Source organism: Carassius auratus, linkage group LG37M (genome assembly GCF_003368295.1).
Source record: "Carassius auratus strain Wakin linkage group LG37M, ASM336829v1, whole genome shotgun sequence".
NCBI lineage: Eukaryota > Metazoa > Chordata > Actinopteri > Cypriniformes > Cyprinidae > Carassius > Carassius auratus.
Window position 1 is genome coordinate 660,170 of NC_039296.1, and position 72,089 is coordinate 732,258.

Sequence of the window (72,089 nt, forward strand, 5' to 3'; positions counted from 1 at the left end):
GCAGAATGGAAGCTTTCACTCGCCTCATGCTTCTGCTTTTACTTCGACCAGTCTGCTACACGGACTCCATTTAAGTGTCATATTTTCATATAAATGCTGATATGGAAGACATGGGGGGAAGGTGGGAACTGAGATAGGAGGCTGTCTCACTCCTTAAGCTTTTACAAATAAGGAATGTAAATGCAAAATGCTTTGTTTGTGTGTGAGAATTGCATTTTCACCCTTGAAGTCCAATGAATTTAAAGGAGGTTCCTGCAGCTTCAGCTGCTACGCGAGCAGCGGGTGTTAATTCACATATCCCAAAAATAAAAAAACAACCCAATATATCAGCTAGTTGCTGAAGCACGTTCGGTTGCTTAGTTTTAAGACACATTGACTTTTTCTGGCTCTGCATGAGAGCTGTAAGGGGAAGACGTGACCATTTGTCATGCTGCTCTGATTTCTGGATGTAATGTAATTGCATTTCTTTTCCTCAGATTATTTTACACAAGTGTTCCCAAAGTTAAAACATAATATGATTTATAAATATACCAAAAAATATTTAAAAATTAATAGCTGTTTTCCTGAAGCTTCAGGCAAGTTCGTCCATAGCAAAACGCTGAAGAGAATGTGTGTACATGTGATTCAGAGAACAAACATACACACCAAAAATGTCCATACTCCTCTCTTTGTGAAATCTCTAAATCAAAAATGATCTTGAAATTGTGCACAACTGAATGGTTTCAGATCTCTACTTGTAAACGATGCCTAAATAATGTCATCAACACATAATAGAGCACCAGTCAACCAACATCCAAATCTTTTACATGAGAACAGGGGCGTTGCACAAGATCCCGGGCCCTATCCATAGGCAGTCCTGATGGGCCCCCAAACAAAAAATAAAATATATTCCAGACTTTTCCAGGGCCCTCTCTTCCTTTGGGGCCCTAGTACTGGTTTTACCCCCAGTCCGACACCCCTGCTTGAGAATGGCAAGTGGCGAGAATTGCTCAGATTTCCAATTACGTGCAGTACCCAGACACCAAAATGAGCATACGTCTGCTTAGATCCAGAAGTTGTGCTTAAGCACTTTTCACATCAAAGATTGTTTTTCTAAATATGAACTTTAGTGAGGATTTTAGCGTACACACACTCTTAGGCCGGTGACACACTGGATGCGTGGCGCAAGCATCTCAGCCGCGTGGCGTGTCAGTTTTTAATTCGGCTCCCATATGTTAACAGGTTAGAGCATGCAGACTGCCTGCGTGAGCCGCGCGGAAAACGCATGCATGCTAGAAATAGAACCAACGCCTATTTTTCATGCGACACGCGCGTGTGTTGGAAGCGTTTCCAGGCAAAATATAATAGGAAAATATGTTTATATGTCATCACAAATACATATTAATTCATGACATTTTGATATTTGAAAGTCTAAAACATAAATTCAGATATAAATGTAATTTGAAAAATAAATAAATAAATATCGATTTTCAAATATTTCACCTGTCAAACATAGTCTATTTTGCCGTCTATACTGTTGAAGGTGTCCTTTAACATTTGTTATGTGCAACTTGTATTTTAAAAAGCATGTATAACTTTCTTCTGTGAAGTGCATAGAGAAATTTTTCGTGCCACATTTCACTTCTTTGCAACAATTTAGAAATTAGGGTCCAGGTCTTTTGTATGTGCTTCGTAAAATCTGGAGCTGGTTTATCTTAAGTAAAAACTTTTAGATATCAATCTGCATATGTGATGAACATGGGTTATGATCTTCTTTGATATATGCAGACATACACAGATTGATATCAAAAAAATTATATTTATCTTCTTTGCTCTAACTTAGATATTAAAATTTAACAAAACAGCAAAGTTAAAAAACAAGCTAACTAGGTTGGCTGAATGCCTTAAAAATCCATAGAAATTGGCATAAGTGGATGAGACTTGTTTTGGTCAGGTGACGTTCATCATACACCCCAGTGTATTTTAGGATGAACTATAGCTAAGCCTAACCTTGTTTTCTTAATAATGGCTAATTTTTATTCACTGAATTTAGCTGTTTTCTATATCATGAAGCTCATTCGGATACTGTATTTCAGTTGTGGTCCACAAACCTTTTTAACATTCATTTTAATGTTTAGAAAAATTAGGACGGTTTATTTGAAGCTACTACAATGAGCATAGTATACTCCTTTGTCTTGTGAGTCACTGCAACACAGTCTACAGCCAGATATCAACGGTTGTATTTATGTAACATTCGCCTGATTCCCATTCTACAAACACATTTGAAAGGACACACATACAGTATAATATCACTTTAAATGGTCCAACACTTGGTAAGTGGGTTGTCTATAGTTCCAAAGTCTTGACTCTCTAAAAATCAAACTACAGTAATACAACTGCCAACCATAGCAGACTTGTCCATTTACTGTGGCTAAAGGAGCTTATTTACAATCATCTTCACAAAATGTTTAATGGCCATTAACTGAAGAACAAACTGATACGTGCTAGCCATCACAAACCGAACGAATTAACAGAACAGAGCGAACGCTACTTTTACTTGATTGTGCTTTTTAACCCACAAAACCACTTCATAATTGAAATGGAACGTTTTTGTAGAGGCACCAAAATAAGTGTGCGAAAATCATGTGAACCTCCAATGCTATTGACTAGGATCGGGAGTAAAAACAGTATTTGTATATATATATATATATATATATATATATATATATATATATATATATATATATCTCCTTTCATCGTACGTTCTTATTTGTGACGCTCTGTGAGACTCCCCATGCAAAGCCCTTACGAATGCTGAATCTGGCAAGTGAGTCCTTCCATATTAGTGATCAACAAACCCATATAAATGAATGGATATGCACACAGAATCGTCTCAGTGTTGATTCTAGAATAGCTGGTGCTCTGTCAGTCACTGGAGAACTGCTGGAAAGGACCTGTTCTGAGTCTAGTCTGGCTCTTGGATGATTCTGCTTTCACTTGGCCTTGAGGCTCAACTGTCCACAAGTTTGCAAGCGGTTAAACAGTTACTTCGGTCTTGCTCCCAGTGCGGTAGTGATGGTGGTGCTGCTGTGGGACGTAGTGCAGCTGCTCCACCGTCTGCGTCCGGCGTGAGGCAAACACCTGCCTCTTGGAGGCCGTCTGGTTCATGGTTGCAGAGTTCTGTGGGGTGTTGTTCGAGGCACTGGGATGTGAGTGCATTTTTGTCATCTTGTAGTGGTCCAGAATGGGTGTGGTGGGCATAAACACGTCTGTGTGGGATATGGCTCTGGACATGGACATGTCGCTGTGGAACCCGGAGCGCTTGATTGGCATCATCTTGTCGGGGGAGATCAGCGGATCCTTGGAGTGAAGGCGGTCCTGTGAGTAGAGGCGGTCTTGGGAATAGAAGCGGTCCTGGGAGTGAAGGCGCTCCTGCGACATCAAGCGGTCCTGTGTGTGGATGCGGTCCTGGGAGTAGTGGCGTCCTTGTGAGATGAGCCGCTCGTGGGAGCGCAGGCGCTCAGCTGACAGGAGCTGCTCATCAGAGAGGATGCGACCACCGTATGGGGAGATGCTGTAGGGAGACATGGGGTAGTCGTTTGCATGGCTGTGCTCGGGGGACAGCACGCGGTCCTGGGACATGGCCCTCTGAACCCTGCGGGGACGCTGGCGGGGCGTTTGCTGCTGCTGGCTGCTCTGGGACTCCTGGTTCATCTTGATTATGTGCAAGGGAAGAGTTTCTTGTGCCGCTAGGTCTGTAAGATGCCTCTTCCGGCTGTAGTAGTCGTCACCATCCTTATCTGCTGCATGAAAGCACAAGCAGTGTTAGTTTCAGAGCATTCAAGTCAACATGAAATCAAAAGTTATGTTATTTCATACTCTGCAACCAAAAAAATGAAACAGTTAGAGAGTTACTGTAGTTGGAATTAATGAGGATGAATTCAACAAAGTTACACATAGTTTTTCATGTTGAACATCCTTTTTTGCATATGATTACAGAAGTAAACTGGTTTTGAGTAGTGATCAGTGTCAAGTATGGTTGCAAAGAGGTGGAAACATACCAGAAATTTTCTTTTTCCTACAAGATCCATCATGAATCACTGCTTGAGAGCTTCAGGACACAAACACATTCAGGACAGTCCGGACTGTACTGTCACAAACTGTGTGAGTGGAACTGGAAATAATAAAGTTATCCACTGCCCGGAGGTGTAATGAATATATTCTGGGGGAACTAATGCCCTTGAGATCTCAGTTACACTTGATGGATTTCTCCACACATTTAGAGCCCAGTTATATTGAAATGAATGCAATAAAGGAGCGTATCAAACACAATTACAGCCACAAATCTTTATATTAGTAAGAATTAATCGAATAACTGTGAGAGTTTTGAGAAAAATACAAAAACTGCACAATAATTAACAGCCCGAGGTAGTGGCACTCATATTAGTGGGACATCTGAAACAGGGTATCTTCAGGGGATTAGATTCAGTTTGTTAGGAGATAAAAGAGCTAAATAACACCATTTATCCCACGCTTGGAGAGAGGACAAACTCTGTGTTATGTGAGGAAATTAATGGCACATAATCTGTTTATGGTGTTAAATTAATCTTCTTCATGAAGAAGTCTCCTCTTGAAGGTTTGTGTATATAGGCAAAATAATCATCAGGAGACTGCTGGACACAGTATTAACAGGATTCTACCACACGCTCTTTCCTTCTGGCTGCATCCAACATCCAACAAGATCTGTCAGTGCCTAACACCACTGAAGCTCCAAAAGAAACAGCTTAGCCTTTCGGCGAAACCCTACAACAAATAACTTGCTTCAGGACCAAATATCTGAGATTTGATGGAGGTGCTGCAGCAGGAGGTTCTGCTGCCCTGAATAGTTTAGTGTATGATTGCACTCGCTCGTGGAGGCTCGGCGGAAGCAGAAGAGCTACGGATGAGCAAGGCTGTCAGTTTCCCTGGCCTCGGCTGGGTTCAGGGCCACAAGTGATCTGAGGCGTTCTTTATGCAATTACACAAGCCTCGGGGGAATGTACTCTTCACTTAGGGAATATAACGAGCAGAGACCTTATTACACAGCAAAAGAACCTGCCACTAACTGAATCAATAGGATAGAGCTAAGGCCACGAGAAAGCTTTACTTAGTGAAATCAGATTCTGATCTAATCCATAGTAGTGGTAATGGCCGCCTGTTGAGGACAACAATCCTGATGAGATGAAATGAAGGCTCTGATTCTGGCGTTGAGCTGTGAGCGCTGGCATACGAGACGCCGCCACAGCCTGTATTATCTTAGGTTTACAGCTTGTTATTAACTTGTTATTAGCTATTAGCTTGCACAGCGGACAGAAAATAAAACGCGCTGACTGACGTGACGGTCACCACAGATGCTAAATCTTCCATATTAATAACCAGTTACAGACCAGATTTGACCACCTCTGGATTCAGGATTCATGATCTAGGTTAATGTTAATAAAATTTTATTATATATATATAATGTTAATCCATGCCCATTCTTAATACAATACTCTTAACTCATAGAACTCGAATGGCAGAAATTAATGTGAACCTAAAATCAATGAGTGCTTTTAATAAAATGTTGTGCACTCTTGCATCAACAGCAAAATTAACCTAACTGTAAAGTGTTACAATATAAATACATAAAGAGAAAATTATTTGATACTCTGCATCTCACAACTGCGACTGCTTTCTCATAACGTTGAAACCTTATTTCATAACATTCATAATTATGGTTAACAAATGGAAACTTATTGTGAATTATTAATTATTCTTACTATAATATAATAAAATATACATGATAAAATGAATAGAAAAATTATCTCAAGATAAAAGTAACACATCATCATGTTTTGCAACTCACAACTTGGACTTTAATTTTCTGTGTGACTAATGTTAAAGAACTGAACTATATTTGAAATTTAAGTTGAAAATAAAACGAATAGAGAAATATTTGTTAAGGCTAAACTGTCAGAAATGACTAGAGCCCACTAAAGAGAGATCATGCTTAGCAAAGCTGAGGACATACTTAGTCTCTTGAGTGAGGAGTATTTGTTGAGGTCAGCTTTCACAGCAGATTCGTAGGATGGAGGGAGGTGGGACAGGCTCTGGAAGGAGCGTGAGAAGGACAGGTCGTACGGCTCGGTTTGTGAGGTGAGGATATTGTTCATCCGGGTGCTCTCTGTGGGCAAGACAAAACAAACCATCCAATCTTTATCTGGGCAAAGTAAAAATCACAAATGCAAACATCTCCACTGTCAATCAGAAGCTCTGTTGTCAGGTTTTCTGCACACATTTGACATGTTGGAAGACATTACTGTGAGGAGTGATGACGGGGATTGAGTGGCCAGAAAAAGACCAGAGTTGCAGGGCAACAGTGACCAATGGCATTAGATCAGCCGTCGCATTGATAATGGAGGAGAAGTTTGGTGACTGGTGTGATGTGAAGTGTGCGGCAGCTCCTGCGTGCCCATCACGCCATTCTGAGTCTGGGAAGGCTGAGGATCAAGCCCTGGTTAAAACAGGACAGAGACTAGTTCAACAGAACGGGGAGGACACAACAACACTCCAGAGAGCCAGGGAGCTCGGTCTGCAGGTGGACGGGACTGGTGGGGGGGGGATACGAAGGACAAGCAATATTTACACAAAAGCATTTTGCACTCGCTCAGTTCATGCCATGGGGTTTGTGAAGTGGAAAACATTAATCTTCACCAGAAGGAGGAGGAAGAGGAAAAATAGAGAATGTATGAGGTTCAAGATAACTTACCATGCCTTAGAGATCTGTGAGCTGGTCAGTTCAAGGGAAAAAGAACGCAGTTCAATAATAGCACTATGTGGAGAGAAGAAATAGAGTTGGGGACGGGCTGCTTTGTGTTCTCGTGCTCTTGAAATGATGAAGCATCGTGAAATGGCATTTTGATTTGGGCTTTTTGTCAGAGTGATTATTTGCACCAGCTATAGAGGACAGGGTCCACACAATGTGATGAGTTTCACAGCATCAGTGTGCGGTAACCAGACATACTATGAGAATATTTGATGCTGATGTTAGAGATTTGTGGAGCATGTTTTCATGTTTGCAGGTGAGGCCACTTCAAAACCATTCTGCATATAGACATCATTCTGTCTGCCAGAAACACTCGAGGATCCAGAGTGGGCTTTTGGACAATTATCACTGAAAACCAACACAAATTTACTATTATTGAACTATATGTAATGTGTGGGTGTGTGTTATTTTGTTAAATGCTATTTTTAGTTGCATATGTTTCTAGACAAATTGTGTAAATAATGTTCAGGCCCTGTTTAGATGGAATTGATTTTACATGGAGAGCTGAGGTAACGTAATTATTAATTAATTATTACCAGAGCTTCTCTGTGATTTTAGTCCTGTACGAATGTGCCATCTCAGTAATCGTTACAGATAATGTCAGCAAAGAATACAGTGACTTTTACCATCTGTAAATAGGTCTGTACAAATCACCTCAGGTGATATTAATCCCATGCGAGTAGACCAGCTGTAAATAAGTATGTAAGTATTCTGTCATTTCATGTTTAAAAGTAGTTCTCCACAGTCTTCCAAGTTTGAGAGCGCTTGAAGAAGCATTCAGTTGTGTTCTAGGCAGTGGGACAAGTCTGTGGCAAATCTCAAGTGTATTCCACATACCATTCAGATCAGAATTTAATTAATAAATCAGTAGATGTGGCACACATGATGACAGGGAGGTGATAGCAGTGTGTAAATCAAGTTACCCCCTCCCACTTCAGGTAGTTTTACTGGGATACCTTATCCTGTGCGAACTGACCATTAATCAGTGTTGGGGAGTAGCTAGCTACAAATCGCTAAACTACTAGCTTAACTACGTTTTTCAGTAGCTTTCCAGTTGTGATGATACTTTTAAAACATTGTGGCTTTTCCTGTAGCTAACTACTTTTTCCAGGAAGTAGCGATGTAGCGGGACCATACGCTATATTCCATTTTGCGTTCTGACGAGTCATGAGCTTGTAATGTATTGAAGCAGTGCAGCAACTTCTTCTGACTAGATCACAAACTACCGACAAGAGATTGTCTGATGATACTGCAAAGGATGTACAGGAGTGGATGTTTAGCATAAATCAACTGTAGTTTAGTGCAAAACAAAGATTAAAATGCGCTCTACATTGAAGAAAGCACATACAGGAGGTGAATAACAACCTTTTAACTGATGAATTTTTCTTCTTTATTGCACTCAAGATCAAATGTCTATTTTACAATGATGAACAGTCACTGACCCGCCACAGTTTTGTAATGAACATTTGGCAAAGGATGGTTGTGGTGGGATTTACGCAAAGCGATTGACTATTCACAGTCAGTAAATACCGCATGAGTTTAATCTGCTTATTTTATGACTCCTCAGTGTCCAGTTTAAGTTGCATACATTTTGTTCTTGGATTGGTGTTACGTTTGTTGAAATATGTTATACTAACATAACTATAATAACTATTTAACTCTACAGTATTTTATTATTGTGTGTGTCGAATAGTTTACAAAATCAAATGATTGGGACACTTTTTGTCATTGAAATGGCCTGGATAAGTGTCCTAATCAACCTGAATTCACCCTATTCTTTGAAATCATGATTGCATTACAGTATGTTGTTTTAAACCCCAAATATTTTACTGATAATATTTTACATAGAACCTCATTATAATTCTTCATTAATAATTATTTAGTTATTTGTCATGTTAATAAAAAAAAAATACTAGCTACTAATTGACAACAACTTGTAGTGTAGCTAGCTACTTTTTCAGAAGGGTAGCTTGAATGTAGCTTAACTACAATTTATACTTCAATTTATGAGTAGCTTGTAGCTGGTCATGCTACAGTTTGAGAGTAGCTTCCCCAACACTGTCATTAATATTCCAAACGTCCTGTGTTTAGATGCTTTAAAGATGGCAGGCTGAGCTGACCGATGCTTCAGAGAAATCATCCATCTTTAGACTCCTATCCTCCACCAATCCAAGCCAGACTCAAGTGCTTCACCAATGGAAGAAATTTAATCAGTGGGAACAATCTGAGCCATTTCTGATCACTAGTGAGAGGCTTTCCAGCTGCACATTACAGCAACAGCAGCCCGAGCCCTGCTCTCATAGAGCCTTCAATAAAACATTCTGGGGACAGATGATGAGAGTTTTGAGGCATGAGTTTGAACGGATGGTGTCCTCTGAACACAGATGGGATAATGCTTTGAAAAATTGGGCATGCAGAGCTAAAAAGGTTTTCTTTTCAGGTCACAGAAATATAACATGAGGCTCCAGGTGTCAGACTTATAAGATTTTACATGTCAGAGAGGCTCAGGAAAACACAGTAATTAACTGCATGGTTGGCTGTAAATTGCGTTTTCTCCAGAACATGAACTCAAATCAAGGTCTTAGTTTTTTTTAATTGTAGAGATGATGATGAAGATGGACAACACCATTAATCTTTTCTCATGGAACCAGCTGATCTTGAAGGCATGCAAACACAAACAATCAATGAAAAGCACTCGATAGTAAGATTTTCCCGTTGAAATGGTGCTGTTAGATGAGGAACAAGGCCCTTACCATTTTTAGGTGTTCGAGTTGGGCTACTGAGACCAAGATGGTTGTAATTATGTTGGTGGGCTCCTGCAGAAAAAGCAATGACAAATCTGATTTTTTTGCAAAATAAAGGCAAGCATGATCAAATCTAATCCAGAGTGTGATCACTTCAATGGGAGAAATGGCACACAAAAGGGAAGCACATTAATAGCAAAGATAAGCGTTGTAACATGCACTACATGGCCAAATATATGTGCACTACCAATATTTGCTTGTTTCCGATTTCATTCCAACACCCCAGGCTTTAAATAGGGAGTAGATCCTCCTTTGCTGCTCTTGATTTCTGTGATGAATGGTGCAGGATACTCAATCCTTTAAACACCAAACTCACTAAACCTTTCTATGAGTCTTCATCAAGGTCTGTTATTATCACCTTTTTGATCATTGCCAAATCAAAAATTTATGTTTGATTTCATGCACGTTAATAATGTGTGCACCTAAAACAGCCAAACCTGTTCATTAGAAGACGTCCACATACTATATATTTGGCTATATAGTGCACATAAAGCATATGATAAAAGAAGCATCAGCAACACACAAAATAAAAAAATAAAAGTAAATGCTTTTTGTTATTATTGTAAACATACTCTTTTATATAATATTTGCTCAAAATCACTGACATGATAAAACACTAATTACGCATTATTCTTTGATAGAGTACTGTACATATTCAAATTGGCACTTGGCAGAATGACTTTTGTTAAACACTCATGCAGGCACAGTTATTGAATGATGGCCACACATCCAAACACTGCTCCATCACTCACCAAAAGCTGCAGAAAAGAAAAACGTGTCATTTACTAAATTGACGGTTGCAGCAATAATGGACGTGCTACACTTCTGGACCATGTGCATTAGTTCAGAGTTCATCATCATCATCATTGGCACGTCACTGAGAGGCATTAAGGCTGCTTCACCAGTTGACATTTTTATTTTCCTCGCTCTCAGGAGCTCTATTACAGGACTGAAGTTGCTGTCATCTGTCATGAAGTCTCTGCACGTGTGTGTGTGTGTGTGTGTGTGTGTGTGTTTTGTACGGCGGGAGGCTGATGTGGCTGGCGGCCGATGGCTCTGTGATGGACCACGGTGTGTGAGTGGTGATGAATGGCAGTCTTTCTGAGCTGGCAATGATGGGCTCATGAAGCGCCTGAGATAAATGGATGGATACTTGAGGAAGCACAGCGTCATACTCGTCTGGATATGTTGTCCCTGTTTAAAAATGCATTAGAATGACTAGTTTAACATCCATTTACATCTGTCATGAAGCTCAGATGATTGAAGACCCCTGTTTCAATAGAACAGAGTCAATACTGTTATTCGATGAGATGGAGGTGTTTTTACTCAATAACCTGTAGTCTGTATACTAGGGGTGTAATAGTAAATGTAGCACGCATTTATTTTTTAAATTTTTTTATAAATAAATTAAAAATGTCCAGTTGTACTAAACTTGTATCAAATTATGGCCCCAGAACAGAGGTATGTACTGAACTGTGACTTCTGAGTACCATTACACCCCTACTGTATACTGTATATACACAATATAGATATAGTAATATACTGTTTGTTTATAACAGGGTTCTGGCTAACATGAACGTTTTCAGGCCAACATAGACGACAGCAAGTTCAGTAACACAGGCCAGACTTACAGGAGGAAATCCATATACACTGTACAATGATATTCATTAATAACATAAAAACATAAAAATCATTAAATGTATAAAATATTTTTTTTTTATTCTCAAAGAAAATCTTGTAATACCAATCAAACATTTGGGGTTGGTAAGTTATAATTGTTTAACGTAGTCTCTTCTGCTAACCAAGGCTAAACAGTAGTATTGTATGTTTTGTACAGTATTGCTCAAATATATTAGAACACTACTATTATCAGCTGCTAAAAGATGGTTAGAAATGGTTAAAAATGGTTAAGTCAGTTATGTCTATCTTTTGCTCTGTCAGTACAAAATATCAGTTTACATTTACAAAAAATAAATTTGCCATTAATTGTAATAATCCAGTCAGATTTCTGTTTGCACAAGGAGTCTTACAGCATCTGATCTGATCATCATCCAGTCTGTGATTACGTGAAGAAACAGAAGAAACTGAGACAGACTCAATTCAGAAGAACTGTGGCGACAACTCCAAGATGCTTCCAGAAACCTGATCTCCTCGCACTGTCTACAAACACTGATTAAAAATGACAAAGAAAGGTTAAGGAGTGCTTAGGAGGCAAACATGTCCCAAAATGTCTCAGGCCCACTACATTCACAGCAGCACTGATGAAAACCGGAGCTCAAAGCAAGTTTGAGTTCTAATTAATAAGAAGCATCGCCCAGTTCAGTGATCCTGCTTTAATCTGGAGAGCAATTAGTTGCTTTTGAGAAGGTGTTAGTTGAAGTCTGGCTGAGCTCTCTCCAGTCTCTCTCTCTTGGAATACCTACCAATCTGGGCTCGCTCGGCCCAAGGCTCTCAGGTCATTTAGTCAACAAGAAAGGGCTCGAGCTGACTGCTTGCAACGCATCGTGAGGTTAATGAAGAGTTCACCAGCTCTAGGAGAGATTGCATAATGCCGTCTGAGGTCTTCACTGATATCAGACTCAATCAGGTGAACCTGGTATCTTTTATTGCAGCACTTTTACTGGGTTTTGTTTCTGAACCAGACAGCAGGTTGTAATGTTTGTTTTACCTTTAATAGCTTAAAAGCTGATGATTTCAGAGAAGCATTGAGAATTATTGTTATCTTGAGCTCTTTGGAGCGACTCACTGACATTAACAACAATGCGGTTGCTTTTACAAGTCATAAACTGTGCACCATTTTTAATATCCAACCCCTCTTTGCACTGAAACTGACATAGTATGAATCAGACACCGCTAATGTTGTTGATTTGGCCTTCTGAAAGTGCAACAGTAGCAACGCCAGAGCCTATAGCTGATGAATTGTCACATCTAATGTAACCCGACAACAGTTTGAATAGTAATGTCCAGATGGCCAAGCAATGATTCAGTCGTTCGACATTTCTCTTGCTTTTCCTCCAGAGAATGAAATGCGTCGACATCATCAGAATGTTTGTCATCATTTACATGAGATCTCTGTGGGTGCGTTTCATTTTACAGTATCATCAGATAGTGCAGGATTAGCGTAGAAGTAGCTTACAAGAAGGGGGTGCACTTTATAATAAATCTCACGATAAAATATCTGAAACAATTACAGCAGTAATATCATACATCTCATGAGACTTGGTAATAAATTATCCCAATAAAGCTGATACCTGGAATAAGACAACAATTTAAAAGTTAATTTAAGATGAGAGCATGATTGACATTTCCTCTGATTCCTGTGGAAACTAAGTTTAATCCAAAATTAAAATTTTATTGCAAAAAACAAGTAGCAGCGAGTAAACAAGGTCATGCAAGAACATTTACATGAACAGCTGTGTAGCCTCTAGTGCTCCTTCCCTTCTGTCTCATCCGGTCCGGCCCTGTGTTGACCAGAATTAACAACAAGCTTCTGCCTCCTTTATCAATACATCGTGCCAGAATCTTAGGTCAGTAAGTTTTCGGCATGCCAAGCACATCTTAGAGCATGGCCAAATACATCTGCCTGTCTGAGGTCTTTTGTTAAAATGTCTGGCAGTGTATGACATAAAACCCAATCATCTCTGATAAAAACCTGACGAGAGCAGGGGTATAGTCTGGAAAATCCACTTGAGAGGTGATGGCTGACTAATGAGGGGCCGGAAGGGAGTGAGACACCAGCAGGAGGGAGAAGAGTACGAGAACCTCACATTTGGTCGAGTTTATGCACCTGCTCAAAATGCACAGCTATGACACTGCTTTTGAAACAGGGCTGTAATGATATAGTCTTGTGTGGCCAGACCTCACTGACAGTTTGGATCCATTTCACTTGACCTTCTCCGTTTTGATGAAGGCAGAGCCGGAAAACCACTGGGGTTTGGCATTTAGCAACTTACAAAAACGGTTAACATTTTATTGTGAAATGTCATAGCAGTCCTACATGTATGAAAATGCAATTCCCCACTGAAGCCCATGGTTCGACCCGTCCTGCAGTAAATGATGCTGTGACTGAGCCGTGGTCGAGTTCTCTGTGAGCACCGTAGGACATCTAATTACACTTCATACACCTCTCTTGCTCAGTATTTGTGTATTGGTTTCAAGGACAAATATCTGAACATATTTAAAATCAAGACATATTTTTGGAGAAGTTGTTTTAAGCCAAAACCTTGTATTTCTTCAGAAATCAAGACTTAAGTAATTTTGCTACTCAACTAAATGTATCTTGATTTAAGGATGTAGACATATAACTCTATACCTGAGAGTTTTTGGATTATCGTGTGGTTTTTGAGACACAGCAACCTTTGGCTCTTGAAGCAGAAGGTTGGTGGGTAATAAAGATTGTGTATTTGCTTTTTAAAGCTGTGCTGCACTGACAAACATGTACTGATTGAGTGACTATAGAGCTTCTCTCTCGGGATCAGATGGAAAAGCTCTGCGCTGGATTGTTTAGCAATGTAACAGAGATTTCAGCAGTTTGATGGACACTGACCCAGACACGTTCACTCCATGCTAAACAGGACATCAAAGCACTAAATGTGCCTGCAGATCAGTTTTATTTTGTTTTGATTCATTTGCTTAATGTTGTAAATAAAGACAAGATGGAAAACAACAACAAAAAACCTTTTACATAAAAAAAAAACATTATAATAAAAAATAAAAACCACACATTTAAAAAAAGACCCTTTGGCTTGCACATACCAGGTTGGAGGACGCCGTCAGACCATCTTCTTGCGAGGAGCATCATCACGTCGCCCACAGAGATAAGCACAGATTTTTCTGATGTCTTCTTTAATTAATAAGAAGTAACATCATTCAAAACTGTCTTTATCCCTGCGCTACCATGCGTGCTCCTCTGTCTGTTGAAGCCACCCTGAATCCGAAGCAATGGAGGACAGAGAATCCAGAGGAACACAGACACTACTGGGGTGCAGTTTAAGCAGGAGAAGAGTGATCTAATCAGAGCTACAAGGTGAGGAGTAAGCTTACACAGACTTACACATCCAGCACAAACACAAACACAGACACAGGGCAGAGGCAGAGGCCGAGGGAAGAAACAAACTACACAGAAGCAGCGTTCCTACCATGATGACTCTGAGACCGAACCGGCCAGTGCTTCTCCCCTGGAAGACACAACCAGGCAGAGTCAAGGTGAGTCAACAGATCAATCGCCTTTGACACAAGCATCACTTCCAGAAAAGCAAAGGAATGCTGGCACTCATCACAGAAGATAATGACTTTCTCCTTCCGCTCAGCAAACAATGGCTTTAGACTGAATCATTAAGATGAAGTGAATCATCAGAGAGGATGAAACTGAAATAAATGCTTCACTCGGATGAATGTGTTTTCGAATACAATGCAATTATTGCTGTGAGCATTTGAATAATGCAAAGTTTACTGTGCGTTCGTGACACACATCATTTCCTTTTCATTCTTTGGATGCACATTTTCACCCAAAACTGACAAACACAAAGAAGGTCATTGATAAGTCAAGTCAAGTTCTATTTTTTTTTTCTCAGAAATATTATTGTTTGCCGTCTCTTTGTACTGTTCCCATTTTTGAGAGGCCTGTAATCTGCTCATGGCAGGATAATAGTTGACTTCAGGATTCACTGTGAGGTGGCAATTTTTTTTCAATTTCTACAGTCACAACATCCTGTTACATTCTGTTATCAACATCTGCCCAGTGATACAAACAATATAACTGAATATATACACCAAATCCAGGTCAACATTCATCCAGATGAATCTCTCTTAACACCTATTGAGTTCTGTCAGAGCGTTGAGCCCGAACAACACAGTCCCTTCTACTGATGAATAACGAGAGAAAAACACCACCAGGAAGGAGATGAGAAGATGTTATGAAGTAGCAAACAGTAATGTGCTCTGACCACAGATAGTGGAAGTGTATCGCTTTCATCCAACATTATTGATTACATATCAGCTTTTTTCACTATTTTTTCACCAATGATCCTCAGTAACTTGGGAGATGGCACAGTCCGACAGACACAGTGACTGAACTTTATTTACATACACTGTTAATACTGGGAATAATGGAGAGGTTTTTTGTTTTTGTTTTTTTCATGTAGACGAGTTCTGCTTTGTTAGGTGTAAAAGTACAACCTGTCACTGACAGAAATACTAAGCCATGTAAGCATAATTATTAATGACAAATTCTGCTGATTTAATTGCTTACTGTACTTCCCATTTTTGGACCTTTTGGTTCATTTATTTTATTTTTATTTTTTATGAATGGAACTGTATAAAAAGGACAGGGAACGTGAAGCATGTACAATGAACACCAAATCACAATCTTAATCCACCTTATATTTAACTAAAAAATGTAAGCACAGCCATTTTCAAACCACTTTTCATGCTTTTTATTTTTCTACTAGTCTAGTCACCTGTATTTCTATAGTGTTTTACAAAATACAGATTGCATCAAAGCAGCTTCACAATGATAAACAGGAAAATAGTAGAATCAATAATGGAAACTCAACTACCCTTATGAAAAAGTAGTATACTTCAAGATTATTTTACCAAGTATACTTAAAGTATACTTAAAAATATACTTGAACTTTACTTATGTAGCAAGTATACAAATATAAGTGTTCTAGTAGTATACTTGTAAGTGTGCTGTTCAGTACTCCTTGGGACTAAATTGGCACACTTTCTAGTATATAAAAGCATTCTTTCAGTACACTACTAGTTTACTTCTATGTTTGTAGTTTGTACAGCAATTATACTAAAAATGAACTTACAGGTACACTGATAGTTTGGTAATTAAATACTCTGTACATATATACTATCTACTTTGCTGTAGGTAACGGATTGCATTCAGACACTTTTAGTAACTAAGACAGTGTTATTCCTTCTTCCTGTTTGCTCTGCTGCTGGTTTGTGATCATAGCTCTGTGTAGCTTTGTTTTTCTGTATAATTTCTTTCTTACTATCACACTCTGATGTTTAACCCCCTGGAGTCGATTAATGTGGATACATGTTTTGTGGGATCTTCTCCTGATAAAACTGAAAATAATTTAAATTACACTTTCAGTTTTGATCGTACAGATAGGAGCAACACATCAATCGAATCTGTAAAGGGTCTACAACAAACAACAACTAACAACAAAACTTTGTGCATTTAAAAAATAAATAAAACAAACAAACAGAGTGCGTTGTCTGAGCCTTGGTCTGTGATCATTTAGAGATGTGCCATTAAAATGAACTGTAACTCAACAAAGAGACATGAAATATGGATCTATAGAGAGCTTGAAATATCAAATTGTAAACTAAGCAAGTCTTACCGAAAACAAATATTCTGTTAAAGTAATTCATATGAAAACAACGCAATGTCCCGTCTTTCACATCTCCCTTCATTTTATCTAATGCAACCACACCCACACGCTGAACACAGCTTTTGATATTATAATGTTCCACGTGTTTGCTTCATGCTGAGAGGAATAAGACATAATTCAGTCCAGAATCAATAGTTCGTTCGTTATCTGGCACGGCTCGGTGTTCATCTTCAGTTCTCTCTTCACAGCAGTTCAGTCAGTGTACTGTTTGAGTAAATGAATTACTATGGGATATTGGCTTGTTTTAACTCAGAGGGAGTATCAGGCACGTTAAAAAAGTTACTATTGGGTAAGTTAGTATTGGAGACGCGAACCATTTCAAGCAATTCAGTTCGATTTGGTGAACTGGTTCAAGAAGATCTGGTTACATCAAATGATTTGTTCGCAAACCGGATATGACTAAACTGCAGTGTATTGAACTCGTTCACAACAGACACGGAAGAGAAGACAAAGATGAGTGTTCCTAATGAATGTTGTTCAGTTGCTTTGACGCAATGTATTTTGTTTAAAGAGCTATATAAATAAAGGTGACTTGACTTGAATAAAGTCGTAGTTTTTGCTATTTTTGGACCAAAATTTATTTTGGATGCTTCAAAAAAATCTAACTGACCCTCTGATGTCACATGGACTACTTTAAAGATGTTTTTATGACCTTTCTGGACATGGACAGTAGACCGTACACACAGCTTCAATGGAGGGACAGAAAGCTCTCTGACTAAATCTAAAATATCTTAAACTGTGTTCTGAAGATAAACGGAGGTCTCACGGGTTTGGAACGACATGAGGGTGAGTTATTAATAACCAATTCATTTTTAATATCCATGTCGATAATAAAAAAGATGCATTGGGATCAGCATTTATAGACATTCTGAACTCTATTGGTGTTAGACAACACGTCTCAGGACCTACTCATTTTAGAAATTATACTCTAGATTTAATACTGTCACATGGAATTGATGTTGATGGTGTTGAAATTATGCAACCAATTGATGATAACTCAGATCATTATTTAGTTTTGTGCAAAGTTCATATAGCCAAAATTGTTAATTCTACTTCTCATTACAAGTATGGAAGAACCATCACTTCTACCACAAAAGACACACTCGCACCCTAAAGAGAGCAGCCCGGAAAATGGAGCGCAGCTGGAGGAAAACTAGACTAGAGTTTTTCGTATTGCTTGGTGGGAAAGTAACATATCCTACAGAAAAGCATTAAAACCTTCTAGAGCTTACTTTTCGTCTCTTTTAGAAGAAAACGAACATAAATCAAGGTATTTATTCAATACAGTGGCTAAATTAATGAAAAATAAAGCCTCAACAAGTGTTGACATTGCCCATCATCGCAGCAGTAATGACTTTTTGAACTACTTTACTTCTTAAATCGATACTATTAGAGATAAAATTGTAACCATTCAGCCGTCAGCTACAGTATCACATCAGACAGTGCACTATAGACCCCCTGAGGAACAGTTCCACTCATTCTCTACTATAGGAGAGGAAGAATTGTATAAACTTGTTAAATCATCTAAACCAACAACATGTATGTTAGACCCTATTCGCTTGTTAAGTCTGACGTCACGTAGCAGCGCTTCCGTGTCCAAACGCTCTATCAGTTACCATGAGAAAACAACAAAAGGTGCTAATATATACTCACAATGTGATAGAATATTAGCGAAAAAGTTATAATCTTAACCTTTAACTCCATACCGAAGTCCCAGATAGCCAGACAATGAAAATATAAATATAAAAAAAATATATAAAAATTATTTTTGTTTGGGACGCTGTGAGCACGGAGACTGTAGTGTATACCGTACGTTTGAAAGCGTTTAGCTTAAATGATTAATATGAATAAACAGTGCTCATAAACGGCTGCTGAGGTCGTATTCTCAAGTGAAGTGAGTTGAGGCTTGGACCCGGAAACAGCGCTTCTTACGTCATCACTTAACAACCGAATACCATCTAAGCTCCTAAAAGAGGTGCTTCCAGAAGTCATAGGTCCTCTTCTGACTATTATTAATTCCTCATTGTTATTAGGATATGTCCCCAAAACCTTCAAACTGGCTGTTATTAAGCCTCTCAAGTCACCTTTATTTAAATAGCGCTTTAAACAAAATACATTGCGTCAAAGCAACTGAACAATATTCATTAGGAAAACAGTGTCAATAATGCAAAATGACAGTTAAAGGCAGTTCATCATTGAATTCAGTGATGTCATCTCTGTTCAGTTTAAACAGTGTCTGTGCATTTATTTGCAAATCAAGTCAATGATATCGCTGTAGATGAAGTGACCCCAATTCTCATAAAAAAAATACATCTTGACCCCAAATAACTATTTAATTATGGACCAATCTCGAATTTCCCTTTTCTGTCTAAGATACTAGAAAAGGTAGTATCCTCAAAATTATATTCCTTCTTGGAGAGAAATGGTATATGTGAGGATTTCCAGTCAGGATTTAGACCGTATCATAGTACTGAGACTGCTCTCCTTAGAGTTACAAATGATCTGCTCTTATCATCTGATCGTGGGTGTATCTCTCTATTAGTTTTATTGGATCTTAGTTCTGCATTCGACACTATTGACCACAACATTATTTTGCATAGACTAAATCACTTTGTTGGCATTAATAAAAAAAAAATGCATTAGCATTGTTAAAATCGTACTTCTATGCCATCAGTTCGTAGCAGTGAATGAAGATGTATCATATCGATCACAAGTGCAGTATGGAGTACCTCAAGGCTCAGTACTAGGGCCGCTACTCTTCACGCTTTATATGTTACCCTTGGGAGATATCATCAGGAAACATGGTGTTAGCTTTCACTGTTATGCTGATGATACTCCGCTCTATATTTCTTCATTGCTCAGGGAAACACACCAATTTGAAAAACGAACGGAATGCATAGTCGATATAAAAAACTGGATGATGAGTAATTTCTTACTGCTAAATTCTAAAAAAAAAAAAAAAAAAAAAAACAGAGGTGTTAATTATAGGACCTAAAAACTCTGCATGTAATAACCTAGAACAATGTCTAAGACTTGATGGTTGCTCTGTCAATTTTTCATCATCAGTTAGGAACCTAGGTGTGCTATTTGATCGCAATCTTTCCTGAGAAAGCCACGTTTCTTGCATTTGTAAAACTGCATTTTTCCATCTCCAAATATATCTTAATTACAGCCAATGTCAAATGCAGAAATGTTAATCCATGCATTTATGACCTCAAGGTTGGATTATTCTACTGCTTTATTGGGTGGTTGTCCTGCACAGTTGGTAAACAGCTACAGCTAGTCCAAAATGCAGCAGCAAGAGTTCTTACTAGAACCAGGAAGTATGACCATGACCACAGGAAACAGATGATTCTTCTGCACAATCTGACTTTGCTGCAGCCTGGAATTGAACTACTGGTTTCGTCTGGTCAGAGGAGAACTGGCCCCCAACTGAGCCTGGTTTATCCCAAGGTTTTTTTTTCCATTCTGTCACCGATGGAGTTTCAGTTCCCTGCCGCTGTCGCCTCTGGCTTGCTTAGTTGGGACACTTTATTTACAATTTAATTGTTTGCAATCAAGTCAACGATATCACAGATACTATTTAAATTGAACTGAGCTGACTGATGACATCACTGAATTCAATGATGAACTGCCTTTACCTGTCATTTTGCATTATTGACACACTGTTTTCCTAATGAATGTTGTTCAGTTGCTTTGACACAATCTGTTCTGTTTAAAGTGCTATATAAAAAAAGGTGACTTGACAGCAAAGTGTGACAATCTGATGCTCATCTGATAAAAAGACACATGACACACTTCAGAAACTATCAGCAAACTGATATCATTAATCAGTGGGATCTGAATAAAAATCTATGATAAAAGATAATTTCCACGAATAGGGAACAAAATGGGGCCAGAAAATATTTCAAAATCAAATATTTTTATTTTTACTTTAACATTTTGCTCAAACTCCTGCAAATTTTAGCCAAAATCTAAATTAGTATGGAAAATAATATGAATAAAAATAATAAATAAAAATATAATAATAATAGCAAAACGTTTAAAAAAAAACATAATAATAAACCATTAATTCAAAAATAAGTGAAGAAATAATAACAACAGCAACCATCTTACAAAAACATCCATGTTATTATTATTATTATTATTTTTTTATTATTATTATTATTTATTTTTTTATGTACTATGGTAATATGATTCCTTAAAGTGACCTGGAGTACCGTACCGTGTCATACTATCTGATTCCATTCATTTAGATGGTGTGCAGTGACAGTATCACATAATGTGCCATGGTAATTTTAATATGACAATGCTAATGATTCAACAATGTAATAAGATAATATTGTAGTAATATAAATTAAAAACATACAATAAAAACATAAATAGTAACCATGAAACCATGATTACCATAGTCATATACCATAATATTTATATGGTCCCTCAATGTATTACAACAAATACTATGGTATTAACATGAAACACATCTAAGGAATATTACATAATATTACGGAACATTTTGGCAGGTGATAGAGATATCGGTGTATGATGACAATGGAAAAACCCTAGTCAGGGAAAGTGCCTGAAGGTAAAGAAGACTGGAAGCAGAGAAGAACGAATAAAAGAAATAAACTTAGCGTAATGTAAGATGATGCATTTTCTTTTTCAATTCCACAGAGCTCTGTGATTAAATGTACAAAGGTGGTTTTAATTCCAGGAATCAGAGCCTTTTGCTTGTTGAAAAAGCGCATTACCGAGGGTACAGTGCCGTAGGAAGGGAAATGAAAGACATTCCCGGGAAGTCGTGGCCTAATGGTTAGAGAGTCAGACTCCCAATTGAAGGGTTGTGATTTCGAGTCCCGGGCCGGCAGGAATTGTGGGTTGGGGGAGTGCATGAACAGTTCTCTCTCCACCTTCAATACCATGACTTAGGTGCCCTTGAGCAAGGCATTGAACCCCCAACTGCTCCCCGGGCGCCGCAGCATAAATGGCTGCCCACTTCTCCAGGTGTGTGACAAATTCTGAGTATGGGTCACCATACTTGGCTGAATATCACTTCACTTCACTCTGCTGATTTATACCTGATTGACTTCCCTAAACTGCTTCTCAAGGCAAGACTCGATCAGAAAACCTCATGACAAATGAACAACAACATATCTGACCTCTCCAAATGCAAACCCGATTCCAAAAAAAGTTGGGACACTGTAAAAATTATGAATGAAAACAGAATGCAATTATTTGGAAGTTTCAAATGTCAATATTTAATTCAGAATACAACATAGATGATATATCATATGTTTAATCTGAGAAAATGTCTAATTTTAAGGAGAAAATAAGTTGATTTTAAATCTCATGGCATCAACACATATCAAAAAAGTTGGGACAAGGCCATGTTTACCACTGTGTGGCATCCCCTCTTCTTTTTATAACAGTCTGCAAACGTCTGGGGACTGAGGAGACAAGTTGCTCAAGTTTAGGAATAGGAATGTTGTCCCATTCTTGTCTAATACAGGCTTCTAGTTGCTCAACTGTCTTAGGTCTTTGTCACATCTTCCTCTTTATGATGCACCAAATGTTTTCTATGGGTGAAAGATCTGGACTGTAGACTGGTCATTTCAGTACCCGGATCCTTCTTCTACACAGCCATGATGTTGTAATTGATGCAGTATGTGGTCTGGCATTGTCATGTTGGAAAATGCAAGGTCTTCCCTGAAAGAGACGAGGTCTGGATGGGAGCATATGTTGTTCTAGAACTCGGATACACCTTCCAGCATTGATGGAGCTCATCTTTCCAGATGTGTAAGCTGCTCATGCCACACACACTCATGAACCCCATACCATCACAGATGCAGCTTCTGAACTGAGCGATGATAACAACTTGGGTTGTCCTTGTCCTCTTTAGTCCGGATGACATGGCATCCCAGTTTTCCAAAAAGAACTTCAAATTTTGATTCATCTGACTACAGAACAGTTTCCACTTTGCCACAGTCCATTTTAAATGAGCCTTGTCCCAGAGAAAACACCTGCGGTCCTGGATCATGTGTAGATATGGCTTCTTTCTTGACCTATAGAGTTTTAGCCGGCAACGGCGAATGTCACGGTGGATTGTGTTCACTGACAAATCCAAAATGAGCCAATATTTGGCATGACATTTCAAAATGTCTCACTTTCAACATTTGATATGTTATCTATATTCTATTGTGAATAAAATATAAGTTTATTAGATTTGTAAATTATTCCATTTATTCCATTATTCCATTTGGGAATCGGGTTTGTACACCATCAGTTAGGAGATGAGAAAGACAATAAAAGATGAGAGCTACCCAAATAAAAGTAATGCATGCATGTCTTTGCTCAAGTGTCTGGAAAATGTCCTAACTTTTCTCTGGTCAGAGGGCTGTTGTTATCAGACACATTTCCATGCATCACTTGTCCTGCATTATCAAAGATGGTTCGATCTTTGTGTGGTGTTGAGAATGTACCAAAATCAAACAGCACATGAACCCAAAAAAGGTCAAGCAAAAACTCACAAATTTAATTTTCATCTGTTCAAATATGTCCATTGAGCCCAAATGAATGATTTAGGCATGACATGTTATGTTTCGAGGGGAACGAGTTCATGAATAAGAATTGATTTGCATAATAGAGGGGAAAATCTAATTAAAATCTTTACATATTCACGAGGAGTATTTTACATATTCATTTATGACTCCTGTCAGTTGTTTTTTGTTGTTGTTGCTCTATACTGTACGTCTTTTCAAAAGCTCTCATACAATCAAGTTTCCTGTGTTGTGCTTGTCGCAGACAGACGGGTGAGTTTGCACCCATACAGAATAGAAAACGTAATAATTGGCTGTGTGTGAATGTAAACTGAAATGTCCACAGGCAGCGGAAATGTGATTTGAATTGGAATGACAGAAGGAAGAAATGACTGAATTCTACAAATTGGGGGAAATTGTTGAGTGCTGCTGCTGCTTCATTGAGAAACAGGCTTTAGCACAGCATCAACTGCTGAGACAACAGCAAGTGTGAAAAAACTCTTTTATACACACCCTTAAATTCCTGTAAACAACACGCATGTCTGCACACACACAGCTTGTGCAAACCCTGATATAAGACAATGTTGCTTTAAAGTCAGACAAAACCATGAGACAGGAAGCTCCCGGGAGCTTAACGAAATACAATAAAAGATAACGAATAGATAACGAAAACAATAAAAACAGCCACACCATAACAATAAGCTCAGACTAAATTGTCGACTTAAGCAGCCATGAATAGAGCAGCTAGTCTGAAAGGGAAATTAAAAAATGAATTGCACAACATTTGGACTCTTTAACTGTAATTAGGACTCATAAAGTTAAATATATAAACATGCTTTCAGTCTTTAAAGGTTGTAATGTATTGTTCATGAATAATGTGAGTCAGACAGAAGGAGGCATTTAAGAATGGATGGAAAGTCTTAGTTTTAAACACTGAAGTGTTTCTTCAGCACTGCGCTGCGCCGCTGACAGCAGGACCTCCAGATTCAACGTGTAGAATCATGATATTTGTCTTGCTTCTCGATCAATCCCAAAGGATAAACACACTTATAATACAACGGTCATAAACAGGCATCCAGAATCCACTGAAAACACGCTCACAACATCAGTGCACAGAAAATTAGCGCAAAGGAGAAACATACAAATAATTAATTATATCATCTGCCAGAAGTGTTACAGTCAACTAATCTGTTCATCTAGTGAACATACAGTGTAGTTTCAAAACAACTCTAGGAAATGTGACAGTATATTAAAATATTTATAGCGTTGGTTCTGGAGAGCCACAGTCTTGCAGATTTTTATCCAGCCTAACCCTATACAAAAGACAATATACAAAAAAAAAAAAAAACTGTAAAAATACACATAATGTCCTTGGGATACGTATGTTCATTTATAGAAAGGTTAGTCTATGGATCAATGGGAAGTCCATTTCTATGAGACTTGTGTGTCTGTTTCAATAGGGAATTAAAGAAGAGGGAGGCTTTCTCTAAATTGCAGTCTTAAAGTTTATCTGGTCAACCACAGTAACCAGAGATGTCCTTTTGGGTTTGCATTCAGGGGTGGCCTCCATAGACTCACATGGTTGGCTTGTTGAGTGTGGGATGTAGGATTAGTTCTTTAATATAACACATAATAATGTACCTGATGTGTCTAGCTGTTACTGGTGAATCTGGCAGACAGACATTGTGTTCACAAATGCCACAGCTAACAGATCAAAACCTGGTGCATGTGAATATCATAATGTAGCTCACAAACCTACTCAGTATGAGAGTTAGTACCAGATGGCACATCTAGTCTGCTTAAAAGTGACTGATCTGGCACTTGTGTAGCATATCATTGGGATCTCTGGTTAGCTGAATCGCTAAAATTGAACATACTGTGCATCTGGACACATGGATGTCAGCTGCTGGCCATCTTAGACAGATTTCAGTGATGGAAAGACTGGTTCAAATTAGATGGTCCATCACATAAGGTGATTATCATATGTCATTGCTGACCACCAGTGCCCTCAAATGCATCATTCAGCTTTATGTAGTGTATTACTTTCTGGTAACAAAGTCCACATACGTTCTACTAACTATAAGTTGCTTGCCAACTCCATGTCAACTATCGGTCATTAGAGAATTAGTAGACAATCTGATTATTATCTGCTAACACTTTTAGCTGACTTTAAGTCTCTTTGAAACTACAAGTCAGCATATTTTACCAACCCTCACCTTACTTCTAATACTCTAATGAGATTTAGTTGACATGGAGTTTAAAAATTTATAGTAAATAAAATGTCTAAGGTAGACTTTCGATAAGTGTAACCTACTTTTGCTCTAATAAATTAATATCTAATAACTGAACTGATTAAACGATTAACTGATTTCAAATGAACAATTACTATAGTGTTTTTAGAGCTGCTTTACAATAGAATTGAGTTATGTTTGCATCACTGAATTATTATTTTCCTGTTTATCACTGTAAAGCTGCTTTGAAATTATCTGTATGGTATAAAGCACTTAGAAATTACTTGATTTAATAATGGTTGTCATTATGATTGCATTCAGTGCATTTACATTTAATGTAGTTTTTCCAGACTACATTTCATATCTGACAACAGTTCACATTTAATTTTGTTTCTTTAACTCATAACATGGACAAACACATGCACACTGTGAGTATGCATATGAAGAATCCTAGAGAAAACAAACTCTGTGAACAAGGCTTTTTATGTGTAACATTCAGTTGAGTGGAGGGTTCGTGAATAAGATTTACTGAAGCACAGAATCCTGCAACTGTTTAGCAAATTCGCCTGTATTTTAAGGATCCATTCCTCTTATTGATCAGTGTCACGATTGCAGTTATATGATAGTCACTATATTTTCATGTTTGGTAATGGAGAGGAAGCGTGTCAATCAATATCGTCCCTGAAAACATTAATACGGGATCCATGGAAGCCAATCCTGTGCCAGTGACTCTGTTGATATCCAGAGCAGTGCACCGACAGAGATTCACCAGTTAGGGTTTTTGGTGAGGGAGGCACGTTTACACCACAGAAATCATAGAAAGACCTGAACAGCAGGAGACTTTAATAATATAATTATATTCACACGTTGAGGCAGGGTGGGGGAGAAAAGCAAAACTGCAAAATCTGCAAATAAATCATAATGAGCTCAGAAGCTAAGAGCAAGCGGGAAAATCTATGAAATTAATCTTCAAGACACTGGAGGTAATTTGTTTTGAAAGGCACAATCTAACTCGGTGAGTGGAGCATGATAGATAATAACATTCTGATAGTGTGTGTGTGTGTGTGTGTGTGTGTGTGCCGCACTCGAGACGCAGTAAATAAACACACAAATCTGGAGAAAGGGCAAGCTGAAAGATGAGAGGATAGATGCTGAAAACCCCCCAGCCTTTATCTGTGTGGAGGAGAAACACACCTGCAGCTGGATAACAGAGAAACGCTCTCACACTTACACAAACCAACCAGCACTACTGCAGCACAGTCCATTTATAAAGAGGAGTAAAAACTATTACATTAAATAAGTAATGTCAGTAATGTCAGATACTTGACGTCAATGCTCAATAAATAGAGAGAAACAGAAATCGTGATCATGAGTAAAATATGAATTATTGTGCAGTGTAACTTCTATTAAAATGTATATTATTTTTACATCGGTTGTCATTCGAGACACATTTAGGAAGATAGAGAGTGAGTCTAGATCCCAGTTAAATATCAGATAGAGTACATTAGACCATATTAACCAGGAGTGGCACGGTTCAACTTTTTCATGGTTCGGTTTGTTTCACGGTTTTAGAGTCACGGTTTTCGGTACAGTTCGGTATTTGTTATGTTTATGAAAAAACTATACTTTCTAATAAATAAATTCAAAAAAATTATAATAATAATATTCTAACTACAACCAACAGCACGAATAAATATCAATCAATCAATCAATCACCTTTATTTATATAGCGCTTTAAACAAAATACATTGCGTCAAAGCACTGAACAACATTCATTAGGAAAACAGTGTGTCAATAATGCAAAATGATAGTTAAAGGCAGTTCATCATTGAATCAATGATCAATTATTTGCAATCAAGTCAATGATATCGCTGTAGATGAAGTGACCCCAACTAAGCAAGCCAGAGGCGACAGCGGCAAGGAACCGAAACTCCATCGGTGACAGAATGGAGAAAAAAACCTTGGGAGAAACCAGGCTCAGTTGGGGGGTCAGTTCTCCTCTGACCAGACGAAACCAGTAGTTCAATTCCAGACTAGGCTGGTCTAGCATAATTCCAGGCAGGTCTAGCATAAGTTTTTAAGTACAGAAATTTAATAAAGTAATCAAATGTAAAACATCATATTATTAAAGCTTTTTAATCAAGAGCAGTGAGTGATTTATTTGTTGTTGCTGTACGATTAATATAAAGACTGTCACTTTAAGAGAATGCACTGATACAGCAGGCCTGAGTTCAGCTGGCTATATCTGCTGTAGGATACTTACCAAGACGGTCATTTTTACATAATTTTTGTGTGAATTTGTCCATTTAAACAATACTTCAGAGAGAGCTTATATTTGCGCGCGTTCTGAGACCTGAACAGCTTAAATGTTTAAACTGACAAAGCATAAATGAGTTTAGTTTAAACACATGTTAGCGTGTGCTGTTCAGGTCTCATCTGTGCGCGCCCGCTGTCAGCACCGGGTGATGACGGAATAAATAACTGCTCATATTCCAGCAGTAATTCACATTGATCAAGAGTGATCCATCAACAGAAACATATATTAGTTGAACCCAGTTTGTTTTATGTACAATTTATAGCAAACCAACAAACCATACAGATGCTATGTCAGATTTAAGTTGAACCGTGGTCCCAGCGCGTGCCAAACTGTGTGGGGTGAACCGAACGATTTGGATACTTTTCAGCGAACCGTGCCACCCAATATTAACTGCACTCTATTCATGTATTGTGTGAAAATTGATAAAAGTCTTGCTATGCCTAAGTGATCCCTGAAAGCACAAGTGTGCATATTTTTTTACCAGAAACAATCCTGAACAAACTTGCTCTGCTGGCCTCAGACAGAAGTGACAAACTGGCTGCAGCTCTCATCCAGCGCCTCCTCTCCCCTGGGCTTCTGATAACTGATGCGTGACTGACTTCACCGGCTTTAATTAAATGTTTTCATGCTTGCCTTCACTGCTCTATCTCATACAGAAATCTGGCTTGGTGAAACTCCAGTGCCGCAGACAGGACTTTTCTCGCGAGCTGACAAAGAGATTGCCATGCACCATGAGCCAGCAGTATCCCACGCTTTGAGCCGCTCATCACTAGGTTAATGTAATTACATTAAATGATAACTTCACTTGTACTGTTCCGTCTCCAGGAGATGAGTTTGAGATATGTGTTCGGCCTGAAACCAGATCATGCATTATGCCTAATATGCAGATGATGAAATTTATATTGCATGGGTTATACCATCATGGGTTAATATTCTTCTGAATCACTAAAAATTAAACGCGCATTCCTTAAAGGGGTCATGAATTAAGAACTTAACTTTTCCTTGAGATTTTGATATTATTTGATATAATTTAAAAACTGAAAACATCCTTGTTACTGTAATCGAAGCTTTTATTGACACCAGGCCCAGCGAATGCCAGATCCTGGAATGTGGCTATAATAAATGGGTTAAACACCACCTCCACAGAAGAATGTCAATGCCTAATTATGTAGCCCCGCCCACTGATGTAGCCCCGCCCATCACAACATAGTAGGGAAATATCATAAGTGGCGCTAAACCGGATCAAGCAACCAAGCCATAAACATTCCGTTGAAGATTGCAGAATACTGTGCAGTGGCTGCAGAGCACAGTCGCTGCATAACCTTCCTTCAGATTCAGATATTAAGAATGAGTGGTTTAGTTTTTGTTTGCTTCATTTCACTGCGTATTCCTTTGTAAAGAATTGACAGCTCGACACTGGATTTGCAGAGAGACTGAGATTAAAAAGCAATGCTGCACGTCTCGATCAGATATGACAGGTATGGTAGCATGTACAGTAAGTAAAAAATATTTGTACTACGTCACTATTGGTTTGATCACTTAATATGTCCTGATTATGTGTATGTGTCTAACTAAAGTCACAGAAGATTTCAACAATGAAGGACGTAGCTTGTCAAAGTTAGTTTACAATGCAAAACTGTTATGCAATCATAGCAGCATAGTCTTCAATGCGGCACGCCCATAAAAACCAGCCGGACTCAAAACCAGGCTAAAAAATAGCTTGTTACTTTTAGATTTTGATGCTGTTTGAATGTAAAACCATGTAGACCTCATAAGTAGACCTCACACAACAGTATGAAACAATGAAAGAAGCCAGGTCATTATCCCTTTAAATGTGCTCTTTCTTTCATTAATACTATTATTTGTTTATGCACAATAAATCTTGCACAGAGCTTCAAAGTGTTTTTTCTAGCTAAGTGAAAAACAGAAGAAAAAAAAGTTTCACAACATTTTGATGTCTGTACCTGTGATTACACACATCGAGAGTGCTGTTACCGCTCTCAGAGGGAGGCAGGATCCGTTCCGGTGGATTTTTAAGGAGTCAGACACAATATTAATAGCACAGCAGTGTAGCACTTACAGGAAGCTAATCAGTTCAGTGCCATCTGAGACGTGATGCATTAAACTTAGCATTAAAGGGTTAATATGATGTTGCTAAAAAGAACATTATTTTGTTTATTTGGTGTAATTAAATATGTTTATGCTGTTTAAGGTAAAAAAAAAAACACATTATTTTCCACATACTGTACATTATTGTTGCTCCTCTATGCATCGTTCTGAAAAGCGAGGTGTGCTCTGATTGGCCAGCTATCCAGTGCTTTGTGATTGGTCGAATGCCTCAAGTGTGTGACAGAAATGTTATGCCCCTTAACTTACTGTAATGTGTGTCTCGGTCAGAACACCAGTGAGACAAAACAAAAACAATAAAACCCATTACAAACGAGGCATTTGTTGCATTCAGTGGGGACATAATTTGGATTAAATGACTTATACTGTATTTTTATGCGTTGCATTGCATGTAAACATAAAACCATGTCTGCATTTGTTATTGGAGAAACAACAAACAACAAGAGCTACTCTACACCAGCGGTTCTTAATTCCAGTCCTCGCGCCCCCAGCTCTGCACATTTTGTCTCTCTTTTTTAACACACCTGATTCAGATAATCAGCTCGTTAGAAGTGAGCTCTGTGCATGAACTGTGTTCCCCTTGACATGGTCCCTACACAGTGTTCATTGCTCCCTACTCCCTGAGCAGGGAAATCTGTTGAAGTTTACCTCACTTCGGAACATTCATTCATGGATTTGCGATACGCAACGTCTTCACACACAAACAAGCGTAAAATCATATACATCTGTAAATAAATACAATTTAAATTCACATCTCGCACACTTCAATACACCTGGAACATATACGTTCGCTTCAAACTGGAATCATGGGAGAATATCCTGTAATGTCCAATGGCACTATTATTTGAATAGAACAAACGTCTGAAGCCATTAAGAAACAGTCCTCCATAAACTGGTTGCACACATCTAAATATTTGGGTTGAACTGTTCTGGAACAGTGTTGTAAATACAACTTAATCAATGATTTCTAATTGTGTCCTCTTTTGGAAGACCAAACTAAGTATTTTTGCTTTTACAATGAAACAGCGTCTCCACAACATGGCGCTGGTGGCAACAGCGAGAATCAAAAGTTATGCCTTCTTTCTTTGCGTGAATATTTGGCAGCATTATGCAAACCTTCCCACACGGTGACATAAACATGTGGGGGCGTGTTTAAACGAGGTGTTTTAGGGATCAACTTTAGGGATCTCATCTATTCACAAACAGTTTGTAACACTCCAAAGAGAAAGGAAAACTTGAAACGCATCATATAACCCCTTTAAACTCATGTTACAGGGCACTACTATGAGAAAAAGAGAAGTGCCTGCAGTTCTGCTCAAGAGAATACAAAGAACCAATGATTTATACATGAATTATACAATTTTTAAGATTAACATTAATAGTACTTTTTTTCTTAAAGTAGATATTTTTGAAAAACACCCACTTTTCAATTAATGTAGGTAGAAACGTTCCTCTCGAACAGACATGTAAACGTAACTTCAGTGCCTCTTAATAAAATAATACATTATGCAAGGTGAAATCTAAAAATACTAAAGAATAAAGAGATAATAAAGCCAAAATGCTAGTTTTCATTATAATAATTTTCACTTTCATTCAATTGTGCAAATCTGCTAATTCAAAGAAAATCTGGAAACACGTGGCAAAAAACATCTTCTCGATGAGAGAAAGTGACAAATACAACAATAAAACATTACTTACTGGACACAAATGGCACCAGCTATATTAGCCATTCATATACAGTCCACATTATATGCTCAGCACCTGATACCAATGAATCTGTTTTTAGCAAAGTATTATATCATATCTGTTTGTCAGGTGTTCAGTGGCGACTGTGGCAGAGATTGAGTGAATGTGGCTCCGTTTCTCTGAGGTCACCTCGACTGGGAGGACTCTAGGGACGCAATCTGACATCAAACATCCTCCCACAGACAGATCGGAGATGTCTGCACTCCATTTTGTTCAGAATATTACAATAACAAAATACAATACAATAATGCCTCTGGATCAAGGTGATATTTAGGCTTCTAAAACGAAGAACCAATGTGCTTGTGAGATCAGAAATCATCAGTCTGTCATTAAATTAGAATTAAATTAAATTTATGCATTTAGCAGACGCTCTTATCCAAAGCGACTTACAGTGCATTCAGGCTATCAACTTTTATGTGTTCCCGGGGTGCTCTACCAATTGAGCTACAGGAGCACTATAATCATTATTTACTCCAAACTCATCCTTCACTTTGCTCTAGAACAAAACCGGACTCACACACTCAGATATACTGCTCTCGCCCGGAAAAAAGTGTGCGCTCTTAAAATGTGTCTCTTCTCTCACGCAAACTGTGTCCTGCGCATTCTCATGCGTTATAGATATTAATTATTTTCGCACCTGAATTAAACGTTGTCATAGGTAATCATTATGCACTTTTAAAAAGTGGTCTCAAAACAGATTAGTGCTTCGCATTTCCTTGATTTTTTTATTGTTGTATTTTTGTTTCAACATTAAATGTTTATTGTAGCTACTTTGTTTTACTATATCCTTTGCACATATGCATCTCTCTGTAAAATAGGCTACTTTGTTAACACTGTTTTAAAAGGTATTATGAATAAAGCTTTAACCAATCAGACCTCCACAACTGACCAATGAAAATACTACATGGAATATAATTGGCTGAGTGAACCGAGCCTTGAATTCTTTTGACAATCAAAAATGGGGCTTTAATTTCTTTCCTGTTTAATCATATTTAGCAATGTTAATGGAATAGAAATGCCCAGGAATTGGGTGCCTGGATGATTTGCACATGATCTCTGTCCAACTAGTTAGTCTCTGAGCAATTTATCTAAAAACAACATATTATAGCCTATGGCCATAACGACTTTATATAAAACATCAATGTTATGTCATAATATGTCAGATAGATAGATCAACTGAGTTTAAAGTCATTGCAATAAATTATCAGTTGGCATGATGGCAGCAATAAGTAACAACTCCTCAGATCAACATCAAATGTAAAAATAGATGTAAATGATTTCCCCCCATGAAAATCCACTTAATATTAGCCATACATTCAATGGTACTTCAATGGCTAGTGATATGATAGTTATATGTAACTACATTGTCTGCAAATGCATTGAACCCATAGAGTATAATGTAGTGATGTTATGGCAAATATGAAAATTTCATTAATAGTGTTATGTTTTGTCTCTAAATCTTAAGTATAGGTTTAGGGAATACTGCATCTGACCCATATCTAAATGTCTGGTGCAGTCTTAACAACCTGGAGCTGAACACGCTCAAAACAGTGGAGATGATCGTGGACTTTAGGAGAAACCCCCTTGCACTCCCCCCACTCACCATCATGAACAGCATTGTGACTGCAGTGGAGTCATTCAGGTTCCTGGGCACCACTATCTCTCAGGACCTGAAGTGGGACAATCACATTGACTCCATCGTAAAAAAGGCCCAGCAAAGGTTGTATTTCCTTCGCCAGCTGAGGAAGTTTAACTTGCCACAGGAGCTGCTGAAACAGTTCTACTCAGCCGTCATTGAGTCTGTCCTGTGTACTTCTATAACTGTCTGGTTTGGTTCAGCTACAAAATCAGACATCAGAAGACTACAGAGAACTGTTCGGACTGCTGAAAGGATTATTGGTGCTCCCCTGCCCACCCTTCAATATCTGTACACATCCAGAGTGAGGAAAAGGGCTCATAAAATCACTCTGGATCCCTCACATCCAAGTCACCCCATCTTTGAACTTTTGCCATCTGGCCGGCGCCTCAGAGCCGCAAACACCAGAACAGCGAGGCACAAGAAGAGCTTCTTCCCCCAGGGAATCGACCTCATGAACAGTTAAATGTTCCCCACTTACGAAATAAAAAAGTGCAATATCCTTATATTTATTTTATAAAAAATGTGCAATATCATTATATTTAACTTGTTACCCCTCCATCCTAGTACATCCCTGTATCTTACTCAATTCAATTATATTATTATGTATAGCACAACTGTTTAGACAATGTGTTTGCTTGCTTTTTTTTGTCTGTGTGTTGTTGTCTCTGTGCACTGGAAGCTTATGTCACTAAAACAAATTCATTGTATGCACAAGCACACTTGGCAGTAAAGCTTTTTCTGATTCTTCTCTCACCTTGCACGACTGCACCATTGTGCGGCAAAGATGTACCAGGGAGAAGCGCGACTATTAGACGATCGATCATCATTTCCAAAAGGCAAACATTCCCCTTCAGAAACAAAGTCTGCGAATAACATTTGCAACACATCCTTAGGGGGAAGTCGTGGCCTAATGGTTAGAGAGTCGGACTGTACATGTACATGTACATGGGGGGAGTGCATGTACAGTTCTCTCTCCACCTTCAATACCATGACTTAGGTGCCCTTGAGCAAGGCATCGAACCCCCAACTGCTCCCCGGGCGCCGCAGCATAAATGGCTGCCCACTGCTCCGGGTGTGTGCTCACAGTGTGTGTGTATGTGTGTGTTCACTGCTCTGTGTGTGTGCATTTCGGATGGGTTAAATGCAGAGCACAAATTCTGAGTATGGGTCACCATACTTGGCTGAATGTCACTTCACTTACGGTACAACTTATTATTAGTCATTTGGCGATTTTCTCTCACAAATCTCACAATTTACTCATAAGCTATGATCTGAACTGCTTCCGCACAAATTACACGAGAGTTCACTTGCTCTGCTATTTCCTCGAACACTTTGAATAGGAACGAGACAAAATGTCAGTTTAGAATCGAAGTACTACATGTTTGCAATCTAGTGGTAGGGAATACAAATGAGATATTACACCATAATAGGAACTACAGTCTATTTTATTAGTTAAAAGTTTACAAAAACATAAATTGCATTAATAAAAACACTAACACTGACAAGCTACGCAATATCGCTTTCATAATCGAATGCAATTCATCTAATGAATGTGATTTTTTTTTTGGCAGAAACCCCTTTTTCCTTTTTTTTTTCTTTTTTCTTTTTTTTTTCTTTTTTTTATACAAATGGCGTTTATAGTGTTTTGGAACCAAATGAAATTGATTTTCAAGAAATGGAAGTAATAAAAATAAATAAATCAAAATTATGTTAAAGGGTTAGTTTACCTAAAAAAAAACTAAGATTAGTCTCCTCAGTGCTGACCTCATACATCATTTCCCCGGAACTTCTTCCGTTTACAACAGTGAGCACAAGATAGATTCAAGTGAGGATTATGTCTTGAATATGAATGTCTTTCTTACAAAAACACATCGATTTGCTTTTGTTCATCCCTCAGCGCCATGTGAGACTTTTTTATTTTTTATGGAACTTTTTATTTAAATTCTTTTGGACTGAAGCAATGCAACACCAGCTGACTGCAATGATAGCGCTTGACAGATCAAAGACAATTTTTATATATAACTCCGACGGGATTCGTCTGAAAGAAGAACGTCATATACATCTAGGATACCTCGGGGGTGAGTAAAATAGCACAATTTTCATTTTTGGGGCGGACTAACCCTTAAATAATAATACTTTCCTGAAAGATGTTATTGATTGTTTTATTTCTGATAATCCAGTGCATAATAAAATGGTATGAAAAGCACTATTAGCCAGCACTAAGGTTTGGTCTCCACCAGACCCTGTCAGACCCCTGCTGGACCGGGCTGATCACCAGCAGATTCACTCTCGACACACAAAGCCTGATGCTTGGCTTCTTCCAAAATACTTTTGCTACTTGAGTGGAAATATATACAAAACAACTTGGAAGGTTACATGAGTTTTTACTCAAAGTATTAAAGTATATAAAATCACACTCATACTGAGAAAGGTTGCACTTCACTGGTCCACTTTATACATTCTACTGACGATCAGTAACTTTGCAACTCAACTAGCAGTCATTAGAGTATTAGTGAATGTCTGCTTAATATCTGATGACACTTTATTTCGATAGACATTCTACCAACTATGAAGCACATAGCAGCTTATTCTACTAGCCCTAAACGTAGAGTTTACTAATCCAATGAGAGTTAGCTGTAGTTGTAGTTACTCATAATTAGATGAAATGTCTGAAGTGGACTATGGAAACAAAGTGTAACTCACATGTGTTTAATTGTTTATGCATGTAAGATTATCACATCTGAAAACCATTAAAACTGATTTTCTATCTCTCCCCTGAGGAGAGATGTGCAGATCCATCTAATTGCACTCAACTTCTCCTGATCTGGGCTACTGTAAGTGTCCCATCTGAAGCATTCATTGTGCTGAAGAATGGCATAGAGCATCCTCCATCCATTAGCCTACATACCCAGCACTCGGAGTCTCGGTGGGAGCCCATGAACTCCTGCTAGGTCAGTGTTTATCAGTGCTCAGAGAGGACGAGAGTTACACAACAAGCACTTCAGGGATGTTCAGAGAGACATACATACAAAACTTATTAAGATCTTCTGCAACACCTCTATTAATGCAGTAACCAGAAGTGAACGCTCATGTGCAACCTGAAAGCTGTCCATCTAAAAACTAGCTGCCCTGTTTAGATGTAAACAAATATTTTCCTTGTCCTTTACAGGTCATTCATACATTTTGTGCAATTTCATTATGGGCACCAATGAAAACCATAATGAGCACACAAGGTTGTGGGTTTAATTCCCAGGGAACACGTTAGGTAAAGAATGTTAGCTTGAATGCCCTGTAAGTCGCTTTGGATAAAAGTGTCTGATAAATGTAAGTTTATTATTATTAATTAAGAGACTGTGTTAGACACACAGTCATTAGAGACTGCAGGACTCCTGACAATGATGTAATTTCCTGTTTTATCTTCTTTTTTTTCTGCATGTTGGTCACACACATTTTTCTTCTTCATGATTTCAAGACAGTTGTGTCACTTTGACATATTTGAAGTATATAAAAATTAATTTTAGTTCAGAAATTAAAAACATGCTTATAGTAAAAGAGCTATATTCAATAATGGTATGTACTGTATGAACTGCACATTTTTTAATAATAAACAACACGTAATTGACCCTGATATAGCTCTTTACAGTGACAACGTTATTATGGTGACAACAGAGCACATGGAAATCTGTGAAAGAGCTTACTGGATCCCCAGCACAAAACACACAGAACTAAAAGCTGTATTCTGGATGTGAGCCGGAGCTCAGGATGATATGTTCAGTTGTGATTCCAGATGGAGCGTCTCTTTCCATTCTCACTGCTTCTGTGTGCTTCACTGCGAGTGAGAACGTATCAGCTCGGACGAGTCTTCATTCCCACAGCTTCCATATGAATAATAGATTACAAACCAAAACCAGCATTGGCCTCGCAGTTGTCAAGCACTACGCTGGTGAGGTCAAGAAAATGTGCTGGGAAGGATTATTATTCATATTTCACTTCCCAAATATGATATGCTGGCTTCATCGAGGCATTAAGTGGGAAAGTATAGGTTTTGTGTTCATGTGTTAATGTCTCAGCCATAAATAGATGACCTTGTGTGACTGCTCCTTATTCAGTCTGGAATGAGCTCGTTAAATCTTGATGGTATATAATCCACTTTAATCCATCTACAGGAGTTTCTTTATGTGAGGTCCTTTGTCCCGGAGTTTCGCTTAAAAGTCAATGGTTTAAAAACAAAACTGACCTGACGCGATCATAAATCATGCAAATATTCACACACAAAACATGCCTTTTTTGCAAACAGTATTGTAATGCACGTCTCCTCCTTTGCTGTGCCTTTCATCTGTTAATGTATTCATGAAAGTGTTGTTCATAGAGGGTTTGTAAATTCTTATCCTCCTTGTACACATCTGAGATTAGCAGTGCACCAGTGTCTGTTTCATGCTCGGAGAAAGAGTTATACAGTCCAGCATATCCGACATATCAGATTAGTGTTTCTTTCCATTTCAATCAATGGTATTTACATCCGAAGGAGAGAGAAAGTCATCTTTCAGTGTGAACTGACACAATGTATAATTCAATTTGTAGCATGGGAAAGTGAGGGCAGTGTTAGCACATTACCATTATAAAATAAGAGACAAATGATAAAGCCATAATTTATCGTCTGTCATATTGAATGCACTATTTTTTCAAATAGCACTCGTTTCTGTGTGATATTGTCAATACAGTCACGGCTGAAGAGCGTTGTTAGTCGCGACACGCAACCGAGAGCCTGCAAGCATCAGCCATCAGTTCATTCTCAATATAGCTCAAAGATAAATGCCTCATTTCTTTTATTCTGTATGCTATAATAAAGAATACTGATGTTCATTAAATTATTTTATTAACCAGATAACATGCTTATGTATACAGACCCAGCAATATTAGCAACAACATAAAGTTATTTCATGATTTAAACAGGTTTGTGTGTGTTGTCATTGCTGTCTGTCTCTATAACATGTACAGTATTTTATCAGCATTGTTTTGACCAATAGGACTGAAACCATTCGAAACTATGAAATTCTCTTCATTCTTAACATCAAAGGTTCTCAAATGGTGAGTCGCAACCCAGAAACTGGTCGCAAATCAGTTCTCATATGAAAATGATTTGGAGGAGAAAACTATTCCTGAATCACATGTGATTTGAACACCTGAGAAGAGATGATGTCACCTACTTAGAGGACATCAGATGATGCTCACCCTGAAACAACATACAGAACTACCAAATTTAGCTACAAGTGTGATTGCATCATATAGTAATTGCTGTAAATAGTGTTCATCGTCTGTTGGATTACATCTTTAATTTTTCAGAAGATTTCTGCCATATGCACATAAACTGACAGTCACCACTGATAAGCTACTGCTAAATATTGTAAAAGCTGCTTTGCAATGATTTGTATCATAGGCTGTACAAATATCGTAAGTGCTATAGAAATAAACATGAATTGAATTGAATACAGCTGATACTCACAACACTCTTCCCAGTGTTTGAATCATAATGTTTTGGGCTGGTAATGGTTCATGCACGCACAAAGTTGTAAATTGTCCTATTCAGCCAATGTTATGTCTTATAGGCCTATTGTTATGTTGATGCATTTATACCAATTTTAACGTTTGGTTTGTAAGGGAGATTTTACTACTGTATGATATCGGCACTTGATATACCAAATAAAAGCAGATGAAAAGTCACTTGAGGACCACTGATATGAACAGCTTATGTATCCTAGCATGAATAAACCATACGTCACCGATTTAGCTGAGGAGACACAATCAAACAGCTTCATTATGTGCCGTTTACTGAGAACAAGGAAGCATCTTCTAAAATGGAGAAATTAATCAGTGCGGCACAGCGTGACATATTCATTTCCATTACGTGTGAATAATCTGCTGGTATGAAGTATCTGGCTGGAGTTCAATGACATGCTGCTTCCCAAAACAGTCTCTTTTTCTCCCAAGTGACGTATGCATAATAAATATATAAAACGAGAGCATTTGCATGAAGAAATCTTTGCATTCCAAGTGATGCATAACATATCAGCACTTAGAGTAACGAGCACTGATAGAAAAGCTGCCTGGCCTGTTGGGGACAGATTCCTGATTGATACTATACATTAGTGAGGAGCCCAACCCAGCATCACAATTCACCCCAATTTCTGTTCCTTCTCTTTCAGCTCATCTGCGAGAACAAAACCTTTTAGTTTTTCCTGAAGTGGAGGAACATGTAGTGGTGAAAAACCAGCTTAAGAGCTTAAATGATATGAAAAGGCAAGAGTTTTTGTTCTTTTTGACAGCTGAAAATTACTTATATTTCATATAGGTCTAGTAGGAATCAATCTTTATATATATTTTTTTTTATTTCACAAAACTGGTATAACTTACATACGGTATATGGGTATGAATATTTCACACTAGTATGAAAAAAGCATTCACGTAACAAGAGAAAACATTTAACCACACTTATATTTACAGAAACGTCTTCTCTCGGGTAGTTTAACCCCAAACTTCATAAAAAAAGTATATGATCAAATGTTCTCCTGCGTAATTTCATTTCAGCTCTCTTGAAAGACCTCTCGATTAGCATACAATTCCTTCAGCTTACAATAGAACATGGATTTGCAGGAATATCCCCTTTCTCCTACTACTGTTTTTTTTTTCTTCTTCCAAATAAAGACCAGAAATAGTAGCCCTCATCACACTGTCCTACGACCCGTAATGAAGGAAACTTGATTTTTGATGGGGCTTTTTATGTTATGTTATTTTGGCTTTCAGTGCCAGCTTCAGTAATACAAATCCAGATAAAAGCTGCATAAACATCTCAATCAAGAGAAATGCATGCAATACAATATATAGAATGATAAATGGTTTAAAGTAAGTCTTATCACGTTTGATGTCAAGGACAATATTTCAGTTTCTAGAAAGTGAAGAACACGTAATGTAAACTCCCCATCCATATTCTCTTATTTATATGCTTGTTAATTTCTAGCCACAGTTTTATTACCCCTCAGTTCGTGGCATCTCTTCTCTGCGAATGGACACAAAACGGAGCCAGAAGGACATGAAAACTGACTTCCTGTGGATTATTGCAGGACTCAGGGAATATGGAGTGAGACAGCTGGACCAGCGGCAGAGAGGATGACTGTGCTGACATTTAGAGACTTTGTTGTTTATGGACACAGTGGGAGGCTCTTCCAGCTTGTTTTCACACTAATGAATTCACTGCTAAAGAATCTGACAGCTCAGACAGGTCACCTGGACACAGATTGTAATCACTGCTTTCAGACTCATATGTTACAGGCTGACAATGTGCCCTAATCAGTCACCATATAGCAATAGTCTGTCCACACTGAAGGAAAAACTGCTGTGACAAAACTAGGGTTACTCATATGCAGCCTTGGTTTGGATGATGCCATATAAATATACTGCAATCAGGAATCTGTCAGATTGATTTGATGTTACTTATATGAGCAAGGAGGTGCGTTAATAACTTTTCAGCCAGGGATAAATCTCGTAAACTCCAATCCTTCCACTTGTCATGTCAATCAAAGGGAATCATGTATTCTGATATAACCATAGCCTGCATCAGAATAATCAAGGATCAGAGGAAATGTTCAATCCTGCTGGAGTTAGATGAGACTAAACCAGTCTCTGTCTTTGGACTGAACTCAAATCATGGTGAAATGGCCTGTTTAAAATTCTCTCTTATTTGGATGCCATTAAATCAAATAGTTCAGTTTAGACGGTTCTTCTAGACAAAGACATTTCAAAACTGATATGCAAATCATCTATTTTTAACATATCAGTGGAGAAATGCCGATAGGTTCTCAGCTCAAAAATAATAAGAGAATTTCTGAGCATTTTAATGTGTGAAAGTCATGACATTTGCAAATATGGTGTCCCATACTCGGAAATGGTGCTCTGCATTTAACCCATCCAAGTGCACACACACACACATACACACACAGCAGTGAGAAGTGAACACACTGTGAACACACACCTGGAGCAGTGAACACACACACACATCCTGAACACACACCTGGAGCAGTGAACACACACACACACATCCTGAACACACACCTGGAGCAGTGGACACACACACACACACACACACACAACAGTGGGCAGCTATATATCCAGCACCGGGGAACACCTAAGGGATCAGTGCCTCGCTCAAGGGTACTTCAGTCATGAGTATTGAGGGAGGAAGAGAGCACTGTTCATTCACCCCCCATCTACACCTCCTGCCAGCACCGAGACTCAAACCTGCGACCCTCGGGGTAACAGGTCCGACTCTCTTACCATTAGGCCACAGGTCACCCATTTAATTGATAAATGAACGGCTAGTTAAAGATGTAAAGGAAACTGAACTATTATAGTATTAGTTAAACTTAAACTGACTCTATCGATCACTTGCTCTCCTTATGTTTCTAGCAGCAAATGAAGACTGAAGCCAGGATGTGGTTTTCCAAAAAAACAATTTACTTCAAAAGCAGTTTAATAACAAAATAATTGAAGTCACATAAATCTCTTCTTACACAACTCACTTATATTACACTGCTCATTTACAACATTACTTCTATTATTACACAGCTAATTTGTATTGCACTACTCACTTAAATCAGATAACGCACTTATATCACATTAGATTACATTGCTCCCTTACATTACTTCATCTGCGCTGAGGTAACGTTCGCCATAAGGTCGATCAAATTCAGCTGACAACTGAACTGAAAGTTCAGCTCTCAGTTATTTATTTACGTTTTTCACATTTGATAAAGATAAAGAAGTTTTACATTTTTTCATGTTGTTAAAATTGAAAATAGTTTTTAAATATTAATGTATGCCACTGTTCCCACCAATCCTTCTACAGGTTAAGGTTACGCATGATGAGGAAAGCACATTAGTGCGAGTCCTCCGGGAACTCATTGAGATTGCATTGCCTGCAGTTTGAAAACAATGATCTTTGAATAAAAGTCAATAAGAGCTTTCGCACAATTGTCAGTTTGACACAAAAGGCGACTCGACACTGATTGCACTATTTAGAGGCAGAACAAACAGTCTAGAATAGTGAACGCTAGCGTAACACTGTGGTTGAATGTGAAAAAAAAAAAATCCCTCTCTTTCGCGGTGGTGCGTTGCCCAATCGCCCTAATGGAGAAACCGCCCCTGGTCAGGCCTACAGGACAAGGGCAAATTTCGGAATTCCCAGTTCTATTGGGTCAGTATGCAACTACTTTTTCTTTTTCCCCAACTAACGGAGGATCTATTGAAAGATGACAGGAGGACTAGCATATTAACAAGTTCATGTGAAAGAACTGTCTGGATCTCTCAGAGGAACTGCTCTATATTCAAGCCAAGCAGAACCAAAGGCCAGAGCCTTGAAAACCAATAATATCAGCTGTCTTCCCTCCTATTAGAGATGCGTGAATGACCAGCCACTACCCCTTTACACACATATATGAATAATTATTAGTGCTGCACTGTTTGTGAGAGAAGCTTTTCTACCAATGGCTGATGGTGACGCTTCTGACGCAGAGGGACATTCTGTCAATCTTCACTCATTATTTACTCTGTCATTCTTTATGACCAGTTTTGTCAAACAATAAAATTACATTTTAAAGAACCTGCCCTTTCACACAGATCATCGTGACCACAGCTGTTAAAAATAAACAAAAACATACATGTGGTCCTTACAACTCATACAACTTCTGCAGCCACAGCAAAATAAATATCATCATTGTTCACAATAAACCATCCTCTACAGTGAACTCTAGAAACACTGCCTGTGATTTGCAAATCAATTGTTCAGACCGACTTGTGAAACAAAGCAACCGATTCAATCATCATTGATTCGGTTCTGTAGTTCAACTCACTGAATCAATGATCTGGTTACATTAGCAGCTCACTAGAGCGGTGGATTATCAGTGAATAATGGCACAGCGTTTGGGCTGTTCCTAAAACAACACTTATAGGAAAACAAACACGGATGTGCCCAAGTGACAAAAATTAGCTAATTTTTCAAAGTAAAATTTTAAACACATGGTTAAATTCCTTATTTAACATTGTGTTTTTGAGAAAAGAAAAGAAATTAAGTGTAAAGTAAAATGCAGAAAATAGAGCTCCAGGTTAACATTATAAATACAGATAACTAGTTTACAATAACTATTTTATAACTATAAATACAGATATACTAATTTAGTTCCTCTCAATCCATAACAAATCATTTAAATTTAACGATATTCAGAAAAATAATGTAATAAAGTAATAAAAAATAAAGTAGCTAAACATTTAGTCAAAATGAATGTACTGCTGAAACTGAAACAGCTGCCCTTTTTTTTAATGATTTATATTATTTATAATATTTTAGATTGTTGCCTGCCCCATGTACCAAGTGTCTTTACCGGGTGTGATATTCGATAAATCATGAATCAGTTCATCTATGATTCTTCTCACTTTTGCTCTGCACTTCCATCAAATAGTTTAAAATGGTAAAATAAAAATAACGAAAATAAACTTAGATTGTGTGCAAACACATTAAAGAGATGTTTTGCTACAAGGTGGAGACAGTTCTGTTCATAACAGTACATCTGCTGGTCAAGAAGAGACAGGTTCAAGAAAACTACCCAAACAAAATTAAAAATAAATGCGCGCACACACACACACACATTAACAATAAATAATTGTGAGTTAGTTGTCATCATCAGAGCTCGTGCAGATGTCCTGGTCACGATCGCTCTTGTGGAAGCCTACTGTGATAGTCATCATAGCTTCCAGACACTGAGCGCAAATAGAACACAACTTTATGCAGTCAGACGGTGAGCCAATGCTCCTTACAATTAATTATCCATTAACAGTTTAAGTAATTAACGTTTGTTAAGAAAACTGTGGGGCATGATTTCTTTCACTCCCCTGTAGTGCAGGTCTGTCTCTATCTCACTCTACAGGAAGTCACAAACCGTTCACATGGTCTCTTTGTAATTCTGTACTTGGACGGACGCTCGATTACTCAACGCTCTGCCCGCACACACACACACACACACACACACACACACACACGTTTCACCACAGCTAGAGAGTCTTCCCCTGCGATGACCCTTTAATCACCATGGTGACTCTTAAAACTATTCTGGAACACAAGGCACAAGCGGTGAGGATGATGCACAGGATGAGAATTGGTAACATGGCAACAATCAGAGGAAGAGACCGAGAAAGGATGTTAGGAGCAAAAACAGCAGTTTATGAAAGAGGATAACATTCCACGACATATCTGTCTGTTATCAAGAGTCTAGAGCCCATCCTATACACAGCGCTGGTCTCTGTCTGATCGTGACCGCAAGAGAATCAGTGAAAACCACTGATCTTACTGCATCATTATCCAGAGGAGAGATGTGTTCGCTGCACTTACCCTCGCTCGGATGAGGCAAGAGTTATGCTGGAAGGAATCAAACATTATCACTGTCGTCAATGGACTTCAGGCCTGACGGCATGTTAAATTTGACACATATAAATTTAGGATAAAATAAGACATACAGTCTCCTCAAGGGGTCGAACTGCTATCTAAATCTGTATTGGTTGTTAAATCGATGAACATTTTTTTGCCAAAAAAAAATCTTAATACAGTAGGGCCTTGTCTTCATTCATGTCAAAGTAAACATGGCGTCTATCTTGACTCCGGTTAACGATGTTGAATGTACTATACAGCAAAGACCAGATACTGATCACACAACTCCAACCTCTTCATTAAGGATGACACGACTGTGGTGGGTCTCATTAACAACAGAGATGAGAAACTACAGGAGCGAGGTGAGTCCTGGCCGGGTGCTGCAGTGACAACAGTCTCTCTCTGAATGTGGAGAAGACCAAGGAGATTGTTGTAGACTTCAGAAGAGCACACACTCAGCACGTTCCTCTGACCATCAACGGTGTGACTGTGGAGAGAGTGATCCTGGGTGTGCACATCACAGAGGACCGCTCCTGGACCGACAACACCGCAGCACTGTGACGTAAAGCCCTCTGCATCGCAGGTGATCCCAAACACCCATCACACAGCTTCTTCAGTCTGCTGCCATCAGGGAGGAGACTGTGGAGTCTCCAGGACCAGCAGACTGAAGGACAGCTTCATCCATCGGGCTGTCAGGAAGCTGAACTCCCTCCCCACACTGGCCCCCATCCCTCTTCTGCCCCAGGCACCACTGAACTATGAACCTCAGCCCCCCAGTAAATAAGGTCCTTTTAATGAGTAAAAAAACAAAAAATACCCACAACAAAACATTTCAAACATGGATGTTCATATTGCAGCACCGGTCTAAGAAATAAAAATGTGTTTTTGTCAAAGCACTGACCCTGCAGCGGTGTCCAAATCCTTTCTGCTCATATTTCATAACTAACAAAAACAGCCCTTCGTTCCACCACGACTAGATGCCTGAATTGTGAAAAGGGCACTAAAGACACATTACACAAAAATCAAAAACAAACATCTTGAGCAGGGTGGAGGCAGACAGACTCCGAAAAATAAATGGAGATTAGGTCAAAGCACTGTACTGGAGCAAATTAAAAGAGGAGCTGGTCTTGTCCTCTCATGGTTATTTTGGCTTGGGCTGTGATCACTACAGTCTTTAAGAGTTGTTATTTGCTACTGGTCAGATAATTGATGACACGTTTATCACTGTAAACGTAACTTTTTGATGAGCTACATGCACACATCACTTACACCAAAATATGCCGATACCTCTTATTTCTCGCCTCGTTTCCTTTGTGCTTTAATGGAATTACTGAAATGTAATTATTACGGGCAGGTTGTTATGAGTGATTCGTTTGCACAGAATGCATTGTGTAGATCCATTGTTAGTCTGAGTCAGCAAAGATAGCACGAATATTAATTGCTGCATCACAAGTGAGAACGGTGTAAATGAGCGACGCTGCGTGTGGGATGAAGAAGCTCTGCCACATCATTCAACTTACCGCCGACTGTTAGATTAAGCGTAATGTTTTATGTACATGTTAAAAATCATGCACCTGCTGCAAACGCTCCACATGTAACTAATGTTACACTACGGATGTTGAGATGACAATAGACGTACAGAGACACTCTTTACAGAAGTCAGATACCACATGGTTTGGTGTTTCAGCAACAAGCTTTAAAACAAGATACATGTGCATAAAAACCAAACAAAACTACATAAGATTGAAGTATTTGAAGAGAATGTACCTTGTTTCATTTTCAGTAAAGATTATAGAATACTAGCAAATCCCTAGAAAGAGTTAACATGAGCCATTTTACTGTTTTAATCAATCCACCGGTCTTCGTTTATAATTTATATTGAATTGACACATTTGAATTGGTCAAACAGAGCTTAGAATTAGGAAAATACCTACAAAAACTAAAAACTGTCTCAGCCGAAGCCAGATTCAGTGTTAGCAACCAGAACTGTGATGAGAAAGAAATGTTAGATTGATGTTTTTTTCCCCTCATTTGTCAAGGACGAATGATCTCAGTGTCATTAAGCAGTGATATAGAATCATGTTACCTTTTTCGTTGCTCCGGCCAAGTGTCACAAAGCCAGACGTGATGAAGTTGTGAAGGTCATGGCCACCGCGTCGACTGCTCTCCTTCGAGTAATGTGCTCCTGTAAATGGACACCAGAACTGAACATTAATGTAGAATATCACTCAGCGTCCTGTCACACTTTGCTTCCCAGATAAACAGCAGCACAACAAGCAAAGTTCCCACTGCATTTCAAGACTGATGATATTTCATAATTCAGAGGTAAAGGCACCTTGTCCACCCAACACACTGCTCTGTCATGAGAATATTAGATGCTGGCAGCGTCCGAGGTGTTATTTCTATTCTTGACATTCTCATTATCAATGAAATACAAGCATGTTCATGGAGGAGTCAGAAGTCGGACGATAACCTTGAGCACCATCTGGGAGTCTACTGCAGTCACTTTCACTCGTGTTTCTTGTTTTCAGAGAATGTAATGCTTTTCATTACTAAAATTGTAGGCATTATCAACCCAAAAATTACAATTCTGATATAATGTGTTCACCATCATTTAATGTCAAATCTGCATTCATTTTTCTTTCGTCTGTAGAACACAAAAGATGATTTCAAATTTGACATTACAATACTATTGTACATTGTCATAACTGCAAGTTTAACAATATAAAGATGGAGCTGCAAGAAACACGATGTTAAAATGTTGTTATCAGAGACTTCAGAGAAGGACAGATTCTCATACTGAGAGCCTGCATGTCCAGCCTTTTGCTTTGGATCACAAGGAACTGTTTGACAAACAGAGAAAACCACAGTACAGCACTCAGGTAAGAGGAAGATCTGACACAGTCTTCTGGATCAAAGGGGTAGAGAATACAATAAAGCCACAATAAACTACTTTCACTCTAAATCCAGAGAAGCCCTGAGCATCTCACGCACAGGTGAGCCGTCTTGCCGAGAATTCATTACACTGGGATGTTATAACACTATGTAGCTGAATTTAGCAGGCTACCTTATTACCCCCAAGGAAATCCCAAAAAGTATGCTCAACCTTGCCATAGGGGCAAGAATCCGAGACGCTGTTTAAATGATAACGACTTCAGAGCCTCAAACCATTAGCGAGAATCCTTGTGAAGCTGTGCTTGGACACGCTAGTGCCGTCGGATCTGATGCGCTCATGAGAAACGCATGTAAGGCTCCGCAAACCACAGGAGAAACCACAGCTGTTTCGCTAGTAAGACTTTATGGCCCATCCAACTTTGATATTAACTGCTTTGTGTAGAGATGAGGAAGCAATAAGTTAAAAAATGTGTAGAGCTGTATCGTTATGAAATTGCCTATTGGTGCTCCATATCTTAATTAAACCAATTACATTATAGTTTAATAAGCTAGACACAATCTATGCATGCATTGCTGATCTCTTAAAGAATTATATTTGAGTAAACACACACACAAAAGCCTACAGAAGCACATTCACTGCGCTGGTGTGCTACTTTCCTTCAGCAACTGTTATTATATGTTATTCAGGTATATTTATCAAATATTCATTATTTTATTCATGCATATTTCTCAATGTCAAATCATTCTTTAGTCTCTTTAGTGTGCACACGTTTGCTGTGCATCCTTCTACAAATGAAGCATATTTACATTTTTCTAAGGCTGCCATTTTATAATATCCTGCATGATTCAATAGAGATAGTCCATTTGTGTGAGATTATAGTATAAAAACATTAATTATTCACAGTCAGGCGATGAAACCCCAGATGAATCCCCCTAGATCATGTTATAAAAATCATTTTAGACTAATGTCTAAATAGATAATAATAATAATAATAATAATAATAATACACATATACACGGTTTCAGTAGTGCAGCCTTTAATAGTACAACACATAAACTTATGCTTTTGGGTGAATTTATTTATTCATTTATTTGCTTTCCTATCTTTCCTGTCTAAAGTGATATGTGAATATAACTTTTCTGCCTTGAAAACATAATCTTTAATCCTCAAAATGACTGGGAATAACATTACAGCTCCAATAATACAGACATTTTAACATGATAAGGGCTTTTCTATAATCATAATTCACATTTATTGCTTTCAAATCCTCCAAAGTTGGCCTCATTTACTTCCTCTCTGTAACCCAGATTTCTTCAACGAAATTCTTCTGTTTGCAGTCAAAATCAATTTGGTTTCGTAGTAATCATCATCAAATGCTGTCAAACTTGTATTGAAGCAGGAACATTTCTTTGAAGACAACAACAGATAATTCTGAAAATGAAGATCGAAAAGATCTTGGGCTAATGAGCTGCAGTGCATTCAGAGCCTCATATCGATCCTGATCCCAGGTCAGGGGTCAAGTGCTCTTATGTCATCCTGCACTACAAGGTCGCTTTGTAAAGAGGATATGGAAAACATGCAGCATAAATCTCACCTAAAGTGCATTATAAGGGGTTTCAGGAGCTGTAGATCTAGTAGAGGAATAGGAGTCAAATATAAATCGCCTTTGGTTTGCTGTTGTTGCCATATGAGTGACATGAATCTCCCTGAAGTCAAAATTGTCGTTTGTGCAATCAGAACTCATGAGAACCTCCAACAATGCTCCGAAGTCCCTCCTGACCTTGAACTTAATGAAACTGACCATAGCCTTTGATCCAAGCACACCTGAGGAGGCAGATCTTTATGGCTCGTCTATAATTGGCTCCCATTTAAATATGGCATGTAAAAGTCAGTTGTTTACCATGCGTTAACCATGGCACATTACACGTGACAGGGCTGAAACATGCTGCATTGAGAACAGCATGAAATATAAACCATCTGACTGACAGGCGTCTAGCACATGTTCTGCAACGCAACATACACAATCCTCCAACAAGCCCCCTGATATTTATTCTCATATAAGCCAATATCACAACTGTGACTGAAGGTTTTCCAGTGCTCTGTTCCAAAGCCTAGTGAGCTGCCGACAGAGACAGCATTTAACCCATCATATAGTGCTGCAGAAGCTAATGCGGTTCCAAAAGGTAGCTGGTTTAATCATGCTGCCAACTCTGCGGTCTCGTTTTGGCAAAATGCTGAACGCATGCATTCAAGCTCAGTGAAGAAAAATAAATAAGGTGGTGGATAAGGAAAATGCTTTATTTCGAGATAATAATAATAATAATAATAATAATAATAAATAAAAACATTAAATGCAAAAAAGTCAATAAAAAAAAAAGTGTAAATGAAAACTGACTTGCTGCTATGTGTTTTTATGATTTTTTTGTGTCATGTTGTTAACTTAGCAAGATGCTAACACCAATCAGTTGTAGCATGTGTAGTTGTTGCTTATGTAGATCATTCCAGATCGGTCACTTATGAAGTCCCGTGATGGTTTGGATGCATTAAAAGGAACAGTTTTTGGAACAGAGCTGAAGTAAATAAGTCATGCATTCCATGAAACTAACTCATTCCGTTTGACTTTTCCACAAACATCTGAATAGCATCAGGCCACTTACCGTGATTGGATTTGGAGCTGTGGACAGGGGTGTAGTGGTTTTTGGAACCGGTGCGCTGTAGAGTGTTGTCTTTGGATGAGCTGTTCATGGTCGCAAAGCTCTCACAGTCATACTGAGATATAGGAATGGGTCCTTGTTGTCTAAGTATATCTGCTAGAGCTCTGTGGAGAAAATTTAAGAAATATACTATATGAAGATGACAACAACAACACCTTTTCAGTGTCTGGGTGAAAGATTACCTCCAGTTACTCTACTCTAATTCCCCTGGATTTGTACAGAAATAAAGAAAGAACATCTATAAATAAATGCTTAATCGTCATTAGTAATCCACATTTCAATATTCTCAGAGTTGCATTTGGTAGGAAGCCTAGAAGATGTGAATTCACAGCTGCATTATGGAAGTGACTGTTAACTCTGTAAATGTTTACTGTTACCAGAGAAGCTGAATTATTTTTTCATTTTGTAAGTGTGCAGCAGCTGAACTGACAGAGGAGTCAACAGCACACTTTCCTACATGCATTCTCAGTTTGTTTGTTTGTTTGTTTGAAAAAGAACTGCAGATAGTGAGAGTGCTTCTATCCAGTCCCATTGCAACGTCATCAATCACTCCAAATCTCTGATATGCAAATGAGAATTTGAGCTCGATGGGTTGTTAGGAGCAGTTTAGAACCTGTACTTGCTTCTCTACAGCTAGAGTTGTAGGAGAATGACTGCGAGGTGCTCACCTGTGAATGTTCATTTCCTGAGGTGGTTGTGTTGCTTTGTCATATGCGACTTTAGTTGAAACCCCAAGGACTATAATAAAAGCAATGACACCGCAGGTAATGTAGACCGCGGTGCTCGTTTGGTCCATGCTCGGATCGTAAGTGTCCCCTGTTGGAACCGGGGACGTGGGCACAGTTTTCACCCAGTCAGGCTTGTGGTAGTTCTTGCAAGTTCTCTGCTCCAACCGGTTGCCTTTAAACTGGCAACAGAATCGCAAGTAACACGAGCCGCAGCAGTAACGGTGGTCGGTATTATTGCACTCGAACTCCTTGTCGAACTGGCCGCTCACGTCGTAGTAGCCCAGGCATGTCTCGTGCGTCAGTGCCGGACGGACCTGCGTGATCCGCTGCGTGGACGCGGAAGGCGCGACAGTGGTGCCGTTCAGGTCCTTCGACTTCGGAGCCCTTTTGGGAGAAGGTTTGGCTCGTTTGGCAGTCAGGGTGCCAAACACGTTGAGGGGGTCCAGATAAATGAGCAGCAGCAGAAAGTGTCGTATACCCATGGCTTGGCGCGTTTTCAGGACCCTGGAAAGCTCTCGGTGATTTCCGCTTCAGGCGCGCTGATCCTCCGCTGTTCGCGCGTCCCGCATCACTGACGACGAGCCGCTTGTGGAGATGCTGATGAAAGACGCCATTCATTTAACTCAGATATTCTCCCCCTAGAACAGCTTGTGTTCGGCTCAGCTGGGCGTCACTGCTGGGATTTCCGACAACTCTTGTCAAACCATGTCACTTCCCGTCTTGCTCTGGGAAGCAGAGACGAACTTAATTGTTACAAACGGTGTAATATATATATATATATATATATATATATATATATATCCTAACCCTATATCGAGCTGAAATGGCAAACAATGTAGGCTACCTGACCTGAAATACAACTGCTTGTAGATTCGATGCTTCATTGGACGGAACATTGGTAAAAACGGTCGAATTAAATTAAATGACTTCGTCCGTGGATTCTTTCTGTGGTAATTATATACGATCAATTTGCCCAAGCTAAAAATCATCATAAAAACAAATTTAAAAAAAAATTCCATACCGATGCATATCAACACGTCAATATTCATGAGCTCAATTTTTGGCTTTTATGTGGTCAGCACTTACCTTGACTTCACTGCTTCAGACGGGTGTGTTGGCTCCTGCAGAGGTGAAGTGGAGTCAGTGTCCGATCCCGAACAGAGCCATCTGAACGATCCGCCTTCCGTTCTCTCTTCAGAATCTGTGTCCGACTCTCTCTCTCTCTCTCGCTCTCTCTCTCTCTCTCTCTCTCTCTCTCTCTCTCTCTAACTCTCTCTCGGGGACGTAGTTCTTCATTTCCTCCCTACACACATTACCAAACCTATTCATCAGCTTTTTATGAGCCATTTCTTATAGTTGCTCATTATATCCATATAAAATTGCATGGGTTTCGCTGCTGTTTAACCAGACTTCAGTCTGTGTGCAGACAATGATGAACAAAATCTACAAACAGCACTGAATAGATTTCCTATAGCAGTCTGTATTCTATCTCTCGCTCCTGCATGCTTTCATTGATTTCAGTTCCTGCATACTTTTTACAAGTACTAGAAACAGCTGTCACAGGAAGACACTTAAAGCATTACTCTTGTTATGTGACAGATCGCCCTGGAATACGGTCTTCTCCAACCTGCTTTAACTTCTTCAGGACACTTTGTGCACTCCGTCTGGCTGTTCTTTGTACCAGGAATCACTCCCTGTGCCCCTTAATTACTTTTAATCTTACTGAAAGCTGGAGCTGCAACAGTCACACGAGCAGTCACACGAGCCTCCAGCCCCTCCACCGGGAAAGGTTATTAATGAGGACCAGCGCACACGGTCCCAGCGTCAGAACACAGATGGAGTACAGCACTAAGGGTCCAAGCATCAGTACTGACACAACGTCAGAGCTGAGAGTCTCTTGTAGGGCACAGAGTATTCTGGCAATATCAGGGCAGGAACTAGGGAACAGAAGACTGCTGAAACAAGAGGCTGAGAGCAAGCAGCAGAGATGGTGAACTGAAATCACTAAACAGTACTTGGAGCCTAAGAAAACACAGCAAGACACGACAAGACTAACTATGTGTAGTTAAGTGTAGCTCATTACACCACAACAGTCAGACACCAGACTACACACGAGGGGAACTTAAAAAGAGAGAGCGTTAAGGAATAAACTCGTCACAGGTGTGACAGCAGCTGAGGTAGTAACTGGGATAATGATGGGGACGGAGTGGAAAAGACAACGAGCACATGGTGAACTGTCAAACACAACAAAAACCTGCTGATCAGACTGAAGTCATGACACAGATAGTTCAGAAAAACATTATTGAATATTCTGCATGAAGTCAGAGGGTTCAACAGCTTCTCCAGGCAGGTATTGTGAAGTGCCTGTGTTGGGCTTTAAGAGATGTTCCGCTCTATTGTGTAATTGTATTTTGAAGAGATCTCCTACAAATTTGGTCAAATCGTTCTTTATATATTTTGCAGTCAGTTAACAAAAGATTTATTATTTTGTGTGGCTATGGTCTGAGCAAATGAAAAAGATCAAACCAAAACAGCTTAAATTTATTCAGTAATCATAAATTAATTAACAGGTCTAACATTAAGAAGAAAAATACTATTTAGAACATTTTTAAGTTCATCCTACAGTCTACACAGATTATAAATCCTGAGAGCTGTTGCTAAGTTACAGCTTCTTACTTGCTCTGTATCTTCTCTTCTCTTTTCTTTTCTTTTCTTTTCTTTTCTTTTCTTTTCTTTTCTTTTCTTTACAATGCCATCCATAGTTTCTCTAATAAAATCTATCTATCTATCTATCTATCTATCTATCTATCTAGTTTATATGTATGTTTATAAAATGAACATTAACAGAACAATTAAACAAGAATAGAAAATGCTATTGCATCATAATTAGGAAAAGTCCACAAGGAAATATGCAAATCAGTCTGTTTCCAATCCAGGCATCAAAGCTTGGAAGACAGCATGTGTGTGTGTGTGTGTGTGTGTATTTCCCCAGTATAAGCCTCTGTAAGTTTCTTACTTCTCCTGGAGGCTTGCACGTCTTCTGATATGTCTCGTCTCTCTGTCAATGTTCTGACCCAATGTCTTGTGAAAACACTGTTCCTAAATTACAGCGTGTGTTGAAGTGTGTTGAAGAGCACTATAAGTCAACCTTCCTCTTGTGTTTCTGCATGTGCGTGGAGTCGCTGTAGACAAAGCACTTCGTCAAGTCTTTCTAATGCTGTGTCTTGTGTGCTGGAGGCAGAAGAAGAGAAAGTACAAGCTGAGAAGAGTCAGATTCAGTCAGCGTATAAAAAAAAATCTACCTTACATATAAAGTTTGAGAAGTGCCTGTTCTGTAAACTAAAAAAAAAATAAAAAAAATAAAAAATAAAAAAAAACAATTTGCTAAAGCTTTTGGCCCAACATGGGTCATAACAACAAGAAATGTTATTCTATTTTATTAAAGAAGGATAAAATGATAGGTACACTATATATAAGGCTGTGAGCCAAATTTATTTAACAACTTGACATCAACATCAATGTTAAAGTCTCTTCAAATAAAGGCAACCACAGGGCTTGTTTTACTCATGAAAAAAAAAAAAAAACTATTCAAGAGGGACTCACAAATTCACAGAGTTTAAGACCACTGCAATAAACAAATACATGAATACACCAATTCATAAATGCTGCTTACTCCAATTGCTTAATTGTCTAAAATTAGCTAATGCAACAATTCCTAAATATTTGCATGTGTAAAATATAAGTTTACATAATTCATCTGCAGTGAAACTACATGAATAATTTCTGCTGTGTTATTGTGATGAAAGCTGAAACAGAACAGGTTTCTAATTCCCAGCATGTTATGGAGTGAGTAAATGTTGAAATGAAGTTTTTCATTTGTCTTTGAGAAAGATGAAAAAATGTGTTCTTAAAATGTTGTAATGGTCTTTACAAAAGGGATTTAGAAGAGTTTGTAATGTTAGCATAGTACACATTAAAAGCATTATATATATATATCTATGTTACTTTACTGAAAACAATTGTGCCTTTAACTTGTGCTTCCTGCTGAAACCATTATCATGGTAATAAAAAAGTAATAATTAGCTTGCTAGTGTGTGCTTTTGCTAGCTAGCAATAGTAGTAAACTGTAAGAGATTACTTTGACATCTACTATATCTTCAGTGTGTTAACTTTGTTCTAGAGCTTACAGATCAAATAAAAAAAAATTACCGTAATGTCATTCATGTGTCACTCAACTGTTTCCCAATGCTGAAAGAGGAATCAGAGCGGTGGAAAAACAGTACAGTCAGGATAAACTCACTCCCATTCATTAAATCACAAGCACACAGAGCAGACGACACACCAAAGCTGCATTTCTCCTGAAAGCTCTCTAAAAGTCCCTCTTTATGTCTTCAGAGTGTATTTCCAGTGAAATTATCCCTGTGACGCGTGTCAAGTTTGTGACACTTCTAATCTCATCCACCGTCTCATCTGTCACTCTCAGGAGATGACAGACTGAAGCAGTCTGCGATTTTAGACTGTATAATTAAAATGGTAACAAATCCTGGGATGAAAGAAAATGTTTATAAGACCTTTCTCTTGAAAAATAATTCATTATCTTTCATTCTCCAAACGTCCAAAAACTCATTATTCCAGCATCACTCCCGTTTGCCATTTGTCCACTAAATGAATTCGCATGAGCTGTTTGTCGTTTTAGCATCACACAGTCATCTGTGTTCTGGTGAGACGATGTTCAGACATGAGTACCTGCACACAACATATGCATGCACGAAAACACTTTACTGCACAACTGTAATGGAGTACAGTCCAAATAAAGTGCACAATGAGGAAATTAAACAAGGATGAGAATGAACAAAGAGCTCAACAAATAACAAGGAGAAATAATGATATAATTAACAGAGCAGGTGAACAGAAACAGAAGCTGAGTGAGCAAACTAGGAAACCCAATTAAATCATGACCGGGAGACAGAACAGAGCTGAATCAAAACACAGACACCTGACAACAACATATGTAGAACTGAGACTCCTATCAACGCCGCACAAATCCATCACACACATCAACTTTCAAATGACGAAATCCTACAATCTAACATTGCTTTGTGTGTGTGTACGTTTGTGTATTAACATTTTTGGCTATATGTTGCTGTATTTACCTGAATTTAATGTTTTCTATTTTGTATTTAACCTGTTAACTGTCACTCACGTTTTTGAAGATAGACTTGAATGTGCATGATACAAACCTAAATTTTTATAATTCATGACTGAAAACATTTTGTAACATGATTTTGATGTACCATTTACATGGTAATGCAATGTCTGATTTTAAAATGGGTTTTGAAGGATGAATTTTGAGATTTTATGTTTTCAAGTGATATATAACTTCTGATGATTTCTAAAATGTGATAGAGAAAAAGGCAACGAGGAAGTCTTTTTTTTAAACAAAGGTCAAAGCTCCTTTTGTAATGAAGATTTCTGAGGGTGCACTCTTGTCATAAATTCATCTATTACTTTTCCTACATAATTTTTAACAAAACATATTGGTAAAATATATATTTGGGAGTCTTAGACCTTTCCAACGATATATAGTTTGTCAAGATTAGATTAGATTTGATTGTAATATAGTATAGTCAACGTAGGCGTCCCGTATACGGGACGGGGTGACAATTAACAGGTTAATAAATCCATTGATTTGAAATCCCTCTGACTACTGTACATTTTTGACAAAATAGACATTCAGGTAGTTTAATAGACATTTCAGATGTATAAAAACTGATTTTCCCAAATACTTAAGTTATAGTCCACCAGAGTATGGCTCCCCTGTTGTAGATAAATAGTGTGGGCTAAGTGAGGGCTGCCCGAGCAGGGCTGGCACTAAGGGGTCAACGTTTTGTGTCTCACTGTGTAAAATCTGTGCAGCCAGCTGGGGGCCTTAGACTAGCCCAAAGTTGGGCTGTAAAGGGATAGTGCAGGTTTGTTTGCAGGGTATATACCAGGGACGTCACTAGGATTGGAAGACGGGGGGGCTTAGCCCCCAGTGTATTTGTAACTTGCGTTTGCAAAATCTTTGCACTCACATACAAGCATGTGTGTGTATTTATAAATATTAAATAATTATACACAGTGAGAGCACACACACATTTATTATGTAAATACAAACTTTTAATTTGGATGCAATTAATCACAATTATAATCTTCTCAGCCCTAGTTGGAATATAGCTAGCATATATAATAAATATAATGAAATAATTTAGTTTAGGCTATGCATAGTGCCTAGACCTGCCAGCAAATGCTTATAGTTACGAGAAAACTAAACAATTCTTAGACATAAACCATTACTGAGCTCAATCACACCGGCTCCCTTAGAATCAACTGAGCTGCCGATCTCCTGCTTCTCTTTCTGTCTGATAAAATATCTTCGAACATCCATCTCATCTGCTCAATGAATTGAAGGTTACAACGATAATAACATTAACAGGGACCCTATGACATTTAATTTTCAGTGTCAACAACATTCTATGGGGATTTATACTGTTTTAGAATATGCCTATTATAGAGATAGGGTATATTATTGGCAAAGAATAAAAAGTTGTGATTAGCTTGCTTGTTCACTCTAGCTAGACTACAGTTTTCCATAGCAAACAAAAATATCCCCTTTCCTTTACCTCAAGAAAACGTAGCTCAAGGTAAGCAGGTAAATAAAAACAACATACAATTTCACTCTGTATCACGACATTGACCAATCTTCCTTTCACCATTAGCATGTGTATAGGTGTGTGTATCGGTGTGTGTACCAGTGTGTGTATCGGTGTGTGTACCGGTGTGTGTATCGGTGTATGTATCAATGTGTGTATCGGTGTATGTATCGGTGTGTGTATCGGTGTATGTATCGGTGTGTGTATCGGTGTGTATGTATCAGTGTGTGTATCAGTGTGTGTATCGGTGTGTGTACCGGTGTGTGTATCGGTGTATGTATCAATGAGGAGAACTGGCCCCCCAACTGAGCCTGGTTTCTCCCAAGGTTTTTTTCTCCATTCTGTCACCGATGGAGTTTCGGTTCCTTGCCGCTGTCGCCTCTGGCTTGCTTAGTTGGGGTCACTTCATCTACAGCGATATCATTGACTTGATTGCAAATAAATGCACAGACACTATTTAAACTGAACCGAGATGACATAACTGAATTCAATGATGAACTGCCTTTAACTATCATTCTGCATTATTGACACACTGTTTTCCAAATGAATGTTGTTCAGTGCTTTGACGCAATGTATTTTGTTTAAAGCACTATATAAATAAAGGTGATTGATTGATTGATTGAATGTGTGTATCGGTGTATGTATCGGTGTGTGTATCGGTGTATGTATCGGTGTGTGTATCGGTGTGTATGTATCAGTGTGTGTATCAGTGTGTGTATCAGTGTGTGTACCGGTGTGTGTATCGTTGTGTGTACCGCTGTGTGTATCGGTGTGTGTGGGTGGGAGGGTGCATAGCGAGTTCAGACCAATCTAGAGTAACGCCGAGATGAGATGAATCCTCCAGTTACTCGCAGCGCTCCGGTCTGTAATGCTCTGAAAGCTGCCAGTTCACACCAATGCAACGAGACTCAACGACTCTTTGTACTTCTGTCCAACTTCCGACTTTTCAGCTATTTTTTGCAGCTGGATATATATCATTTGTTGCCTCTAAATATGCATGAGGATACAGTTGTTGATCAATCGAATTGTTATTGTTTTTCTTATTACCATTCGGGGGGGGCTTAGGAACATTTTGGGGCTAGCTTCAGTCCCCCTAAAATAGGCCTAACGACGTCCCTTGTATATACTGTATTGTTCCTGCATGGCGAAAGCATCTCAAAAAAACCTCTGAGAGTCAGGTAAGATCTTTCATAGTCACAGGGCAACTTGGCCCCAGCTGTGGTCATAATTTTCTAGCTATGTGTCTTGCCTGAGTGACTTAGCATTTGGGTTACTGGAATTGACTGGAAGCGCTATTTAAAGCAAAAAGCCCAACTAACATTACCTCATCTTTGGGAACTCTAGCTATTTTAGCTCCACAGAGTCACCACATAGGGTTAGAGTACATACCTGCCTCAGTGCTTACTAATGACATATAGCGTTGATGATAGGTGTGTGTATATACATAGACAGACTCAACCTATCATCACTATCAATATCACACGGGCAAGAGTGTATTTCTCCTGAATATCAGCATGACTGTGATCTACTTACAAATCTACAAATTACAGAGTGTTTGAGAAATGTAACATATAATATTGCTAACTTTGTGAGGTTTGTCTAACAACTGAAATACTGGAGTTCACAAGTTCACAAAAAGACTTGAAAGCTTCCTAGGAGCTCAGTGTAGACCTGTGAAACAAAATGGAAAAGGCAAGACCCAACGGAGAGCAAACAGTGATCTGACCCCCCTACCATATTGTGCAGCTGGAGAAAAAAAGGGTAATTGTCAGATAAGCTAAAACATTGACAGGCTCTTTGGCTGAAATAGGAGAAACTGCCAAGGCATCAACAATCTGTACAACACTTCACAGGTTCAAGCTCTCGGGGAGTGTTTTCACAGCAAAAGACAAGGGGCCCTATTTTAACGATCTGAAACGCAAGTGTGAAAGCGCGAAGCGCAAGTAACTTTGTGGGCGGGTCTCGGCGCTGTTGCTATTTTCCCGGCGCGATAAATGGCTCTTGCGCCCGGCGCAAATCTAAAATGGGTTGGTCTGAAGTAGCTTCATTATTCATAGGTGTGGTTTGGGCGTAACGTGAAATAAACCAATCAGAGCGTCATCCAACATTCCCTTTAAAAGCAGGAGCGCAAGTTCCATTATGGATTGCTATTATTATGGCGTATTTACCAGGCGCACGCCAGGAGCGGTTCACAGCCGAGGAGACTGATGTTCTTGTAAGAGCAGTGAAAGACAGAGAAGTTGTGTTGTATGGGGATGGGAGAATAATTAGCCTGAATAATTTGTAAGCTAGATTTATGCCTATTTTTTTTTCACATCTTCGTGGCACACCACAATGATTTCCGTCATCTCATGTGTTAATATTTTTTTAGTGTAACAATTTATGATTTGCAAAAATAACAGTTGCATCTGTGTAGATTACATGAGCAAAGTGTATGCGCGTTGTGCACGCTATACATTATGGTCAAGCATGCACCCTTAAAATAGCATAATGAACAACGCGCAACGCGCCACTGACTTTAGACTAGGTTTTTTCTGGTCAGTGGTGCAATTGTTTAATGGAACAGCAAAATAGCACCAGGGATTGTTTGCGCCGGAACACGCCTCCTTTTTTGCGCTGAACCGCCCAGGGAGCGCAAGTTCATTCACTAGTTTAGCGACGTGCTTCTGTGGAGGAAAAAGCGCGCTTTGCGCGGGTGCAAAATAGGAATGACACATGCGTCGGTGTACAAAGTCAATTGCGCTGGGTGCAAGATAGGGCCCAAGATCATACCTGTTTGCTAGACAGGATGTGGAAGGTAGAAAAAAAAAAAGAAAGAAAAAGCTGTGGAAGGAAATGTAGTGAGCTGTTGTTGGATGCAAAATTTTTTTTATGCAAATCAAATACATGGAGATCTCAAAACTTTCCCGGTCAGTCTGCCTCTGTTTTAAAATAAACCAGGGGCAGACCTCTCACAAACATCACTGACCAACTAAAATGTATACTTATACTCAGATACATTCCCCAGAAGCATATCCATTACATACCACAAAATAGTCAGAAGAACACATACTGCAGGAAAGCAGGTTTGACGAATCAGTGGTCTGGCGTCTCCTAAAAACACCTTTTGCTCTCGTGCAAATAAGTGCGCATTGTGCACAACCGCAGATGATTTCTGTCATGATCAGTGTTACGAAAAACACGGAGAGGGAACCAATTGCAGGTAAGTCATTTATTAAGGGTAATCCAAATGGGTAAACAATCCAGGCAGGGTCAAAACCAGAATATCCAAACAATAACAACAAGACACGAACACAAGGCAAGGCAAGGCAAGGCAAGGCAAGGCAAGGCAAGGCAAGGCAAGGCAAGGCAAGGCAAGGCAAGGCAAGGCAAGGCAAGGCAAGGCAAGGCAAGGCAAGACGGACATGAATTATCATAAGACCTAAACAAGGACTCTGTAACACAGACTCAGACAGACCGGGTATAAATACACAAAAGGATGATGAGGGAACTGGAGACAGGTGGGGAACAATCAATTAGCACAAACAAGGAGGAAGGTGACCAAATAAGGGAACCGGAAGTGATAAGGTGACAGACACCGTGAGAAAGGGGGACATCTAGTGGAACCCCAGGGAACACAACCCAGACACTGTGACAATTTCATTTTCCACTCAAGTCGAGTCTGCGATAATATGGTAAGTGTTGTTGTAATGATGTGCAATCTGATGTTCTCATGTAGGCTTTATCACCAAATCATACACAGATCATGCACATTGATTTATTAGTCTAGAAACTCAAAATTTAAGGCATTCTAAATTGTAGACTGTAAAAAATCTTCTGTATGCTTTCTATATTTATGTAATTTAATGTAGGCCTAGTTAACTTAATCTATATCACAAAGATTGACGTTTTTTTTTTTTTTTTTCAGATGCATGAATACATTATTAATAATTTTATAAAAGTTCAGTAAAGCAATAACTGACTTACATTTTAGACATAATATTGCTTGTTTTTGCTCAATTTGGTAACGACAATAGTTTCAAACAAAGATCACAGCACTAAGCAATGGAAGGTGTTCACTTATTGAATTAATCAGAATTTTGAATGAATCGGTTGAATAAATGATTCAGTGATTCACTCATTAACACAGTCAAATGCTTTGTTTCTGAATGAATCAACCGTTCGAATGATTATAGGATATATATATATATATATATATATATATATATATATATATATATATATATATATGTGTGTGTGTGTGTGTGTGTGTGTGTGTGTTGTGTATATCGGTCTGGCTGCGGTGCCTTCTACAAACGCAGTTAAAGTTAAGGTGATGAGTAGACTGAAGGGCTCAGGTGGTTGTGCTGCGGGGTGTGTTTCCCATACATTTATTTATTTTTGGAGACTCACCACAATTTTAAAACTGATTGATTTTCAAAAAGGCTTCGTTGAATAAACATGAGTAACGTTAAGTACTGCATGTTTAATAATAATAATTCCTTACATTTATATGTTTAAATGTCAAAACGAGGCACAGTGTTTTTATATCGCTGTATTTCTGAAGGAAGACTTGCATGTTACATGCCTGATAGCAGCGTATGAGCGTAACTCTGCTTTGTTTACAGCTGATACTGGGGAAACCTCTATTTCTCGCTCTTTATGTCTATGCTTTAAAACATCTCCTGCTGGCAAAGAATGAATTTGCATTTTCATTAAGTCCGCCTGATCCACGCAGCAAACATATTGTGTTTTTATCAAAAAATATCTACTCTAGAGGGACTTGGCTGTTGTAATTGATTCTATTCGGAAGTCAACCGGAAGTTAAGTTAGGTCCACAAAAGCGCGAGTGCACAGTAACGTTTGTTTATGTTGTTGCCGTTGAAACCGTCTATATATATATATATATATATATATATATATACATAATGTATGTGTGTGTGTGTGTGTGTGTGTGTATTTTTGCTCCTTTTCCATTTTCCATTTACTTGTACTTTTACTTTCAATACTTAAGTACGTTTAAGATTTAAAAAATGTTTTTCGTACGTAAGTACGATAAATATCACGTACTTTAAGACTTTTACTCAAGTTATATTCTAAACAGTGACTTCAACTTCCACAAAAGTCATTTTCTGGTAAGACATCTGTAATTTTACTTGAGTATGACTGTGACTTTACACTGTGACTTGCACAGATTATGCTCTTGGGGGAAAAATATGAAAGCTAACATACAGTACTTTTGATATCCTTCATTCCATTTTAATACACACACACATATTTTATTTCAATATATTTTAGCACATCATAAATCAGTGAAGACTATGCATGTGCATCAGTGCATAAAGGAACCCTGGAGTATGACAGAAAAGGGAATCTGTGATGAATCAAACCTTGAATAAAGACAAACAACTGAGGAGGAAAAAGTTAATTAGTCCTCAGATGCCATGTTCAGCACAGCAGCATAACAGAAACGGTTTTGGGAAACTAGCTGATTAATTTCTGTGATGACGCACCATGTTATGATTGTTAAGCAGCGAGTTACATCACTGCACAGTTAAAAAAAAAACAAGAAAAAAAACTTTTGGACATTTCTAGTGATCCTGAAAACCTTGATTAGCTGTGTGCCATCAGGGTTCAGGTGTTTAATTAGAGCCAGAATGATGCTGGAATGAAGATGGTCCGCTAGAAACACCACTGGACGCCTTGATAAAAAAAAAAAAAAAAAAAAAAAAGTTTTTAGAATGATTTTTGAATTAGTAAATCGTGCGCATGATTTAGCCTACAATCCTACAATTTCCTGCATGTCATGTGCAGGGCTCCTTTTGACACTGAAGACCGGAGTAATAATGCTGAAAATACAGCTTTGATCACAGGAATAAATTGCTTTATAAAATATATTCACAGAACAGTCATTTTAAATTGTAATAATATTTCACAATATTACTGTTTTTTCTTGTATTTTTGATCAAATAAATTCAGGCTTGGTGAAAAAAATATATGTATGCCCGCACAAATACATTTGAATGTATATTTAAATTAGCATCAATTATATATTATATTATATTATATTATATTATATTATATTATATTATATTATATTATATTATATTATATTATATTATATTATATTATATTATATTATTTTTAGCATTTTGGATCATAGTAAAGATTAGGCTTTGGAGATGGAATGTTACTGTCATTAAAATATAAAAAATACAAATAAAATTAAATGTGATAACACTGAACCTATGTAGTTAATTACACTGATTAAAAAATAAAAATTTTAATCAGATGACTTACAGATGAAGACAGTGGACGCAATCAAAAACAACAAAAAGAGCAATGCTATAGCAATGCTAGTGCTATAACAAGTCTCAGTTAGGTTAACACAGTACATAGCATGGGCTTTTAAATAATATAATAAATAAAAATAAAACAGAATAGAAAAAAGAATAGAGCAAGCTAGTGTTAGAGGTCTTTTTTATAATTGTAAAATAAAAAGAAAATAGAGAGAATACAAAAAGATTAGAAAGGTAGTTAGATTTTTTAAGAATATAATTAGAATAGTGAATGTTAAAGTTAGAGGGTCAAATAAAGATGGAAGAGATTGAAGATGGCTAAGGACTCAGCTGCTCGGATTGAGTTGGGGAGTTCATTCCACCAGGAGGAACATTTAATGTAAAAGTTCTTAAAAGTGACTTTGTGCTTCTTTGGGATGAACAATCAAGTGACGTTCACTTGCAGAACGCAAGCTTCTAGAGGCACATAAGTCTGAAGTAAAAAATGTACGTAAAGGGGTGCAGAGCCAGTGGTAGTTTTGTAGGCAAACATCAATGCCTTGAATTTAATGCGAGCAGCTATTGGAAGCCAGTGCAAATTGATAAACAGAGGTGTGACGTGTATTCTTTTTGGCTCATTAAAAATTAATCTTACTGCGGTGTTCTGAATTAATTGTAAAGCTTTGATAGAATTGGCTGGAAGACCAATAGTCCAGTCTGGACAGAACAAGAGCTTGAACAAGGAGTTGTGCAGCATGATCCGAAAGAAAGGGCTTGATCTTCTTGATGTTGAATAAAGCAAATCTACAGGATCGGACAGTTTTAGCAATGTGGTCTGAGAAAGTCAGCTGATCATCAATCATAACTCCAAGGTTTCTGGCTGTTTATGAAGGTGATTTTTAAAGACAAATGGAGAAACCGCTCACCTTTGACAGACAACGCTAGAGTTTCACTACCCTCATCATATCACTTCATATCAGAGTGACTGAGATCCGAAGAAACGTAAAGCAGCACACAGCAGTACAGTTATAGGAACTGCTGTGGGCTAACGTGATTCATAAGTCTCTCAGAGGAATACTTTTACAGCTGCCACTGTTTTCCTCTTTCCTGACATCAACTGTTGGATGAATGAATTAAGTGGGTCACAGCTGCAAAGACGAGCACATATTTCAGCTTCTGTTCAGACAAGCTTCCCTAAGAACTGAACACGCATGTGAGTCTGATGACTTCTCGTTTTTCTCTCTTCTCTACTAGAGCCACAGAAACATGAGACAGAGCAGTGCTGAGTACTGGAGACTCGGACTCGGTCTGTAACTCGGTCTCGAGACCGTATTTTAATGTGCTTGGTCTGGCCATGGACTTGTGGGCATTTTGACTCGGTATTGACTCGGACTTGAACGTATTAGGAATCTGACTTATTCCTGAGTCCACTTGATTCCCAATCAAAATATTTCATGATTATTACTGTATGTTAATATTTCCTTAAACTGATATATGATTGTAAGACCCTATGATTTCCGCAATGCAGAAAACACGGACGGAATTGCGGAATCCAGTCATAAAAACAGAATTTACAGTTTAATGATCACAGAATTTGTAAAATCTTGAATGAATTAATCAAAAGTAGGTCATTGCACTTACATCAATCACGATATGGACTAGTACCTGTAAATATTAAGCCGGAAAAGTCTATTTAAACATGAATCCTGCATGTTCTGTGTGTCTGCGTTAATGAATGGCACAGAAGCGTGATTTCGTTTAATACACACACAAGAGCCTGCGTGACGCTCGTGGATGTTTCAGAGTCTGCTGTCTCACTAAACGAGACGAGAACACATGAACAACATCTCCAGAACTGCACTGAGAGTGACTTCATGAGCATCTGACCGTTTGATTTGAGTAAAACTAGCGTCACATCACGTACACAGAACTGTAAAGTTATTCACCGTAACCCGTCAAAATAAAAATCCGGTTTAATTTAATTTGCCAGAAATGTGTTACTATTGTTCAGCAGAACATAGCCCACTACTACTACTACTAAAATGAAACAAACATCATTTTTCAAAGGAATAATCACACAACATTTCTTCCATGTTTTATTTTTAATAGTAAATCCCCTTTGTTTACCAAAAAATAAAGTTTGCTTAATTTTCAATAATTAAAAGAAAAATTAAATGAATGTTTTATGCCTTCATTTGATAACCAGAAAAATGTAAATACACAACAGAATTTCGGAGAAGAAAGAAAACATTTCATAAGGCTATTTTAAGAAAATAAAAATGTTGTTTTTATGCATTTAAATTTCAATCAGGACCACTTCCGTCAGGGATATTTATGACAATTATAATTGCATACAGTTAGTGTTGGCGGTATGGTTATGTTCTGGGCAATACTCCACACGCCTGTCCATGCAGCCATGCTTGGACAGAGCGGGGAAAGCAGCAAGACAAACCCCCCTGGGGTTCAGAACAGAACCATTATATACATAATTACAATTCTCAATTACATGAGTTGTAAACAAAATGTCATGGAGACTGCTTCCAATGAAGACACTGTAAAGAAAGAACAAATTAGATCAGATTACAGGTTCAGTTGGTGGAGTTGGGGTTGGAGGAGGGAGTTGATTGCAAGCAGCAATGCGATGGAGAGACACTGAATAATGGGAATTTAAATAGACCACAGGAGAGAGGTGTCAAGACTGTAATGGTACACGTCAGGAACAGCTGACTGTCAGCTGGTGCAAGCGTAACTCACGTGACCTGACTGAACTAACACAATGCTCGATTTCAATCAGGACCACTGCCGTCAAGTATATTTAATGACAATTATAATTGCATACAGTTAGTGTTGGCGGTATGGTTATGTTCTGGGCAACACTCCACACGCCTGTCCATGCAGCCATGCTTGGACAGAGCGGGGAAAGCAGCAAGACAAACCCCCAAAACAACCATATGCCAAAACTCCCCAACACAACTGATGCAATTTGAATGGCCAGCAATGAGAAATGTTGCTTGATACTATATTTATGGGGGAAGCATCACCCAAACTCGGAGAGAAGCATACAACAAGCATGTTGCTTAGCTGCTTATGCAAAATATTTGAGAGAACAGTATGGGGGGGGGAGGTATGGAGCCAAAAGAGTATCAATAAAGATAAATGCACACACTACATTCACATATGCACACATAGGATTCATACATGCACACACATAATTCATAAATACACACACAGGATACACAAATGCGCACAAAATTCACAAATGCACACACAAAATTTAAGAAGCACAGAAGATTCACAAATGCTTACAAAATTCAGAAATGCACACACAATTCAGAAATGCAAACAACATTTACAAATGCACTCAAGATTCACAAATGCACAGGACAAGATTCAGAAATGTATTTCTGAGGCACACACACATATATCTTGATTTACAAACTGCTTGCGGTCTGTGAACTTAACTGCATTTGTGTGTGAATTTTGAGACTCCTCTGACTTGGCTTGACACACAAATGCCTTTTTTTAATGCCTTTTTTTAAACAGGGAATGATCTGCAACCAATCAGATATCTCCCTTGTTTGAGCCAATCACAAGAATGCACCCCACGTGGGGGATTGTTTACTTATAAGCCAATCAGCGAACGACTCACTTTCCTCAGAACAACTCACTTTCCTCACGCAGCGAACGACTCACTTTCCTTAGCGAACGACTCGCTTACCTCACGCAGCCGGCGACTCACTTTGCGCAGCCGGACACCCACTTTGCGCAGCAGAAGACTCACTTTCCGCAGCCGGGGAGTCACTTTCCTCTCGCAGCGAACGACTAGCTTTCCTCACGCAGCGAACGACTCACTTTCCTCACGAGTCACGCAGCGAGCGACTCACTTTCCTCAGCGAACGACTCACTTTCCTCACGCAGCGAACGACTCACTTTCCTCACGAGTCACGCAGCGAGCGACTCACTTTCCTCACGCAGCGAACGACTCACTTTCCTCACGAGTCACGCAGCGAGCGACTCACTTTCCTCAGCGAACGACTCACTTTCCTCACGCAGCGAACGACTCACTTTCCTCACGAGTCACGCAGCAAGCGACTCACTTTCCTCACGCAGCGAACGACTCACTTTCCTCACGAGTCACGCAGCGAGCGACTCACTTTCCTCATGAGTCACGCAGCGAGCGACTCACTTTCCTCAGCGAACGACTCACTTTCCTCACGCAGCGAACGACTCGCTTTCCTCACGAGTCACGCAGCGAGAGACTCACTTTCCTCATGCAGCGAACGACTCACTTTCCTCACCCAGCGGCGACTCACTTTGCGCAGCCGGAGAGTCACTTTCCTCTCTCAGCGGACCACTGACTCTCTCTTCAAGTAGGGACCGGATATTATAATTAAAGTGACTTCTATATTGCATCCAAAAGAATATTTAGATATACTTAAAATATTCAAAAAAGGTGTACATTTTTTTTTTTTTACTTTCATTAAAATATTTCAATAAAATGAAATAATTGCCTATTGCAAATTTATGATTCCATGGTTAACTTTTTTTTCTGCAGTCACAGTCTGGGCTATATGTATTGAGACATTTTTAAATTTATATTTTGTAAAAAAATAATAAAAAATAAACCTGAATTGTAATATAAACATCTGTATTTCCATACAATTTCATAAATAGGCTGTGTGAACGCGTTCATGTGATTGGCTTATAAGTAAACAACCACGTGGAGTGCGTTCTTGTGATTGGCTAAAAGAAGGGAGACATCTGATTGGTTGCTGATCATTCCATGCATTTGTGTGTGGAGCCAAGTCAGAGGAGTCTCAAAATTCACACACAAATGCAGTGAAGTTCACAGACCGCAAGCAGTTTGTAAATCAAGATATATGTGTGTGTGCATTAGAAATACATTTCTGAATCTTGTTCTGTGCATTTGTGAATCTTGAGTGCATTTGTAAATGTTGTTTGCATTTCTGAATTGTGTGTGTATTTCTGAATTTTGTGTGCATTTCTGAATTTTGTATGCATTTGTGAATCTTCTGTGCTTTTTAAATTTTGTGTGCATTTGTAAATTTTGTGCACATTTGTGTATCCTGTGTGTGTATTTATGAATCATGTGTGTGCATATGTGAATGTAGTGTGTGCATTTATCTTTATTGAGACTCTTTTGGCTCCATAGGGGGAGGGAGCATACACCCCTAGCAGCAGCAGCAGCAGCCTAATACGATGGAAGTTAAGTATTACATGCTGAAAAATCACATTAAGGGGGAAGCATGCACCCCTAGCAGCAGCAGCCTAATACCATGGCAGTTGAATATCATTCAATTTAAGTCTAACATGCTGAAAAATCACATTAAGGTGGGGGGTGGGAGCGTCACCCAAAGTTAAGCAATTGAGGATGTGCAACAATTATGTTCTTAGAATGCTTAAGCAGCTGTGATTGTAAAGGGGGAAGCATACGCCCCTAGCAGCAGCAGTCTGATATGATGGCAGTATTATCCAATTTTATGCATCTACCATGCTACAAAATTCACAAAGGGGGAAGCGTCACCCCAAGTTAAGCAACTGAGGATGTGCAACAAGCATGTTTCTTAAAATGCTTAAATCTCATGCCAATCCAGAGTACCCACAGAGCAGTACGAATGCCCATCTCCAAAAGTTCCCAGCCTGGTCATATCTGCAAAACAAAAATACAGCTTCCGATTCTCTCTGGAAAACCAAGCTCCTGTAGGCATGTTGTGGGCGGAGCTATAATACTGATTTGTGTTGTTTCCATAACATATTCACTTATGTGCTGATTTCCAACAAAAGACAGAATCTGATGCAGTTGTACTTACAAACGTGTGATACATACGACCCCTTGCTGCGGCATGAGGAACACGTCATATGCATTAATGCTGTAGATTGCATAATGGAGGGTGGTATTCCAGCAGGAGAAGCATACACCCTCCGGAAACTTAGAATGGCGCCCAGTATGAATGAAAATGCTCCATAGAAACACCTCCCTCAGAATAAAAATGCCTAAACCGAAATGGAAATCTGTTGAGAGGTAGGATAACCTTCTAGAACCAACTAAATGAAATCCTGCCATGTAAACATGTTAAACTGATTACTTGTACCCAAGTAATCGCATCAATAGTTGGTCATCAGAATGGGAAAGTGATGTTGGCAACGCTGTGCATTCAGTGATTAGTAGAAACTGACATTATAGTGGAGACTGGGAAATCGTGGACAAAGATAATAAAACTCCAGTTATACAATAACACACATTAGAATGGAATCTGGAAACTCATGACTAGAGCAGAAGCTGATGTAATAAGTGAAGCACAATTAATTGCTTTTCAGTTTAAGAACAACACTATGGCTGCATCTGAAAACTTAGGCAGATGACGTGCTGGCTGCTGTCTAATCAATGACTTTGCAGGCAGCGTTTTTTTTTTGGTTTTTTTCCAAAGGCACCTCATGCAATGGATTTCGAACAGGCTTCTGAGGCAGAGTAATGTTTTAATGATCTACATCAAAATATAGAGGCTTTGGTTATAACTAAGTGGATATTTCATTACTGCAATATTAATTTCTTGCTTGAAATTACATATGTGGAAAACGTTGTTCAGAAACATACATTTACACACAAACGGACCACCGACCGCAACTTTCAGATGCCATCTTTCTTTTTTTGGCTAACTGTCACAGAATGGAGCGCATGGGATTGTTGAATATCAAAGGCAGCGAAGGATACATCTATGCTGCCTTCAAAACCGGCCAGAGAAGTCATCTCAGGAGACAGGAAATGAAGCTGACATTGATTTCGGACGTGCCTTGAAGCCTTCCTACCTTGGAATGCGACCTCCAAAGGCAGCATTTTTTAGTTTTCGTATGCAGCTTATGATAGTGAATAGCTCAATGAAAACACTTGACCAAAATTTGCCTGTTATTGTATGAATTATTACAGATTCATAAACCCATTTGTAAATGTTGTAAGATAGCTCATTGCAAGCACTTTGCATTCATAAGCTGCCCCCCTCGTGCTTCATGTTTTAACAAAACTTGGAGAGCATAATTTATTTTACCATTAAAATGTACCCCCTTTTTTTATCATAGTACAATTCATTTCAGAGCTGCATTAAAGAAGGTCTTAGGCAGTTATTTCCCCTTGCGGAATTGACATGCCTTGGTGTTTCCCAGTTTTCCCTCTTCATGCCATTAACATTATTCTGGATGTTTTCAGCCAGCAACATTACAGAACCTTTAATGTCCTCATGCGTCACATGACAGTATCAATAAATCTGTGTAACATCTGAATGGCTGAAGCGGTTTATCGGTGCGTAGCGCCGCCTCACACTTTTTTTTTTTTTTTTTCAGTTTTTGCAGTAATTTAGAAACGGTGCTTAAAGTGGGGGAGAACTCCCTCGCTTCGGCGATCAGCTCTCACTCAACCGGACCAGAAATGTCCCGGTGCACGCGAGGGTATTTGAGCGGAGTTCTCTCGCTGCAGCGCGGACACGCGCACTCAGTAGATGATGGGTGGGGAAATGTGAGATGACAGAACTGATAATGCACCAATTGCAAAGAACCAATAGTTTCTCAACTGTATGGTACACCTTTAAAGGGAACGATTCCTGATAGTAAATTACATATTTTGCGAAGCAACAAAACAAGAGGGTATACACTTAATGGCCCCGACCACGCCAGTGGTACGACAGAAG

The 72,089-nt window shown here is 38.6% G+C and overlaps 1 protein-coding gene across 3 annotated transcripts; it reads right to left on the reverse strand.

Annotated features, from left to right (window-relative positions):
- Nucleotides 1-2,735: 2,735 nt before the first annotated feature.
- On the reverse strand, nt 2,736-52,121 carry LOC113068191 (protein shisa-6-like). Of its 3 annotated transcripts, none has more exons than XM_026240853.1 (8): nt 51,381-52,121; nt 50,656-50,816; nt 47,189-47,287; nt 14,766-14,804; nt 9,577-9,639; nt 6,767-6,787; nt 6,029-6,181; nt 2,736-3,779 (listed from the first exon to the last, which is right to left on the reverse strand). In XM_026240853.1, the coding sequence occupies exons 1-8, from the start codon at nt 51,920-51,922 to the stop codon at nt 3,016-3,018; spliced, it is 1,842 nt and encodes a 613-aa protein (XP_026096638.1). In that variant the 5' UTR covers nt 51,923-52,121; the 3' UTR covers nt 2,736-3,015. The 3 variants fall into 3 exon arrangements, with proteins under 3 accessions (XP_026096638.1, XP_026096637.1, XP_026096639.1); XM_026240852.1 differs by having other exon boundaries at nt 2,736-3,782; XM_026240854.1 differs by lacking the exon at nt 6,767-6,787 and having other exon boundaries at nt 2,736-3,782.
- Between the last annotated feature and the right edge of the window lie 19,968 nt (nt 52,122-72,089).

Excerpts from the sequence above, each read along its gene's own strand:
- LOC113068191 (XM_026240852.1), bottom strand. The coding sequence starts at position 51,922 with ATGGGTATACGACACTTTCTGCTGCTGCTCATTTATCTGGACCCCCTC. Across the intron at positions 50,817-51,380 it reads CAGGAAATGAACATTCACAG|AGCTCTAGCAGATATACTTA; the intron begins GTGAGCACCTCG and ends TTTTCTCCACAG. Across the intron at positions 6,182-6,766 it reads TCACAGATCTCTAAGGCATG|AGAGCACCCGGATGAACAAT; the intron begins GTAAGTTATCTT and ends TCTTGCCCACAG.